Source organism: Lampris incognitus, chromosome 2 (assembly GCF_029633865.1).
Source record: "Lampris incognitus isolate fLamInc1 chromosome 2, fLamInc1.hap2, whole genome shotgun sequence".
NCBI classification, from domain to species: domain Eukaryota; kingdom Metazoa; phylum Chordata; class Actinopteri; order Lampriformes; family Lampridae; genus Lampris; species Lampris incognitus.
In genome coordinates this window covers 10275872-10331671 of record NC_079212.1, presented here as the reverse complement: position 1 = coordinate 10331671, position 55800 = coordinate 10275872, and the positions used below count along the sequence as shown (strand labels likewise).

General features: G+C 45.9%; 2 protein-coding genes across 3 annotated transcripts; both read right to left on the bottom strand.

Annotated features, from left to right (window-relative positions):
• Positions 1 to 363: 363 nt before the first annotated feature.
• dennd2da (DENN/MADD domain containing 2Da) lies at positions 364 to 28206 on the bottom strand. 2 transcript variants are annotated; one of them, XM_056274393.1, is made up of 14 exons: positions 27983 to 28206; positions 23281 to 23322; positions 21906 to 21998; positions 20630 to 20802; positions 19007 to 19119; positions 18852 to 18921; positions 18660 to 18737; positions 9655 to 9795; positions 6966 to 7114; positions 5982 to 6162; positions 5033 to 5083; positions 4813 to 4894; positions 2095 to 2340; positions 364 to 732 (listed from the first exon to the last, which is right to left on the bottom strand). In XM_056274393.1, the coding sequence occupies exons 1-14, from the start codon at positions 28044 to 28046 to the stop codon at positions 668 to 670; spliced, it is 1548 nt and encodes a 515-aa protein (XP_056130368.1). In that variant the 5' UTR covers positions 28047 to 28206; the 3' UTR covers positions 364 to 667. The 2 variants fall into 2 exon arrangements, with proteins under 2 accessions (XP_056130368.1, XP_056130369.1); XM_056274394.1 differs by having other exon boundaries at positions 5991 to 6162.
• Positions 28207 to 45573: 17367 nt separating this feature from the next.
• On the bottom strand, positions 45574 to 49051 carry igf3 (insulin-like growth factor 3). The gene is made up of 4 exons (XM_056275188.1): positions 49003 to 49051; positions 46735 to 46929; positions 45941 to 46128; positions 45574 to 45789 (listed from the first exon to the last, which is right to left on the bottom strand). The coding sequence occupies exons 1-4, from the start codon at positions 49049 to 49051 to the stop codon at positions 45574 to 45576; spliced, it is 648 nt and encodes a 215-aa protein (XP_056131163.1).
• Between the last annotated feature and the right edge of the window lie 6749 nt (positions 49052 to 55800).

Sequence of the window (55800 nt, the reverse complement as noted above, 5' to 3'; positions counted from 1 at the left end):
CCTAACAGTGGGGCGTTTCGCCAGGGGGATGTAGCGCGTGGGAGGATCATACTATTACCCCCCCCCCGAACAGGTGCCCCGATCAACCAGAGGAGATGCTAGTGCAGCGACCCGAACACATACCCACATCCGGCTTCCCACCCGCAGACGTGGCCAATTGTGTCTGTAGAGACGCCCAGCCAAGCCGGAGGTAACACGGGGATTCGAACCGGCGATCCCTGTGTTGGTAGGCAACGGACTAGACTGCTACGCTACCCGGATGCCCTTAAATTGTACTACTACACACCTCCAAGCAACGGGGCATCTTCAGACTACTCGGACAGAAAGGAACAGGCGACACATATCATTCAAATTTGCCGCAGTATAAATTAGAAACCTTTATTTTTAAAAACATTCTGGTCGTATTCAGTGACAGTTTTATACTTTGGCGAAAGACTTGAACAGATTCACGAAATATATTAATGACGAAACCTGATTTTGGCCTCCAGCATGTTTCATAACGTAGCAGCAACATTCAGTAGACCACTGAATTAGAATCCCAATAAAACCTGTACATGAAATAGGACATCGAGTACAACAATTACACTGACATCAAGAAAGTTCACATCCTTTGTATTTAAATCCCCTATTTACAAAGATGGCCTCGTTCAGTGTATTCACAGAGTGGTTACGTCTTCTTTGTCTTGTGCTTTTCCTTATTCTGGAATTCGAGAATCTTTTTATTGAATATTCCTGTGGTAAAAAGGGCAGTTTATTAGTCAACACAGCCGAATTCATAGACATAATCTGCAGGGTAAGTATACACTGTGAGCCAAAACATTATGGCCACCTGCCTGGTATGCTGTTGGTCTTCCGTGTGCCACCAAAAAAAGCACCGACCTGCCGAGGCATGGACTCTACAAGACCCCTGACGGTGTCCTGTGGTATCTGGCACCAAAACATTATCAGCAGATCCTTCAAGTCTTCTAAGTTGTGAGGTGGAGCTACCGTGGATTAGACTTGTCAGTCCAGCACATCCCACAGATGCTCAGTCGGACGGAGATCTGGAGAATTTGGAGGCCAGGGCAACACCTTTAACACTTCACATGTTCCTCGAACAATTCCCAAACAATGTGTGCAGTGTGGCGGGGCGCATTATCCTGCTGAAAAAGGCCACTGCCATCACGGAATACCATTGTCATGAAGGGGTGTACCCGGTCTACAATGATGTTTAGGTAGGTGGGATATGTCAAATTGACATCCACATAAATGGCCAGACCCATGGCTTCGCAGCAGAACATTGACCGGAACATCAAACTCCCTCCACCGTCTTGTCATCTTCCCACAGTGTATCCTGGTGCCGTCGCTTCCCCAGGTAAATGGTGCACACATACCCGGCCGCCACCCACGTGATCTAAAAGAAAAGGGGACTCATCGGACCAGGTGACCTTCTCCCACCGCTCCACGGTCCAGTTTCTTTGCTTGCCTGCCCACTGTAGGCGCTTTCGGCAGTGGACAGGGGTCATCATGGGGACACTGACCGATCTGTGACTACGCAGCCCCAAACGCAGCAGGGTGCGATGCATTGTGTGTTGTGACATATTCCTCCGGTAACCATAATTAAAGTTTTCTGTGACTCGTGCCACAGTAGACCTTCTGTAGGTACAGACCAGACGGGATAGCCTTCAATGCCCTCGCACATCTCTGAGCACTGGGTGCCCAAAAACCTGTCGCTGGTTTGTGATGTGTCCTTCCTCCGACCACAGCCGACAGGTACTCCCCACTGCTGACCGGGAGCACCCCACAACCCTTGCCGTTTCAGAGATGCTCTGACCCAGTCGCCTGGTCACAACAATTTGGCGCTTGTCAAAGTTGCTCATCTTTGCTCCTGCATCCGACACGTTGACTACAAAAATACATTGTTCGCTTACCATCTAATCTACCCAGACCTTGACATGAGCCCTTGTTCGGATATGAGCAACATTATTCGATTCGCCTGTGAGTGGTCATAATGTTTTGGCTCATCAGTGTATATTGGCTGAGAGGTTTATTGTAGAGTAGCTTTAAGGGGACATTTATCCTGAGGACTCAGGTATATGACGGAAAAGTCTTTACCTTGCTGCGGTCCCAGCTGCTGCTGCTCCACTTCCTGGATGAAGAGGTCAAACATCTGCGTCTGCATGAACTTCTTGACAAAGTGCCGAGTCGTCTTGGACTCGATGGCCTTGTAGAAGCTCCTTTTCTCAAACGTCCCTTTCTCACTTTTACGAGATCGTTTCACATAGGAGGCATAATGGCCAACTGTCTTCACAAAGAAAGGCAGGAAGGCTTCTGAAACCACGCTGTTGAAGTCTTCCACACCTGAAAGAAGAAGACGTACGGGGTTGAAAGATGTATTGCTCCACTGTTTTAACTGTAAAAGGCGGCGCTGAGCCGATGTCTGCCCGAAGAAGCAATTCTACAGTTTTGTCTCCCTTTTCTGCAACACAGGGAATTTGCATGCCAATGTGTCCTAGACGGAGTTAATCTACAAGTGGAGTTCAGGTCCTCCACCTGCCAAGGCAATCTTTACAAATGACCAAGAACCACTTATAATAACCCCATCCACTGGATGATCTCTGGGATGACAAGAGCACAGGGCTTTTTATTAGACATTTACATATAGCCCCTACCGGTGCCCCTCTTCAGCATGATTGATCAGCTAAACAACCAATCAGCATTGCTTCTCCAAGCGGGGGACCATCACCACAAGTATAACAAGGGAACCCAGAAACAAAAAAATGTATCTGATGAGGCATAGACATAGAGACAGACGCTGACATGTGTCTGACAAAATGTAATTAAACCAGTCTTATCAATATCAGTTTAGGATAGCAGTTATAGCGATAAAGGAGAAGACAGAAAAAAGAGGGAGAGAGGACCACGAACCAGGATGTAATCCAGAGAGTGTTTGAGGCAGACGCTAGCAGTGTGTATGTCCACACGCAAGTGCACGGGACTAGTCCCAATAAATTCTGCTGTCTGAGATCCCTGACTTATCGTAGTTCCCCCAAGCAGCAGACAGGCTCTGCAGCCACCCACGAGTCCAGCAGTCATGCAGACACTCCACAACCAAGGGAACAGCTGGAGCCCAAAGAACCGCAACCCCAGAGGAACATTGAGCCAACAGTGGGGCCAGGGGCCCGCAGAGCAACAGCTCCGCATGCCCCCGAGGAGCAAAAACCTGTCCCCAAATGTGCAAGCCGGGCCCACACCTCTGAGAAACACCCCACCGCCAACACCCAGGCGCAGGCACAAGGGCGCACCTGCAGATGTGGGACTTGAGCAGACGGCAAGCAGACTGCCAGCCTGGAGCCGGGCCCCGTGACCAACAGACCAACACACCACTGGGACTGCCCACCCAGTGGGCAGGCACGGGGGGCCCCATACCTATCCATGCCCAACGTAGGGGCGATGTCCACTGCACCGTCGTTTGGTAGATTCCCCCTCCAGTTGCACACACCAAGCACACACCTATGTAGCCAAATACACCTGGCCCATATCACCCATCAGTGACGGCAACTCCCCCCCCCCACCCCCGGCAGACAGGGCCCCGCCAGTGCCTGGTTCTCATGCAGGTGGTTGTCATGACAGAGGAAGACGCAGAGGACAGAAAGAGATGGAAATGGATGATCCGCTGTGGCGACCCCTAATGGCAGCAGCTACAAGACGAAGAAAGAAGACGGAAGAAGAAGAAGATGAGTTGAGGTGCAAGACACCGGTCGCGCAAACCCTAGGCCTATCATTTGGTGTGTGTGCTGCATATGCGTACCAGAAGCGACAAGCACCCGATGCGCTGAGAGCAGCGAGGAGACCACACCTAGGCGGTCTAGGACAACAACGTGGCCCTACCTCCCCAAGGGTGATCACCACCCAGATGGCACATCTCACCGACCTCCTTCCCCCCCATGGCACGTAGGCAGACACAAGAGCCCGGTCACCCTGCCCCCAGGGCCAGCGGCCCCCATGGCAGGCCCAGTCGCCAACCACGAAGCCCAACCCTGACCTAGTGACCTGCTTGCCACCCCCACCCCAAACCCACAAACGCACCCCATACGCGCACCTCTAAGCCAGAGGATGAGTCGTTTTTTCACCATCCTTACACCTGACTGGTCTTCTTCTGATTCATATTTATGATCTTATTACTCTTCATGTTATTCTGGACTTGGATTCTACACCTTCCCTCACAGAACAGATAACTGAAATAAAGACAAGCTCACTGCAGATCAGTGAAATTTAACCATATGCCATAGAGACTCATGTAATGCACGTCTTTTCCCAACATTACACCAGCTGATATTACTACTCGGCGTACCTTCAACCAGAAGTGGAAAAACAAATTAAAGCAGTCAGAAGTGCCATATTTGCATGTTTATATTTGATGGCTATCATAAAATAAAATATTTTATTGCATGTGAATGGTTAGAATTAATTGCATATCTTGTATTTCATAGAATTTTTTTTTCCATAACTGGAACAGCTAGGGATACACAGTTCCATAACTACTTTCACCATTACATTTTCTTATTGGCTGTAGTATTTACAGTATGTTGGCTGAGTTTGAAGACTTTTAATATTATCATGTTCAGTAATATATGATGTCTAACACTGGCCTGTATTCAAATTCGTGGTTGCTGCACCAACTAGCAACAGAGATCACTTAATTTTAATTTCTAGCTATGTGCAAAGTAAAGCAAAGTAAACATATATACACTTTTTTTTAATAGCAGAAATATAGTCATGGCATTTCAACAATACAGGACTCCAGTATACTTTGCTCTCAGGTTAACATACTTGTTTTCCCATTTTTGTTGCTTAGTGCCTGTAGTATCTCCTCTTGAAGCTTAGGGGGCAGAATAGAGTTTTCATCGCCGATCTGAAAGAAAAGGAAGTTTATATCAGGTGTCTGTGGCTTTAATTCCCAAAAGATTACATATGAATCTTCAAAAACCTTGTCAACGGTTTCACTTTCATTTCCATTTAACAGAGACAAGAAAACATTTCCTGTGCTTACTGAAACAATGAACGTGCTCTCCTTCTCCTCAGACAGATCCACCACCAGCAGCTGTGATACATGGAGAGACCAGGTTAGAGAGTCCAGCAATCCCCAATGTCTCCAAAGCCAATGTCTGTTCTCTTTAACTCACTATACAAATCGCCTTAGGCTGTATAAGAATAGGATTTTTTGAAATACTACTATTACTACTTATAATAATAATAATAATAATTATGATGATGATGATGATGATGATAAACAACTTGTACAGTACATTTCACAAAGTGCTCACAGGCCAAATAGAAGCAAACACTATACTCAAAATAAATCAGAAAAGTAAAAACAAGACAACTGTACAAGACAAGAAATGGGCAAAAAAAAAAAAAAAAAAAAAAACCCAAAAACCAATACAATAGTAAAATAATAGAAGAAGAAGACACCACATACAATACAAGTATATAAAGCTGATTGATTTGAAGGATGATACTGATTCTGGGCACACGGTTGTGCTGCTGTGTCAGAAACACACCAAAAAAACCTGGTAGAACCTGAGCTTTAGTTATTGATATAGTGCCATCTGTTGCTAAAGGTCTTCTACCAGCTTGTTCTGTCATATCTGCTGGCTAGACACAACAGCTTCACTTCTTCTTCTAACGCAGCACTACCTGCCTTCTTCTTCCTATACACCCTGTCATTTGTCCTGGAAAAGTCCTAGCAGACACCAACCACCCACATCACATACTACTACAGTCTGCAGGATGTGGAGATTCATGGATTAGATTAAACCAGCAACAGCAAGTATAAAAAGGATGGGTTTTGTTGTATGTAAATCTTCAGCATTGTAGCTTTTAGTCGCTCATAGATCTGGGGCTGCACACAGATTTGTAGGAAATTAAAAGGATCTTGTTATCTCCTTCATTGTCTTTTGCCAATGAAGGAGATAACAACTCACATCGCCTTAACTCACATCGCTCACATCGCTTTGTTCGGTGACCTGATCCAGTAAACGTCTCTGAACCCCCAGCAGGTAGGGCGTCGGGGCCATCACCACATCAATGAGGATCTCCGGGACGATGGAGATGAGAGTATGCTGCCAGGCGAAGGGGTACAGAAGGGTGGCTACAGCATGGATGACTTGGGATAAGGTGCTGTATAGAGACAAGGGAACTAAAATGAGACCTCCAGGTACTAGAAGATACTACAGTTCTCACGAAACAATCTCATCTAAAATGAACTGCGAGTCCTTCTAGTTCATAGAAATGTGCTTTGGTTGAAGAAGACATCAGCGCCACCTCGTTTGGATTTGTTAGCAATAGCAATACAAGTTGGTGTGACTTAAATGCATTACAAATCAGTGTTATGATGAACTGTACAATGACACAGTATCACAGAAGAATGAATTGTTCTGCTAGTAGGGCGGCACAATTCATCGTATATTAATTGCGATTTCGATACAATTAATTGATCATGGCCAGGGGCGATTATTCCCGCTGGCTTTAGCAAGCTTTAGTGTGAAGAAAGTATTGTTTTAATTTGAAGATTTGTATATTTCAATGTTTATTTACAGGTTTAAAAAAATGCATTATGAATTTTAAGGCAGTTTTCTGTTGATTTAAAATGCTCAAAGTATTCTGCCAAATGAAATGAACCAAAAACAATCGTGATGATCATTTTAGCCATAATCGTGCGGCCCTATCTAGAAGTACCGATTACGCCTAGTAATGTTTTGCTCACGTCCCAACTACCAAAGCAACCAAGCAAGCACTCTCGGGTTAATAATTGGGCTAATTAACCATGAAGATATTCTATGCTAGGCACATGATGAGGTTTGTCATACACAGCAGACAGCACTTTGCATCTTGTAATGACTAGCTGATATATTCGGGTAGGAATAAGCCTTGGTATTTGAAGGCCTGTGCTGGTCTGAGTCCACCAGTGAAACGTGTGATACCCCAGTTCGTTGGCGATGAAGACGATTCGCCTCTCCAGGACCGTGGCAGCGAACACCTGCAGGACCTCTTCATCTGTCAGGCAGTGGAAAAGTGTGTGAAAGTTGACATGCTCCATCCACGAATCCAACGGCCGAGTCAGACTGATGATCTGTCAGAGTCAAAATGTAAAAAAAAAGAAGAAAAAAAGAAATGGGTCATCACACAAACTGACATTTCATTTAGGTTTCTCTTTTCTGTCGCCGTGTCGTGTGTGGGGGAATGATGAGCGTCGGCTCCTCTCACCGCGCCTGCCTTCATCTGCACCATGGACAAGAAGCATTTCATGAACAGAAAGTTTGCTTTAATGAATCCCTTTTAACTGGTCAAACAAAATCTCTCATGTAATTGAAAGGTACAATATGTAGGTTTAACTACTTAAACAAATAAAAATAAGACCCACAGGAATTGTATGTGTGTGCAATTCCCTGGAAAAAAAAATTACCCATTTGTTTTGAAGAATTTGGCGGCTCTACAAAATCTGTTAGAAAATAGAATGAGGGATATTTTTCAGGAGAAGTGATGCTTTGACGAGGATATCTACGCAATTCCTGTCAAAGTGTAATTTCCATTTGTTCCTTCAATGGAAACTCATGTCTGTCAGTTTGTGTCCAGGTACAAGTTGACTGACAAACGAAGCCAAAAGTGGGAATGTGGGAAGATGAGATAGGTGTCAGTGAGACTGATGTTGGGAAAAAGGGTAGATAATTCAGAACAGGATATGATATAACAATACACCAAAACATTTGCAATGTCTGAAATGGCTAGCTTCATGAAATGAGCTGGACTGACCATTCGTTTCCATACTGTTTGGGTCAGCGTGGTGTTTGTCCAACCAGCAAAATGAACTGGCAGCATCAGCAAACATATAAGCTGTTAACCTGTGATGGTTTTCTCTCAAGCAACTGATTTCATGCAGCTGTTATAGATCTGAATTTGTTTTATCCATGCACGTTTTTCCATACTATTACTGAATAATGTATTTCTGAAAGATGGGAGGCATAAGACCACTATATCTGCCCAAAGATAGTCATTCTGAATCAATGGATCATATAATACCTGCACACTTTTGAAAAATCAAATTGTGTCGTGAGGAGCAAAGTGCGAGAAAGGGGTCGGTCTCTTGCCCACGTCTACACTTAGCATAAGAATGCGCTTTGAGAAAATCTGATTGATATCCGATTTAGCCAAACCACATAAAAATCCAAGCGTGAACAGACCCATTGATGCATTAGTTGCATTTCCATCCACTTGTTTTTATGCACATTTTCAACTTGGGCATGAAAAAAAAACCTTAGTGGAAACGCCGAAACTTCGAAAAAAATTCGAAATATCCGTCCATCCATCCATTGTCTTAACCGCTTATCCTGCTCTCAGGGTCGCGGGGATGCTGGAGCCTATCCCAGCAGTCATTGGGCGGCAGGCGGGGAGACACCCTGGACAGGCTGCCAGGCCGTCACAGGGCCGACACACGCACACCCATTCATTCCTAGGGACAATTTAGTCTGGCCAAGTCACCTGACCTACATGTCTTTGGACTGTGGGAGGAAACCGGAGCCCCTGGAGGAAACCCACGCAGACACGGGGAGAACATGCAAACTCCATACAGAGGAGGACCCGAGATGACCCACCAAGGTTGGACTACCCCGGGGTTCGAACCCAGGACCTTCTTGCTGTGAGGCGACTGCGCTAACCACCGCGCTACCGTGTCGCCATAAAATTACAAATAGCACAAAATTTTTTTTGGGGGAGGTGGAAAATTGTGTGTATCGATAAAAGGTAAATGCGACTAAATATAATAGAAACAGATTCAGCAAGAAATAAACATAAACGCCATATTAGATTGAAACGAAATGCCGCCGTGTATCAAGGGCTGCGGAAAGAAATGTTAAGACTTTGACAAACCAGCCTTCTTCTTCTACAGTGGTATAAATGCACCTGACTTGAGAATTAGCATCACCTACTGCTTAACGCGATAAACCAACAACTAATACATAACGAGTGGGTGTAAATGCGCATAAATTTGCATTTTCTTTTTGCCAATTTTCTGAAAATTCGGTTAAAATTTGCGATACAATTGGATGGAAACCTGAGTATTGACACACTGAAGAAAGATTTAAATCTGATCCCTCAAACCACAAGCAACTGGATATAAATGGTTTGTAAGGTGGAAATGCACCTCTGACTCACAGTCGGTAATATTCTTTTAATGTCTGGGACAGAAGAGTAATAATTGTCTGAGAGGTTAGGGACCAAAATTAAAAACAAGCCACCAGGGCGTGAAAGTGAAGGACCCAAGAAGGAACTCTTCACAATGACTGTTATCAGCATGTATAACATCTAAATTAATGATTTTTTTTAAAACCATTTAGAGATCTTAAAACTCAGACTGAATGTGGATGATGCCCCGAGCTTAAATTTTGTGAAGAGTTGAGTTGTTTCACTCTTGGGACACCAGATGACACCACTCCCACTTTGTCTCCAGTTTCCCAGGTTAGTCATGATCTGAGAAATTCGAGCGTCCCGGTTAACATTTAGCCACGCTACTTACCCCACATTAAGTCAAAGTATGTGTAAAGCAAACGAGTTTAAATTGTGAATAAAAGTTTAGTATTAGACTGGTCTGGTTTAATGTTGAAGGACCATCGTCACCTCAGTGCCGGACTCGGGGATGAAGCTTTTTATCTCCACCGTGTTTCCTGGTGCGGGGAATGGAGCCTCCCTCAGCTTCTGCATGAAAGGATAGATCATGGCCATGGAGATCTGACGGCGTTTTTCAACCTCATCAAAGATCTGTGACAGAGAAAAGCAGAGGATCTTGTGTTATTATGAAATACAGAGCACGGTGCCCCACAGTGGGGCAGTGGTTAGCACTGTGGCCTCATAGCATGAAAGTTCTGGGTTTGAACCCCAGGGCATCCCAGGTCCTTTCTGTATGGAGTTTGCATACTCCCTATGTCTGTGTGGGTTTCCTGTGGGCAATCCGGTTTCCTCCCACCATCAAAAGACATGTATGTTAGGGTTAATACTCCTGTCTTTGGCCCTGACTGAGGCATGGGAAGACTGGAGTTGGTCCCCGGGTGCTGCATGGCGGCTGCCCACTGCTCCTAGCTACAGTGTGTGTTGGCATGGGTTAAATGCAGAGATGAATTTCCCCACAGGGATTAATAAAATACATCTTAGATGCACCTCCTTAGTTGTGGGCGTTCAGCTACAACCAGGACCTTGTATCAACAAATCCACCAACTAAACATTAAAAGATGTTCAGTTCAGATCTGTTACTATCTATTATTGGCTCACACGTTTTCGGCATTGTGGCTTCATCAGATTCCCCTGAAACCCTGTGCAGACCAGCTGTCTCCCCTCTTTACGGAAGTTTTTAACCAGTCATCAGTATCTGTATCGTATCAGCCTGTTTTAAAAAGGTCCACCGTAATAGTAAAACTCAGATAGCAGAGTATCACAGGTTGAGTGTAAAGGGTAAACCAGTGGTTAGGCCTGCCATGGTCTATGGTATGGAAGCAGTGACAACAACAGAGAGGCTAGAATCTATATTAGAAGTAGCAGAGATGAACATGCTGCGTTGGTCCTTCGGAGTGACTAGAAAAGACCGGAAGAGAAATGAAAAAGTGAGAGCTACATTCATATCTTCTGTTAACAACAGAAGGGGTCAGCTGTCCAAAGTAACAGGGAGTGCAGAAAAGAGGTGAAAAAGAGAGTGCAGGTAGGGTGGAGTGGGTGGAGAAGAGTGTCAGGAGTGATTTGTGACAGAAGGGTACCAGCAAGAGTTAAAGGGAAGGTTTACAAGATGGTTGTGAGACCAGCTATGTTATATGGTTTGGAGACAGTGGCACTGATGAAAAGACAGGAGGTGGTGGAGCTGGAGGTGGCAGAGTTGAAGATGCTAAGATTTTCATTGGGAGTGACGAAGAAGGACAGGATTAGGAACAAGTATATTAGAGGGACAGCTCAGGTTGGACGGTTTGGAGACAAAGCAAGAGAGGCAAGATTAAGATGGCTTGGACATGTGTGGAGGAAAGATGCTGGTATATTGGGAGAAGGATGCTGAATATGGAGCTGCCAGGGAAGAGGAAAAGAGGAAGGCCAAAGAGGAGGTTTATGGATGTGGTGAGGGAGGACATGCAGGTGGCTGGTGTGACAGAGGAAGATGTAGAGGACAGGAAGAGATGGAAACAGATGATCTGCTGTGGCGACCCCTAACGGGAGCAGCCAAAAGAAGAAGTAGTAGTAGTAGTAGTTAACAACAGAAGAGCACTTTGAAAGGCTAAAGGCAAACGCAGTAATGTGCAGTGAAATCTTTGCCTGGGTGGGCAGTAACCTATCAATGGGGCATACGTACATCTACATTCAATTGCCGCAGCAGTCAAGCCCATATTACACATGGCTAGATAAAATAGAGTCAACATTAGGCTATAAATCGTCTTTTTCTGATCATTTTATGCCACTATTATAGTATAAGCCTAATCATAGTTTCATGATACACATATATCTTATGAAGAAGAAGAGAACTGATCCTGTGGTTATGCAGGACATCCTCTTTCAATGTTGTATTCTGTGAATTGTGTGACCACAACGTCCATTGCACATTGTCTGAATTGAGAGAGAGTGCTTTGAGTGGCTGTTGCAGTTAGAAAAGTGCTATAAATAAATGCAGCTTGATTGATTGATTGATAAATCAACAAATATGTCTACTGCAAAGTCAGTCAGATGTTGAGCTAATGCAAAATCCAACCTAATCAATGGACACATCTTGCTTACAATGTGTTCAGTGAAGACATACAACACAATAAACGCCTTTGTATTGGAACACGGAGAGAGAGAGAGAGAGAGAGAGAGAGAGAGAGAGAGAGAGAGAGAGAGAGAGAGAGAGAGAGAGCGAGAGAGAGAGAGAACGAGAAAGCGAAAGAGAGAGCTAGCTAGCTTGGTGTCAGTGCACCGATAAGTAGAAAAAGCTTTTTCACTCCAACAAAATGCGTAAAAGCACACTGATAACCACACACAATGAGAGTCTGGTGTAGAAGACTGCATCGGGATTGAGACCCTAAGCAAATCTGACGGGAGCAGGTGATCAAAAAATAAACTGTGGGTCTTGGGATTTAGCTAGCGCTAACTGGAAGGATGGAGTCAACAAATGTTGTTGAAAAGAAGAACAAAGCAGGTCATTACAATACAAAAGCTAATTAAGGCAAGTCTGACATTTGGAAAAAAATTCTCAGTTGTTACTGACAAAGATGGAAACGAACTGGACTTTGTTAGTTGTGACAAATATGCAAAAGTATTGTAGCGACTGGGGGAGGCGGTCGCTCTAACTTAAGTGGCTCTGCGCTGGGGGAGTGCAATGGCTGATGGGACTGTTAGTGTTACAGTTAAAATTGTGTTTTATTGATGTTGTGTTCATGTTGTGGTTGTTGTTGTGTTGTTTGTTTGGGGGTTCAACTCGGACTAAGTAGAAGACGAAGGGACTTTGCCGGCTACCCCTGTCAAGAGCCAGGCACCCTCAGTGCCAGCTGACGCGGGCACATCGGTGTCATCAGCCCCCTTTCTCACTGCCTTATCAGGGGCTCTGCTTTTTCGCCCTCCTACTCCTCCACATGTGCCTGCCAAAGCCGGGAGGAAGCCTCTACCTGCTTCTAGCAGTAGTGCTTCACCTTCCCCCTCTCCTCCAAGTCCCTCCCCCTCTACCCTCTCCTCAACTGCTGTTCGAATGGATGCTCTTACCGCTTCTTTTCAGGAGCCCCTGCGTGTCACATCCCATTGTGGATGCCTGGTCAGGCGGCCGCTCAAGTACAGAGACTTTGTCACTTAAAGAATTTTGGGCTGGATTTTTGACTTTTGGGTTGATTTTTTACATGTTGTGTTTATTGCTGTTGGGGTGCTGTGATTTTGTGTTATAATGTTTACATGTACCCGACTGTTATTTTGGCATACATCAAGTCAAGGATTTCCTTCTGACCATACAGGAGTGTTTTCTGTAGTGATATAACGCCATGTATATATACACTGGAACTACACTAGGTGTTATGTACTACCCGGACTGTTATTATGGTTACACCACTACCATGTATGGTTATTACTTCTGCCTACTGAGCCACGATTAAACCTGAGTTCTATAACCCGGTGTGGTCATTGATCCTCGACCAATACTACCCCAAGTATTACTTCATGGTGGCAGCGGTAAAGTACTCTCTATGAAGAATAAAGATAGACTGATAAAATTGTCCGTGGATAATTTCTGTCATCATTCAAGCAAGAGTGCACCGGAGCTGAGCTAGCCGCAAAGCTAACTAGCTAGCTAGCAACAGGAGACGTCATGGCATCGCATCTACCGACGATGAATTGGTCAGACCTGGACCTGGGTGAGGCAATTTCACTGTATAAACAGAAAATGACTCTGTATTTAGAAGATGAAGAAACAAATGGCGCAGCTAAACAAGCTAGGAAAATATGTCGTGGAGTCGGAGATGAAGGATTAAAAAGACTGAACGCCAGTGGTCTCACCGATGATGAAAAGAAAAAGCCTGCCAAACTATGGGACTTCTTTGAAAAACAGCTGAAGTTGAACGTAAATTTCAGAATCCATAGACTGCAACTGATGCAACACAGACAGAAACCAGATGAGAATATTGATGATTTTGTGACCAGAGCCTCGACGGTGTCGTCAGCATAGCCGATGATATCGCAGTCTACGGAGCAAGCGAAGAGGAGCATGACAGGAACCTGACCAACCTGATGGAGCGAGCAGCTAAGACAGGCATTGTGTTCAACAGTGACAAGTGCACAATCAAACAGACAAGCACACCTCTGACACTTGAGGTCGATGCATCACAGAAAGGACTGGGCGTGGCATTAGTGCAGAACAAAAGACCCATAGCTTTTGGCTCAAAGACACTGGACGACTGCCAATCCAGGTACAGCAACATAGAGCGAGAAATGCTGGCCATAGTCTATGGAATGCAGCGATACCATACCTACCTGTATGGGAAGTCATTCATTGTAGTTACAGACCACAAACCCCTTGTTACCATATGCACAAAGCCACTGCATGCCGCCCCGCCACAGCTTCAGCGAATGCTGATAAAAACACAAGGATACAACTACGAGGTCACGTATCGACCAGGAAACCAGATGGTCCTGGCAGACACACTCAACCGACTACCCAACCCTGAGAACAACAGCAACATCGAGCTGGACGAGCGCATTGACGGAATAGAGGCAGAAGTCGAGGATCCAGAGATGCTCACTGTTGCAATGATAAACTTCTCTCCCGAGAAACAGGACGCACTCCGCACGGAAACCACCAGCGACCCCAGACTCAATGCACTGAAAGAGCTGATCCACCAGGGATGGCCAGACAACATCAAAGCTCTACCAAGACAACTACGTGAGTACTGGTCATTCAGAGGTGAGCTCGCAGTTGAAGCAGGAGTCATATTCAAAGGCAGACAGGTGCTCATCCCAGACTCCATGACTGATTCTATACTCAAACAGCTGCATGTAGGACACCAGGGCATCGAAAAGACACGGCGACTGGCGAGAGAAAGTGTCTACTGGATCAGAATGAACGATGACATCAAAAGAGTCTGCAGGTCATGTAGCGTATGCGTGGAACATCAGGATGCAAATCCAAAGCAACCTCTCAACCCACACAACACACCGTCAAAACCATGGCAATCCCTAGCTTCTGATCTATTCGAGATCGATGGACATCAGTATTTACTGATTGTGGACAGATATTCTAAGTTCCCTCTAGTGGATGAAATGCCCATGCCTGTGTCCAGCCGGGCAGTTGCACAAAAAATGGAAATGTACATGTCTCTTTTTGGAAGGCCTGACGAGATACTTACAGATAATGGACCCCAGTACACAGGGCACGCGTTCCAGAAATTCACAGCTGACTGGGGAATCAGGCACGTGACAAGCTCACCCCACTATCCAAAAAGCAATGGATTCATTGAGAGGCATGTGCGACACATCAAATCCATTGTGAAGAAAACCATGAGACAAGGAGGTAACATACAAGTTGCCTTACTACAGGTCAGAGCAACACCCATCGAAAGTAAACTACCATCACCAGCAGAACTGATCTTCGGAAGGCCAGTTACCACCCTGCCGCCGAGTCGAGGGGACCCAGGCAAGGAGGAAAACCGACTCCACCTGGAGCAGAGAACAGCAAACATGAAGGAACATCATGACCGCAGCAGCGGCAGAGAACTACCCCCACTCGGTCCCGGACAGCACGTATCTGTCCTAAACAAGGAAAAAGGGACTTGGTATCCAGCCACTGTCGTACAAAAGTGCGATGAGCCAAGGAGCTACATTGTGCAAACATCAAATGGGAACAAACTCAGACGTGGCAGGAGCCACCTGCAGGAAATTCACCACCCCCATGCACTGAGGGCCGCAAGAACCCGCTTCACAGAACCTCAACGGGACACTCATGCAGCTGGAACTTCTTCCAGCCAAACCTGTGAAACACACAAGACAGTACGCACAAGATATGGAAGAGCTGTTTCCAAACCAGCTCACTACAAGGACTATGAGTAGAGACAATCACACACAAAAGGAGGGCTCTGAATATGTTTGTATTTTGATACTGTAAAAATTTAAAACTAAACAGGGGGGATGTAGTGATATAACGCCATGTATATACACTGGAACTACACTAGGTGTTATGTACTACCCGGACTGTTATTATGGTTACACCACTACCATGTATGGTTATTACTTCTGCCTACTGAGCCACGATTAAACCTGAGTTCTATAACCCGGTGTGGTCATTGATCCTCGACCAATACTACCCCAAGTATTACTTCATTTTCCTTAGGAAGAATTTTTAAGTTGTTGAACAGTTGTTGCATCGTGAATATATTTAGGTTGCTGGATTATTTGGGTGTTATCCTCATGATCTGATTTGTTGCATTACACTGGTTTCTGAGAGGTTGAATGAAATAAGGATATTTCTACTTGTAGCAAGGGAAGACTGTAACCTTAGTTACTGTACACACTTTAGATATTATTTTATTTATACATTTACATGCGTAATATTTAAGTTGTTATTTCATGCCCCCTTGCCTACGAGTGAATATTAGTTTCTACCTGCCATTGTTTAGGAGGAACAGTGATGAGTGACACAGAGGGGAAGTAACAGGTGTGGTGGTAGAGTGGGGGAAGTGCGGTGAAGGTTGTGAACTCTGGCAGAGAGAAGTGGGATGCTCTGTATTGTCTTGCCATGTTGGTGCAACTTGCCGTGTTGGTGAAACTGTAGCCTACTTATTAACCACAAGCCAGAAGAACTGGGGAACACTACCAACACAGAAAAGAAGGGTTACAGACGTGATTTTCCAGTCCCTGTATAACCAAACTAAGAGCTGTGTCTGCATTCTCAGCACAAAGTCAAACACATTTTCGGTGGGTGTCGGACTCCGCCAAGGTTGTCCCTTGCCTCTGCTTCTGTTTGTGATATTCGTGGACAGGATCTCAAGGCGCAGCCAAGGTGAGGAGTGTGTCCATTTTGGGAACCTCAGAATTGCATCTCTGCTCTTCGCAGATGGTGTGGTTTTGTTGGTTTCATCAGAACGCGACCTCCAGCACGCACTGGGGGGGTTTGCAGCTGAGTGTGAAATGGCCGGAATGGGAGTCAGCGCCTCCTAGTCTGAGGCCATGGTTCTCTAATGAAAATAATAAAATACATAAATCAAATTCATAAAATTATGAATTATGACTATAAAGAAATTATCAATAAATACAACTATCATGTAATTTCAACATTTCTTTTTAGCTTTGCTTACGCTGCCTACCCTGACCACACACCACTGGGCAAATGGGGTTCAGTTAGTTCAAACTTTGAGTGCAGTGGCAAAGTGGAAAATCCTAGAGGTCTCCACCGCCCAAGGTGGCGACATCACTAGGTTGGACGATGCCACTCTCTCCATAGGAAAACAATGGCTAATATTACTCACCAGAATTTGCCTGGGAAGCATCAGGATGCTGTGACAGAGACATCACATGATGTGACATCCTCATCTTCTATCATCATATGACATCACCTGATGACACTGTCATTATTTGACATCATGTTTGCAGCGGCCTCACCCAGTACCGTCCATGTAGTGTCTTTGTCCACATCTGCGTCTAAGTTTGTCTTCGTTTGGTGGCTGGGAGAGCTGGCACTGGATTGGCTGGGAGAGATTGGTCTGCTGCGTCCTGTGGGCCCAGGGACCACGGCCCTGCCTGGAGCTGTGCCCGAAGAGGAAACACCGAGGGCGATCTGACAGGACGCGGAAGCGTGGCAGGCTAAGCTAACTGCTAGCTCATGCACACTGGCAGTTCCGATAACACCGAGGGTGGTCTGGCGGCGTCCTCACCTAGTCTTGACTGTGTTTTTAGCGCCGTCGTGTGGCGTGTGGGGAGGTGTGTCGGAGGTGTCTGGCTGGGAGAGCTAGCGTTGGATAGGCTGAGGGAGCTTGGTTTGCTGTGTGCTGTGGGCCCAAGGACCACGGCCCTGACCAGCGCTGTGCCCGAAGAGGAAACACCGAGGGTGGTCTGACAGGATGCAGAAGCAGGGCAGACAAAGCTAACAGCTAGCCCATGCAGACCGGCAGTTACGACAGTCATCCTGGCTGACTTTCATTCTCCTAGACAGTGATTGTTTGTTCTGTTTTTTTAGTTTCGACATATGTGTTAGTTTGGATATATGTGTTCTTGTATTTCTTGCAGTTTTTGGATATGTGTTTTTGTCTTTGTGTTGCACTGCTGTGGGCTGGGGGAAAATGATGTTAATTTCATTTCATGTGCGCAAGTGCATGAAATTAAATGAAATGACGAATGAAGTGTTTCTGTTTTCTGATCTTCATCTGACATTATCATCTGAAGGTGAAGTGGAAACTGGGACATGGTGTGTGACCAGTTCAGTTTCCAGAACGGAGATGTTTGCCTTCCGTGCTGATTTCACTTTTATGACCCTAGAGTAATTAAAGTCCCGCCCTACTTTTTATCAGCAAACACTATGTGGACTCCCTTCTGTCTGACAGGTACGTCTGGTTTATTGTTCTTTAGCCATGTTTTAGTGAAGGACATTAAACTGATATCCCCACTGAGTCCTGGACTGGGTAGAAATCCAAATCATCGGGTTCATCAGAGACCTCGCAGCACTGAAAACAGATGAAAGGTGGGTTTTTAAAGTCCCCTTCATTTCGGCTCTCATCCCACTGGGAGGCACCGGCAGTTTGGGCGGCACAATGTTTATCTGGCCTCAGGGCAAAATGTTAGTCTGATAACCGGTTTTGAACAGGCCATGCATTGTAATGTGACTATGTCAACAAAAAATATCCAGGAGAAAAATGGAGACATTATCTGGGTCAAAGTCAGATGACACACCTGAGCTTTTCCACTGCGTCACTGTCTATTCAATAATCATGCTTCTGTCGTTCTTAGTCGGCTAATCTCTTTATGGACATATCAACGGAAAGAGTTTCTGATAACTGAAGGGCATTTTGGATTTCGTTTTCTGTAACTGGATTTGTCCATTCACCTTTTCTTGATCGCAACATCAAAATTTGTGTAAAATTAGCTCGACAGGAAGTTGGTTTAAAAACCAGTTACTGCGTCGTGGAGGTGTTCAGTGTTAAACACATTACCTTGGAAAAGAGACCGAAACAAGCCAGCCGGCTGATGATACAGTACGCCTCGGGGGGCCGGGCTCCTTTCCCGTTGGGCTGCAGATCCAAGAGAGGACATCAGAGAGAGAAAATGATAAAATGATGAATGCTAGACATCCAATACTGTATATACTATACTCCATATCCTCAGTCCTTAATGCACAAACTGACCAGTAGCCTCCGGCAGTATCCGTTCCGTCTGCTGCCGTCAACCTCCGTGAGAACGAATGAGAAGGTCTCACTGGAAACGGGCGAAATGAAAGTCACAACGAGTCCGACAAACACTGTTGAAGAGGAGAACGTCGACATGGCCTCTCTGATTCTACCTGTGGTATTCTGTCAGGGGAGCCCAGTTGATGCCCTCCGGGAAACAGAACAGAGTGATGGCCTTCAGCGTCTTCTCCTCCTCCTCTTTCTGAAACCTCACCATCCCGTCTTTCTAAGAGAAAACAAGGAAGACAGAGACACATTCATCTCAATTCCTCTCTGGACAGCGCCAGCTGTTAATACTGCACTCATACCCTACGTAAGAACACTGCCACTGGTGTCTACTACTGAGCCCTGATCTGACTTGCACTTGACGGCATAACTTGCCTGTTTTCTGACTTTTTGTGATCTAAATTTACTTTGTACTTTAATTCCTGTGTTCGCCACTTCTTTAAGATTTTGTATATTTCCAACTGGTTTACCACGGGACACTAACATCTGACTGGGTGTGCCATGGAAAAAAAAAGAAATTAAAAACTGATTACCCCCCTCCCCTTTCCTCCCCAATTGTATTAATGACCCTATGCTTCTGAGCTGTCAAAGTCTCTGCTCCACCCCCTCTGCCAATCCGGAGAGGGCTGCAGACTAACGGCAACGGAATAGACCGCTACGCTACCCGGATGCCTTAAAACTGATTATTTGAGGGTGTCCGGGTAACGTGGCAGTCTATTCTGTTGCATACCAGCACGGGGATCGCCGGTTCGAATCCCCGTGTTAACTCCAGCTTGGTCGGGCGTCCCTACAGACACAACTGGCCGTGTCTGCGGGCAGAAAGCCGGATGGGGTATGCGTCCTGGTCGCTGCACTAGCGCCCCCTCTGGTCGGTTGGGGCGCCCGTTCGGGGGAAGAGGGGGAACTGGGGGGAATAGCGTGATCCTGCCACGTGCTACGTCCCCCTGGTGAAACTCCTCACTGTCAGGTGAAAAGAAGCAGCTGGCGACTCCACATGTATGGGAGGAGGTATGTGGTAGTCTGCAGCCCTCCTCGGGTCGGCAGAGGGGGTGGAGCAGCAACCTGGATGGCTCAGAAGAGTGGGGTAATTGGCCAGATATAATTGAGGGAGAAAAACGGGGAAAAAAATCCCCCCCCCCCAAAAAAAATTTGGTATATAAAACAAAACGAGGTTATATCTTCCTTATCCGATGCGAGGGTCTAAGGACAGGATGTTGTGTTGCTGTAAAAGCCCACTGAGGCACATTTGTAATTTGTGATATTTGGCTACGCAAATAAAATTAACTTGACTTATCCTCATTAATGGAAATGAACTCCGACATGGCAATTTCCGAACGTCATACTAAATGTTTGTGTCACAGTGGATAGTGGCATGCCGGGGGAGGTTTTCATCATAAGAAGAGCACCGCGGGAGGAAAAAGGCTGGGACACAAAATCTAAAGCGCACCAACATTAAATGCGCTAAATATGACATACACTCTTGGTTATGATATACTAACTATGCTATGATTTCTATGTAGCAAATCTAAGAAATACTGCTACTTTATATAATACTACTATGCTATGATTACTATGATGCCTGTGGGTAACGTTCAAAGTTATCTGCTAATGTCGGACTCTCTTGTAAGTCGCTTTGGACAAAAACATCTGTGAAAAACGTACACACACCCTGCGAGTGAGCGGAAACAAACTTAACCCTGTTTCTTTTTCAGTCTGGTTATGAAACTGACCTTGGGGAACTGGTAGGTGATCTGAGGCTGGTAGTTTCCATCGGGAGACTTCTTCAGGCTGACCACCACCAGGTACTCAAAGAAATGCTGGCTGCTGTAGAATCGCTGCTCCCTGGCTGCTCCATCCTCCGTCTGAGGGTCCTCCGCTTCTGGAGCTGCTGCAGCCTTCATCCCTACACAGAGTCCAAATAATGTACTTTATTGTAGCCTCATTTGTTTATGACAACATTCTGACTTCTGACACTGATATCCACGACTTTTCTCCATCACTGTGTTCACTGTCTCCGTGTGAAAGGTGGAGGTGATGTGGTGATTGTGTTGGACAGACGGTTAGTATTCCAGTAGAACAGTGTTGTGATATAGTAGGATGTAGGAGGCAGAGAGAAACAGACCTGTTGACTCTGATTTTCTGGGACTACAAACCAGGTATAGTAGGACTACAAACAAGGTGTAGCAGGACTACAAACAAGGTGTAGCAGCCATTGTGGCTGGTGTGCCATCAGCTCAGCAGTAAACAGTTCCCACCCTTGTAAAAATGGATCCTGGGACCAAAGCTAACAGGCAGTCTGATGTATTACAAACTACAACACACTATATGGGAACACTGTTGTACAGTCATACTGGTTGTCATGGAAACATCAGCATCACGTCTCAGTCTTTTCCCAACATGTACGTGTTTGCTGCTGCACCAGTGTCCGTCCTATCCAGTCAAAACAACTCAACAGCGGTATACGGAGGCTGGAGAGAGTCTCCAACCATGGTGAGGATGACTGGTGGTGTTACGGAGCCTGACTCCACCATACACATGGAGAACATAAACATTTATCATAGGAGAAATATCACTGATATAACTTTAAACTTTGGCATAAAACAATGGGCCGGAAACTGCTGTGGTATCAAACCTGTATCATTCATTTGAAGACAGGCCACTTATGCAAAGTATGGGAGCCATAAATTGATTATTTTAGATACAACGGGCCCAGATTAGAAGTCATCTTATTGATATGATAAAGTCATTCATACCAACTGGTCGCGTGTCTATTTACTCTGCACCACAGCCGTTTGCACTGAACTGTGTGGCACCCAAAACCTTTTGTCGCTTCCTTTTCTTTTTCTACCCGGTTGTTCAATTCCACATTGATGTAAGATATTAAACACTATGAAGGATTTCAGAAATTAGCGAAGGAAAATGATGGAAGGATAGGTAAAAATACTCTTCAATTTGACAAAATTAAAAAAAAAGGGGGGGGGGAGGACTATCTGAAACTTTACTCACGGTTTCCTTTCCCTCGGCGGAACGAAGACCACAAGGCGGTAATCCTCTTGAGAGGTCCATTGTCCTCACCTCCAGGTTCAGACTGCGAGGTACCTGGAGAGCCCAGCATTACCAGTATCACAGTGTCAGTATCAAAACCTCATAAACAGGAAGCCAGAAGAGGTTGTTCTAAGATGTGTGATGTTATGCTGAGAGCGTCAGAGATTCAGCCACATTGTTTGAGAGGTTGGTTTCCCAGTTACAAATATGCATGGAGCGTTTATGCTACAGATAAATGACAAGTTGGGAACACGTGATCAGGGACCAGGACAGGCCCCAGAGAGCCTCTGAAACAGCAGATAAGAGCAGGAAGTCGTTCAGGCTGAGGACAAAGAACACCAGCGGCCCAGAGCAAGTAAATTGCTCTTGTGAATAAAGCAGGAGTTATGAAACAGGGTTGGCAGCACCTCAGGAGTCACAGCAGGTCGTCTGGTAACTGGAGGGTTGCCGGTTCGATCTTCCTTGCAAAAATGTCAAGGTGTCCCCGAGCAAGACACCAAACCCCAACTACCCCTGTTGAGCTGGTTGTTACATGGTTGACACTCCCATATGTGTGGGTGTGTAGCATTAACTGTAAAACACTTTGAGTGGCTGTTACAGCTAGCAAAGTGCTATAAAATGCAGTCCATTACCATTCGCAGCATAGCAGCGTTAAGGGGATTGGTGCACAGCTGGTTTAACAGTTCTTTATCACAGCAGGCTGGATAACAAACCTGAGACCTGCAGATGGACGGCTCTTAGATAGGCGAACAGTGAAATTGTTTTGTAATGTTTAGGAGAAATGTGGTTCAACTAGACCAGACGTAGGCAGCCACGTGCAGCGGAGTATCAAGAGTTTGCAGGTTCTATTACACTAAAGCCCCAGCTAACATTTTATGGGATGTGGGTATAGTCATCTTTTTCTGGAACAAAACCCTCCCCAATAGGCTGAAAACAGTTGCCAGACCCTGTCACAAAAGCACATATGACCATTAACACAGCCTAAGGTTAACAGGTATGTGCAGAAAAGGAACATTCATCAGAGTAGATAGGACAGTAATGTGCAGTGTCAGCCCAGCTGTTAACCATCAATACATATGCAGATGGAGGTACTCTGAATAACTGAAAGACAACCGCAAAGTTTAACATAATATGAATGAACTCCATGCAAATCCCACCAAGTGCTGCCCTCGTCACAAACTAAGTTTTTCAATTTCAGAATCCCTGCTAACAGATTCTGAAACGTTTCAGTTGAGATCTCAAATAGTTTTGAGACCAGGTTGGAGAAACTGTGTTGTATTAAAATTGACCCAGGTGCTGATTCCTCCAACAACTCCCACAGCCTGCAGCAGCTTACCTTCCCTCCCAGCGGCTCCCAGGTTACTCTCGGGCTGCTCAGCTGCACAGAAGAAGAGCAAACAGACAGTGAGTCAACCGCTTTCTTAGGAAACTTTTACCAATATATTTCTTAGGAAACTTTTACCAATATATTACCCGCGACCCTGAGAGCAGGATAAGTGGTTAAGATAATGAATGAATGAATGAACGTATTTTTTATCTATTCGATGATTAAGTATCCCCGCAGCCATTGGGCGGCAGGCGGGGAGACACCCTGGACAGGCCGATGATGATTAAGTAAGATGATTAACCATGTCTTAATGTAAAAGTACTTGCATTGTCAGGACAAAAGGAAAAAAAATGCTAGTTGCACTCAGATGAAGGTCAATTGTAATACAGTTGCAAGAATCAAACTATATTTAAAATAGAAAAAAAATTGCACACTGAAAATATAAACTTTAGGACAAACAACTCTAGTTTAACAAAAAAAATCTATGTTTACATAAATGCCCAACTTAAAGATGCAGGTGAAAGAACGAAAGCTTTTTTTTTCATTGTATTCTTACAATGAATGTGTTTTCTGCATGTAACCCATCCTATTGTACAGGAGCAGTGGGCAGCTGCAGTGCCCAGTTCTTCTTTCCACTGCCTTGCTCAGGGGCACAGACAGGAGTATTAACCCTAACATGCATGTCTTTTTGATGGTGGGGGGAAACCAGAGCACTCGGAGGAAACCCACAGATATGGGGAGAACATGCAAACTCCACACAGAAAGGACCTGGGGTTTGAACCCAGGACCTTCTTGCTGTGAGGCAACAGTGCTAACCACTGGGCCACCGTGCAAACATTTCAGCTGCATGCTTTCTTCGGCACTCAGCTGATCTATTCTTTGATATTGCACCACAACCTAGTTTCCTATTCACTGGTGTTGCATTTTCACTGATTGTGTGTATTACAGCAAGAATCTGCTGATTTGTTTGCTTTGCAGAAAAACATCGAGTTCACATGAATTTGTAAAGATGAATTACTGTTTAATGGGTTAAAAATGGGCACCTGCGAGACAATGGCCATGTTTCCCTTTCAGCAAAACTTATCCTGTTTCACTTATGCAGCCTAGATTTTACCTCAAAGTCCAAATTCCTGTTTGGGGGTGGGGGGAGGGGGGAGGGGGGTGGTGGCACTGGTGAATTGAATAGCACTGGTGCACTGGTGAATAGCAAATATGCTATTATATCATGCATGTTACTAAAAGAAATCTAGATTAATTTTGCTAATTTATGTTGCATGCTGGGATAAAACATACACAACCACTGCCGCACACCAAGTCCAGAATTAGCTCGCTGTCTTTTAACGGGAACACTACATGTAAAATAAATACAAGCTCCTGTGTGTCCGTTAGTGATACAGTAGTGAGTGTTTCTGTGTGTCTGGTGTAACGCCACTTGGAGGTGCCATGCAGTCTGCTGGAAGAGTGATGTGTGATGTTACATAGACTCAATGCTGAGAAACTCCACCGGTGTCACTCTTCAACACAGAAGAGACAAAACACGTAAAGCCCAAATCAGCTTCCATGGAGCAGATGGTGAAAAGTGACTGGGAAGGTAGCCAGTATGAATCAGACCAACAGTATCCTTTAACAAACACTTGATGTAATGAGCTGCCATCCCAGTGCTCCCAGTCTTACATCTATTAGCTCAAAAATTTGTTTAGTTGTTCCATTCGGGATAAGCGGCTTGGATAGTGGATGGCTGGAACTGAGTTGTTCTTGTCTCCCCGAATCTGTCTCTTCTAGGTGTATCGGTGGTAAAATAAAAATGTATACAGCCAACTCCATTTGAGACATTATTTTCTGACACTGCTTAGCTGTTTGTGCTAAAAATATAGTTATTCTACCTGCCAGCTAGCTAGGTAGTTAAACATCAATGTGTTTTCATGCTTTTCATTTCGATTTTTTTTTAAATATTGTAACGTGCACGGATAAATAGTTTAGTTAGCTCTCGACTAACAGGTTGGACCCTTTAGTCGACTGGTTAACGTTGTCGCCCATGGTGCGGGAGATCTGGGCTTGCATCCTGGCTGTGGCGGATCCTGGACTGCCCCCCGTATTCCGTGCATTGGTGTCAGAAGTGGGATGGTGAGACCGTGAGGCCATCGGAAGTGCGTGCGCCCAGAGGCGTGAGGGAGTTGATATGCTGAAGCGCGGGGACGCGCTTCCCGAAGGAGGGGGGTAGTGTGACGTGCACAGATAGATTCGCTAGCCCTGGGCTAACGGGCCGGACCCTTTAGTCGGGTGGTTAACATTGTCGCCCATGGTGCGGGAGATCTGGGTTCGTGTCCCGGCTGTGGCGGTTCCCGGACTGCCCCCTGAATTCGCTACATTGGTGTCAGAAGTGGGATGGTCAGACCGTGAGGCCATCGGAAGTGCGTGCGCCAAGAAGCCGCTGACTGCAGCCTGCAGATCGGTGACGTGTTCAATGTTGGCTGTGACATGCGTAATGTTGGCGGAGACAGTGACATGCTCAATGGTTGTACAGTAACGCATGTGAAAACGCTGGTGTTGGTACTTAATCTACTCGCCCTGCTTGGGGTCATGTGACTACAGATGACATCACTACTTCAGGCATTATGATTGGGTAGGAGCTTGACTAGGGGCTAGTTCAGTTTAGGAACAACGGGAAACAGCAGATTGACGTTACACACAGCTCGGGCCTTCGGCCCTCGCGCGCACTCGCTCGTCCCGGGGGGGGGGGGGGGTCCTGAGCCTGCGGCCTTGCTCCCTAGACGCAGCTCGGGCCTTCGGCCCCCACACCTTTACTAACCAACTCTACGTCCACGTGGATTGTAAAAAACACAGCTAAATAACCATAAAGCTAGCGTTAAACACTAGCTAGCAACATAATTCGTGACTGCTGTTTCATGCTAGCTAATGGTCGTGCAATGGCGGGAATCGCAAACCAGTGAACTTGAGGGCGCCCACATTGCGCATGTCACAGTCCACATCGAACACGTCACCGACATTGAACACGTCACCGATCTGCAGGCTGCAGTCTCAGGGGCACTTGGGCGCGCCCAGAGGCGTGAGGGAGCCGATATGCTGAGGCGCGGGGACGCGCTTCCCGAAGGAGGGGGGTAGTGCAACGTGCACGGATAAACGGAGTCGCTAGCCCTGGGCTAACGGGTCGGACTCTTTAGCCGACTGGTTAACGTTGTCGCCTGTGGTGCCGGAGATCTGGGTTCGCGTCCTGGCTGCTGTAATATCCTGTAGCCTAGGATATAATTGGCTGACACGACGCCTCATTTGCATACGTCAGGGTTATATGAGGATGCTTGCTGCATGACTGACACACACACAAGGTGGTAGCTGCAATAAAGAGTAGTCAGACGCGACATCGTCTCCTGTCAATTTCCTAGAAGACCACTGTAAGAGTGACCATGGCGAAACCACAAAGTGTTACAGCTGCCCCCGAATTCGCTACAATACGATTAGTTGGTCTTATCTGATTTTCGCTGGTACCTACTCAAACTTTCGGGCATTTGGACTGAAGGTCGTAGTGCAACTGGAAATTTGAACATGTTTCAACTGTCGCTCCTGGCCTCGCTCGGTGTCGACCCGCCGCTGTCGCTGATGTCTGCCGGTGATGTCTGCCGGTGTCGCTAGCTGCCACTGACTTCCTGTCACTTCTGGACACGCCGGGATGCTCGCTGAGCGGATGTGACGTCAGAACACTTGCGCAAGACATCCGGTAGATTTCTCAGACATCATCACATGCAGTTTACACGGAATCCTCCATGACGCGGAGATTCCGATTAGAAACTGACGTCCAGAGACGCGGATCTGAGTTGGACGAGGTCTTTATTTTCAGTCATTGTTAGGTCATGATATAAACTAGCTTCCTGTGTTTCTACCATTTCCTCTTCCTTTAAGCATCGTTATCTCTGCATAGCAAACGTCACATGCTGTAAAATGTCTGGGTTAATAAAGCATATTTGTCTTGTCCGTGACAGCGTGCATGCTGTATGGGCTCGTCCTGTTCCTGTTATTCTGGTACAGAGGAGGATTAGGCAGCAGCCATGTTCCAGCACAGGGCACGCTGGGAGGCCCCGAGGCACTTCAACAAGTTGCAACATCTACCAAAGCTGAAAGTTCAACCAGCCAAACAGTTGAAACACGCGTCCACCGTTCCAGCTCCTTTAGAGGTGGCTTGCCTCTCTTGCAGAGAAAAATAGCAGAAAGCTGACAGAGATGTTTAAAACATGGTGGTGTTTGGTTTGCAGAGTTTGCCAATTGACTTAACGTCAGCGGTAACGTGAATAATGTCCCCGTCCAGAGTCTGACACGTGCACCAGATAATAAAGACTCACTCAGGTCTTTTCTATAAAAAAAAAGTTGAAATAGTAAACCACAGCAGAGGGAGACTAATTTAGATTTTTTTTCTGGACAGCTAAACATGAAGTGTGCCTTCACAAACAAGTTGTGACAATACACCAGACTATTGTTTAGTCACCAGTGACCAGTCCGTCCAGTTTGCCCAGTCAGATCTTATCAATAAGTTTCGCGTCAAGCTATGGAAACCAGATCACCAAAACTAAATCCAGCGCACGAGCGTTCATATTTCCATGACTGCCCCGGCGGCGTTAAACGCGGTGCACGTGAACGGGGCTCCTGCTGTACTGGATGGAGGTGGCGGAAGGTGAGTGGTGTCGAGGTGCAGCGTACTCACTCCATCTGCGTCTGTCATGTCTGTGTCCGCGTTGCCCGGTCCTCCTCCTCACCTCTCCATTCATCTCCCCGAAATTGCAGACCGATACTCGAATAAAATCCTCTGAACGGGTCCGATCACATCCGGAAGTTCAGCGTCTCCATTCCCGTTGCATCAAACTGAGTTCCAACGAGCTGAACGCCGAAACGTGACTTCCTGGAAACGGTTCAGCCGCTACACCGGAGCTGCTGTCACCAGTCTGCACCACCACCGAGCAAACACTCCACCGTCCTCACCCGCCCTGTTGACTCACGCGAGTCCATGCGCACCTTGGCTCGTGCAAAAAGAAAGTAAAATTAAAAGTCATCCCTGCTCCCGGGTTTTTCCCACACCGTCCGTTCCAGTTTTAATCTGAAGCACGTCCAGTACTATTAATCTGAAACACGTCCAGTACTATTAATCTGAAACACGCCCAGTACCATTAATCTGAAACACGTCCAGTACCATTAATCTGAAACACGTCCAGTACCATTAATCTGAAACACGCCCAGTACCATTAATCTGAAACACGTCCAGTACCATTAATCTGAAACACGTCCAGTACTATTAATCTGAAACACGTCCAGTACTATTAATCTGAAACACGTCCAGTACTATTAATCTGAAACACGTCCAGCCCTATTAATCTGAAACACGTCCAGTACTATTAATCTGAAACACGTCCAGTACTATTAATCTGAAACACGCCCAGTACTATTAATCTGAAACACGTCCAGTACCATTAATCTGAAACACGCCCAGTACCATTAATCTGAAACACGTCCAGTACCATTAATCTGAAACACTTCCAGTACTATTAATCTGAAACACGTCCAGTACCATTAATCTGAAACACGTCCAGTACTATTAATCTGAAACACGCCCAGTACTATTAATCTGAAACACGTCCAGTACCATTAATCTGAAACACGTCCAGTACTATTAATCTGAAACACGTCCAGTACTATTAATCTGAAACACGTCCAGTACCATTAATCTGAAACACGTCAAGTACTATTAATCTGAAACACGTCCAGCACTATTAATCTGAAACACGTCCAGTACCATTAATCTGAAACACGCCCAGTACTATTAATCTGAAACACGCCCAGTACTATTAATCTGAAACACGTCCAGTACCATTAATCTGAAACACGTCCAGTACTATTAATCTGAAACACGCCCAGTACCATTAATCTGAAACACGTCCAGTACTATTAATCTGAAACACGTCCAGTACCATTAATGTGAAACACGCCCAGTACCATTAATCTGAAACACGCCCAGTACTATTAATCTGAAACACGCCCAGTACTATTAATCTGAAACACGTCCAGCACTATTAATCTGAAACACGTCCAGTACTATTAATCTGAAACACGTCCAGCACTATTAATCTGAAACACGTCCATTACCATTAATCTGAAACACGTCCAGTACTATTAATCTGAAACACGCCCAGCACCATTAATCTGAAACACGTCCATTACCATAATCTGAAACACGTCCAGTACTATTAATCTGAAACACGCCCAGTACCATTAATCTGAAACACGCCCAGTACTATTAATCTGAAACACGCCCAGTACCATTAATCTGAAAGACGTCCAGTACCATTAATCTGAAACACGTCCAGTACTATTAATCTGAAACACGTCCAGTACCATTAATCTGAAACACGTCCAGTACCATTAATCTGAAACACGTCCAGTACTATTAATCTGAAACACGTCCAGCACAATTAATCTGAAACACGTCCAGCACTATTAATCTGAAACACGTCCAGCACTATTAATCTGAAACACGTCCAGCACTCTTAATCTGAAACACGTCCAGTACCATTAATCTGAAACACGTCCAGTACCATTAATCTGAAACACGTCCAGTACCATTAATCTGAAACACGCCCAGTAATATTAATCTGAAACACGTCCAGTACCATTAATCTGAAACACATCCAGCACTATTAATCTGAAACACGTCCAGTACCATTAATCTGAAACACGCCCAGTACTATTAATCTGAAACACGTCCAGTACCATTAATCTGAAACACGTCCAGTACCTTTAATCTGAAACACGTCCAGCACCATTCATCTGAAACACGTCCAGTACTATTAATCTGAAAGACGTCCAGCACAATTAATCTGAAACACGTCCAGCACTATTAATCTGAAACACGTCCAGCACTATTAATCTGAAACACGTCCAGCACAATTAATCTGAAACACGTCCAGTACCATTAATCTGAAACACGTCCAGTACCATTAATCTGAAACACGTCCAGTACTATTAGTCTGAAACACGTCCAGTACTATTAATCTGAAAATTTTCCATTTTGTTTACCCTTGAAAAATGTGTAATTATCTCAGCAAAACCAGATTAGAGCGGTCAGGTGCACAACGGGAAAAGACAGACGAATAAAAGCGACGGAACAACGCAACGCTTCTTTTAGCTGGGCAGAGGACAGAAAATACAGAGCAGACGTGCGAGGACCCTCAGAAATAAGAATAAAATAAAGGTTTGGTGGAGTCATACACAAGAAAGTCTGCCGCGTCCCGTGTGGAAAGTCCCACAAGCCATCTGCTGTACGTGCGGACTAAATGTCAGGGTGAAGTCAGAAAACCCCCCATAACGAGCCACGCAACCTCCCAAATGGCTCGTTTATTCGCTTATTTGCTTATTGCTTATTCCGGGGAAGAGCAAATCACTTGATCACCTGAAAGGCCAGAAAACCAGTTCAGTTGCGTTGACTGGAAGATGTGTCATCTCGTCTGAAACTTCCCTTGGTGAGTTTAATCGTGAAATTAGACGAAGCCGCCTAAACCAGTTCTCTCCCCGAGACCTTAATTCGTCTCTAAAAACTTTCGTTATAGCGTGAAATGATTTTTTTTAAACCTTTGGGTCGTGACGTCATCTAGTGGCGTGCGCGGCACTCTGACGACAGCAGAGGGCGCCCGTCATGGCGTCCATGGTTTTTGTTTTTTTTATTCAAACGATACAATATGGCAAACGCTACAATCGAAGACGTTTCATTCTCTAGAATGGAAACAGTGAGCAGACGCCGCAAGAGATGTAAAACATGTACACAAACCGTACAAAAAGGCATAAGATAAATCAATTAAGCAGAATAAAACGTAACATAACAATAAAATAACTAAATAATCAATAAAATAATCAATAAAATAATCAAATAAGGATTGACTAAACGATTGTTGTTTTTAAAATATCACTTTGGTCAGATCATTTTCTAGTAATCAGAGATCTTTGGCACATTTTGAATTCAGTAATTTTAGAGACTTAGTATAGAGGCGAGTTTCATTATAGTAGTGCATGAAGATGGGTAGAGTCTTAATAAATTTAGCTTTATGAATAAAAAATTGGCTAAAATAAGTAAAACATTGATCAGCAGGTCCAATCTTTTATCTTCTAATAACACACCAAAAATAATACTGTTATGAATATGCGCTGTTGTGGTTTTTCTACTCAACCCTTCCATAAATGGTTTCCAGAACAACTGGGTATGAGGGCATGAAACAAAGAGACGCTCTGTTGTTTCAGTATCACATCACAGAAAACACATTCATTATTCTCAAAGCCAAATCCTAATCTTAAAAAATTCACTGGAAGGACGGAAATCATTCAATATTTTGCAGTGAATTTCTTTTGTTTTGGGTGAAACTGGGTATTGGAAGAAGTTGGTTCTCAGTTTGGATACTGTTGGTTGGTCAAAAGTTTTTTAAATATAATTTCTATAAGACTGAGCAGGGAAACAAACAAATCGTTTGTTAGAATAGACCAAGTGAATTTGTTTGAACACATTTCATCACGAAAATTAATTCCATTTATAAAAGGTGTGGGGAGATGGGACGGGGACTGAGAATACATGTATTGGGTATGGCATTGATGAGAGATTTGAATTCGTTGAGATTGCAATCAACATTAAATTTATAACAAAAATCATTGTAAGATAATACCTATCAATTTACATCTGATAGGTCAATTACACACCAGATGTTTCTATCCATCCAGTTCCTATAAAAAACAGATTTCCTTTTGCGAAGTTCGTATCTGTTGTTCCACAATGGTGTATTATGAGGTGTGAAGTTGTGGTTGTAAAATAATTTCCAAAAAAAATTAAAAATTGTTGATGATATTTTGGAAAGTTTAAGAGGTCATTTGGTTACATTGAAATCACATTTTAAAACAAATTCTATACCACCACCCATCTTATCAGATATAGTTTGGGGGAATATGTGCCAGATGCTGCCAGGGGATTTAACACACTGTTTCAGCCACACTCAGTTTGAAAGTGCCATTCACACATTCAAAGCCTACAGCCTTTAGTCCACCTTCAGAAAGACCTTTGACAGTGATAGCTTCTTTGATATAGTGAGTTCGATCCCTCCATATAAAATTGAAGTTGAGTTGGTTTATAGACTTAACAAAGTGTGAACCAAGTGCTAGTGAAGATGCAGGGTGAACACCTCTAGAGATACTTTCCATTTTGGTGAGATACGTTCTACCAAAAATGGATAAACCCCTTTGCAACCAAACATTAAGTTTATGTTTAAATTCATCTACTTTGTTCGTCAAATTAAGCTTTTCACATTCCTTTTGATTTTTTGTTGCATAAATACCAAGACATTTTCCCACAGTTTTAACAGGTGTTTCATAAATGACAGTTTGTGCACATTCATGAATAGACAACAGTTCACATTTTTGGATATTGAGTCCAGAGGCCTTTGAGAAGAGTTCAATTTTCTGCATGGCAACAGGAATCTGGTGATCGTCCTTGAGAAGCAGGGTCGTGTCGTCCGCAAACTGACTTATAGCAAGTTCTGAGCCAAATGCATCAAGTTTTTTCAAGTTTTTACAGTTCTTTATCATAATAGCCAACATTTCTGCCACCAAAATGAATAGTCCTGGACTCGCCGGACAACCTTGCCAGATTCCTTTCTGCACATCAAAATGAGGTGAGGCGCCATGAAGTATAAAAACACAGCTATTAATGTCCATCCATCCATCCATCCATCGTTTATCCGAACCGTTTATCCTGCTCTCAGGGTCGCGGGGATGCTGGAGCCTATCCCAGCAGTCACTGGGTGGCAGGCGGGGAGACACCCTGGACAGGCCACCAGGGCCCACACACACACACACACACACACACACACACACACATTCATACCTAGGGACAATTTTGTATAGCCGATTCACCGGACCTACATCTCTTTGGACTGTGGGAGGAACCCGGAGCCCCCAGAGGAAACCCACACAGACACGGGGAGAACATGCAAACTCCACACAGAGGATGACCCAGGATGACCCCCAAGGTTGGACTACCCCGGGGCTCGAACCCAAGACCTTCTTGCTGTGAGGCGATTGCGCTAACGATCAGACTCTGGCCTTGAGGTTAGAGCTGAGATCTCCTGGTCAAAGTGTGCAACCAAAGAGAAACCATGATGATATAACAGGTTGCTGGCATAGGCATCCAGTGTTTGTACTGAGTAATTTTGGCTGGTGTGAGATGAGGTACGGGCTGACAAAATCTGTAAGGTGTCCCGGTGCTAAACCAGTCAAGGCTTGATGAAAAGTCTTGAAATCTGCTCCGGCTTGTATTGGATGCCAGCGCAGGGAAGCCAGAATGAGTGTTTTATGGTTAAATTTCCAGGGTTTTGTTAGCTTAGCTTGCTGCCACCACGACCCGACCCCGGAGAAGTGGCCGATGATGAGATGAGATGAGATGAGATGAGATGAGATGAGATGAGACGGGTTTTGCTAAGCGTCTATTTACAGCACTCTGAACCAGCTGGTGTCTCAAGTTGGGTGACGAGACAAAGTCAAGATGAGACAAATGCCTGAATGAAGGTTTCAGCGTCAGTGTTACGAAGGTGAAGAGGAGCCGTGGGACTCCATCTATACGCACCATGTAAGGTTTTCTTTCACACTACTAAAGGTGAAATAGGGGTGTCAGTAGCAGAAATGGCATGCCAGTAAAAAAAAATCTGTCAGTAAAATGAACCTGCTCCATGATGGCGGTGAGGTTGGTAACCACTCAGGCTCCAGTATCCCAGGACAGTAAGCTAGCTTGTTTAACGTCCATCAGATCTGACATGAACGAGCTGTACAGTCCCCTGACCCGGGTCGTAGAGGTCGCAGAACAAGCCCATCCGATGGAGCACATCCGTCTGCAGGCACTGTTATGTGTTTTTGGCCTGTTCTTTCCTACCGGCCTGCGTCCATGTCACATGGCTGTCAAGTTTCTTTCTGCAAAAACAAAAATGGCTGACATGCTTTTTATTCTCAGTGAGGAATGCAACATTTTAAGAGTCTCGGCACTAAAATGTCTTTCCGATAACATTTCTCGTGATAAATGTGCATTTTATGTTGACAATCTTTGTTCGGTGAATGTATCTGATCTTTAGTTTGTTGCTTATTGTGAAGATTCTTTCAGGTCTCGCCAGAAAATTGTTGGAATGCAACGTTTTTTTTTATGCTCAAATTCAGTCCTTCAGTGATCTAACACTGATGTGGTCTATCCCAGAATTATATACTATTATAGTGATCATACATATGCAGCACGGTGGCGCGGTAGTTAGCGTGGTCGCCTCACAGCAAGAAGGTCCTGGGTTCGAGTCCCAGGGTAGTCCAACCTTGGGGGTCGTCCCAGGTCGTCCTCTGTGTGGAGTTTGCATGTTCTCCCCGTGTCTGTGTGGGTTTCCTCTGAGGCCTCTGGTTTCCTCCCACAGTCCAAAGACATGGAGGTCAGGTGAATCAGCCGTACTACATTGTCCCTAGGTGTGAATGTGTGTGTGTGTGTGTGTGTGTGTGTGTGTGTGTGTGTGTGTGTGTGTGTGTGTGTGTGTGTGTGTGTGTGTGTGTGTGTGTGTGTGTCTCGGCCCTGTGTGATGGCCTGGCGGCCTGTCCAGGGTGTCTCCCTGCCTGCCGCCCGATGACGACTGGGATAGGCTCCAGCATCCCCGCGACCCTGAGAGCAGGATAAGCGGTTCAGATGATGGATGGATGATCTTATATACACATATATTCATTTATTTATTCCTCCCGGTCGCTGCTCCACCCCGGGGGGGGGGGGGCTGCAGACTACCACGTGCCTCCTCCCATACATGTGGAGTCTCCAGCCGCTTCTTTTCACCTGCCAGTGAGGAGTTTCACCAGGGTGACGTAGCGCGTGGGAGGATCACGCTATTCCCCCCAGTTCCCCCCCCCCCACCCACCCAACAGGTACCCCGACCGACCGACCAGAAGAGGCGCTAATGCAGCGACTAGGACACATACCCCCATCCGGCTCCCCACCAGACACGGCCAGTTGTGTCTGCAGGGACGCCCGACCAAGCCGCAGGTCACACGGGGATTCGAACCAGTGATCCCTGTGTTGCTAGGCAACGGAGGATCTTATATTTTTTATATTCTTTTATGTGAATTACATTTTAACTTCTGCACTATTTTATGTTTATGCCTTGGAGTCTTAGTTTGACTTTGCATGACTCTTCTTACTTTTTTTTTCTTTTTGGCACGAGCGGTGTCGAAGGAGCCCGAGAAATCAGAATTTCAACGCCAGCGGCGGCCTTACGGTAAGTGTTGTGCATACGACAATTAAATAAGTTGAACTTGGACTATTGCGTAATCTTCCTGCAGTGGAAGTGGTTGACGCCCTGCTGCTGCCCCAGAAATCACTAACTGGTGTACATGATGCACAGGCTTTATTTCAAAATGCTGAGGTGTTCACTAGTTCAGCACTGCTGACGCTCCCGGAGCCTCGGTGAGGCCTCCCTCCTCACATAACCTCCCCCCCCCGTTACCTTACCAGTGCTTTCACCCACATGAAGTCTCCCCTCACTTTGGCGAAACTTTTGCTCTCATCAGTCTTTTTTATATATATATATATATTAGTATATATAAGTATATATTAAGTAGAAAATATCATAATAATCTACTACTACTACTTCCGGCTGTTCCCGTTAGGGGGCGCCACATCTCTTCCTGTCCTCTGCATCTTCCTCTTTCACACCAGCCACCTGCATGTCCTCTCTCACCACATCCATAAACCTCCTCTTTGGCCTTCCTCATCTCCTCTTCCCTGGCAGCTCCATATTCAGCATCCTTCTCCCAGTATACCCAGCATCTCTCCTCCACACATGTCCAAGCCACCTCCATCTCACCTCTCTTGCTGTTTTCTCCCAGCCAGACTCCTTCGACGCACCTCCCCGCACTCCACACGACGACACTAAAACCACAGTCAAGGCCAGGCGATCCTTACAAAAAAAGTGGTTTATCCAAGTGTGGTATTAGTATGCTTCTTTTAAACTAAAAAAACAGTGAGTATGCTTTCAGTTTACTGTTTAAGTACTTATCAGAGATATCCATCCATCCATCCATCCATTATCCGAACCACTTGTCCTGCTCTCAGGGTCGTGGGGATGCTGGAGCCTATCCCAGCAGTCACTGGGTGGCAGGCGGGGAGACACCCTGGACAGGCCGCCAGGCCATCACACGGGGCCCACACACACACACATTCATACCTAGGGACAACTTAGTACGGCTAATTCACCTGACCTACATGTCTTTGGACTGTGGGAGGAAACCGGAGGCCCCGGAGGAAACCCACGCAGACACGGGGAGAACATGCAAACTCCACACAGAGGACGACCCAGGACGACCCCCACGGTTGGACTACCCCGGGGCTCGAACCCAGGACCTTCTTGCTGTGAGGCGACCGCGCTAACCGCTATGCCACCGTGCAAGGCCAATGCTTGTGTGCAACATAAATAAACGATTGAAAGAGAGAAGAACCCCACCTGACGGACATTTTAGAGGCATTTTCTGTCAGATGAACAGCGCCGTGCTGCAGGCCTGTCCACAACACGTCTGCGTTGTGTTTAACCTCATCTGGTGGACCAGCATTACCAAGTCTGTGTAAACCCAACAGGAAAGAAATCACACGAACAACAAGTCCTCACCACCAGACTAGAGCAACTTTTGTGTGTTCTATAAATAAGCATGCTGCTCAAAAACTGCAAAATTAACGAGACAGCTGAAACCCCACCTGTCCTCTCATCCATCCACACTCCAGTATGCATACTGGAGTGCATACTGGTGTGCATACTGGTGTGTATACTGGTGTGAATACTGGTGTGAATACTGGTGTGAGTACTGGTGTGAGTACTGGTGTGTATACTGGTGTGAGTACTGGTGTGTATACTGGTGCACCCTCCCTGTTTTACCACCCACACATGCATTCAGTCCATCCTCAGCAGCCCTGGCCTGGTTTAGATTAGTGACATTTACATTTAGATTAGTTAGTAAAAAAAAACAAACAACAAGAAAAAGTCATAGCAGATTTCATGATCGCTGAGTCCCACTGTGAAGGGAAATTGACAACCAATAGTCCCACTAGTCCTTCTCGTTTTCATGAAAAACCACGTCAATAACGCCACAAACCCAAACCATGTTCAACGGAACACTTCATCCAGAACACTAAATGTGATTCGTTTAGGACAATGTTCTAATTACAAACACGTGTTTTATTTCTCCCGTCCACAAACACGCCCGAGGACAGATTAGACAGGTATGTGACGATAGCTGCCCTTTCATTTCACATTTACAATATATACCCCCCCCCACACACGTCTTTCTTCATACTCGGACAGCAGGGGGCGCCAAACCCTAGATTAATAGGATGGGTTTGTACCACCTTAACCTGTCACGTGCTCACACGAGAGTCCCTCAATCAATCAAGTCGCATTTTTATAGCGCATTTCCAGCTGCAACAGCCACTCAAAGCGCTTTACAATTAATCAAAATAACACCAGGGTTGGAGATCTATCTATCTATCTATCTATCTATCTATCTATCTATCTATCTATCTATCTATCTATCTATCTATCTATCCATCCATCCATCCATCCATCCATCCATCCATCCATCCATCCATCCATCCATCCATCCATCCATCTATCTATCTATCTATCTATCTATCTATCTATCTATCTATCTATCTATCTATCTATCTATCTATCTATCTATCTATCTATCTATCTATCTATCTATCTATCTATCTATCTATCTATCTATCTATCTATCTATCTATCTATCTATCTATCTGTCCGTCTGTCTGTCTGTCTATTGTCCATGTAGGTCATAACTACCCCGTACATAACATGAAACAGAGAAATGACGGACTCGTGCCGCCCGCGAGAGAAACCAGTCCGCTGCCCCGTGTGAAACGCCTCCCTGTCAGCAGGCGGCGCTGCTCTGTTCGCCGCTCCGCGGGCCGTCGTGCCGGAGAGCCCCGACACTTCCTGTGCTGGAGTTCGCTTGTTTAGTATCGGCTATTCTGATAAACGCTCCTACTGCTTCTGTTCTCGTGACCAAATACAAACCCCAAACTGACAGCTGTCCAGGAGTCTCCAGGATGGAGTGACAGGGGGACGTGCGCCGCAGAACCGATAGAGAGAGAGGATATCACGAAGTAATGACTAAAAATAGGTACACACGAGAAAACAGACACACGATACGATCATCTTGTGTCACACGTTAATCTGTTTACAGTATTTTGTTCTTGTATCTGGGGTCTTATGTCACTTCCGGTGTGGCGTGGCGATAGTGGGGATAAGGCTCTCTGCAGCCGACCGGCACGTCAGAGTCTCTGCGTGCTGCCGGCACCAGCAGGCCGGCTCAGTGTGGATGGACGGGTGGTGGTGTTTGGTCAGATTAGTGTCTCGCTAGCCAACATATATCTAATCTAAAAGCACATGTTGATGTTTCACTGTGTCTCTCTGACAAAAGAACAGCGTTTTGCTCATACAGGATAAATATACGAGGTGAGGTCAGATATATAATTTATGAGGTAATACTCTAGAGAGCACCTAATGCTTCTTATGTTTTTTTAAATTACATATAATTTCGTGTATAACTGAAGTGATAAGTGGCTTTTCGTGTCAGCTCATTCGAACCGATTCATCTTTGTGTTTATGACCAAATCTTGTTTGCTGTTCGTATCAATCACAAATTAGAAGGTGTTGAAAGAATGGTCGTTATAAAAGTGCAAAATCTACTAACGTCTCTTTTTGCAGTAAAGAAAATAACAATAAGCTGTCAAAAGAAACGACTAAACTGTCAGCAAGATCACGTTTCTGACAAAGGAAAAAATTAAACAGAGCCAACAGACAGCCGAATGTTCGGAGGAAGGTGGGGTTTTTTTTTCCACTGCTGGAGATCAGTTTGAAAACTTGATATGAACACACACACACACACGTTTCACTATCCTTATGAGGACCCCTCATTAACTACATTCATTTCCTAGCCTTTAACCCTAACCTTAACCACGCAAACTACACGCCTAACCCTAACCCTAACCCTTACCCTAACCCTTACCCTAACCTTAACCTAACCCTGATTCTAACCATAACCCTAAAATAGACCCTTTTCCTTGTGAGGACCTCTGAAATGTCCATACAAGGTAGGTGCTGTCAGGTTTTTCTATCCTAATGAGGACATTTGGTCCACATAAGGATAGCTAAACACACACTCACACACACACACACACACACACACACACACACACACACACACACACACAGAGCTGTGGGGGAGATATGACACAGGGTGGAGCAGGCACACTGTCCCTCTCCTGTGCAGAATGTGATACGAAACAGGATGGATTGACTTTCAATTGCCACAATTCATGATCACATATTACCAGGAAGAGTCCTGAAGCTTAGCTTTAATACCAGCCTCCAGCAGAGTTCCCTCCGTCCTCTCAGTTATGCGACATTTCAGCAGGAACAGGGTACTTGTCAAGGTTGTTTGCCAGATGCGAGGTCAAACTCTAGATTATGAGTTGCCCGGTGTGTTTCGGGCCGATCCCGTTGTGTTGCAGTGTTGCAGTGTTGTGTTGCAGCTGTTGCGGTGCAGTTGGACACGGCTTTGTTCTGAGACCGGGATGGAGAGCTTCCAGTTCCAGCCTTGACACACAGACAGGACAGGACCTCTGCTCATGATACCAACAGGTGTTCACCACATACCGGCCTTACGGGGCTTAACGGGAAGTCATACTACTCAGGAATCAGGAACAATTTATTGACATTTCGCTCATGTACTTGCGTACACAAAAGAAACGAAATTCCATTTCCCCAGCCCACAGCAGTGTGACACAAAAGACAAAGACACACGCCCCAAATTTCCCAAAAACGACACCACCAAAAACATACAAAAACAGAGAGAACAAAAGCAAAACAAACAAAAACAAACAAACAACACAGTCCATTCAGCGCAACACAGTCCACAAATTCCACTGTCCAGGAGAATGAATGTCAGCCAGGATGACTGTCGGAGCTGCCGGTCTCCATGGGCTAGCAGTTAGCTTAGCCTGCCCCACTTCCGCATCTTGTCAGACCGCCCTCGGTGTTACCTCTTGGGCACAACTCCGGCAGGGCCGTGGTCCCTGGGCCCACCGGATACAGCAGACCAGCCTCCCCAAGCCAGACACCTCTGACACGCCTCCCCACACTCCACACGACAACACTAAAACACCGTCGAGGCTAGGCGAGGCCGCTGCCAGACCGCCCTCAGTGTTATCAGAACTGCTGGTCTGCATGGGCTAGCAGTTAGCTTAGCCTGCCCCACTTCCGCATCCTGTCAGACCGCCCTCGGTGTTACCTCTTGGGCACAGCTCCAGGCAGGGCCGTGGTCCCTGGGCCCACAGGACGCAGTAGACCAAGCTCTCCCAGCCGATCCAGCGCCAGCTCTCCCAGCCATCAAACGAAGACAAAACAAACTTAGACGCAAACGTGGACGTGGACAAAGACTGCATGGACAGTACTGGGGGAGGCCGCCGAAAACGTAAGTTCGCGCCGCCATCTTCCCACACCGGAAGCGGGATCTTATATGACTTATAAAGTCATCTTTAGCCTATATAACAACGGCTTGATTAACTGGCACTCTCGTTTTATGGGATTTTTTTCTTTTCTTTGTAATAAGCACTGTTACCAGAATTAAATTAATGTGATGTAATTACAAAAAATGGTACCTGTAATCACATTTTGAAAAAAAACAACAACATGGAAATAAAATACCATTAACCTTGGAAAAAAAACAAAGATAATCACTGTTTAGCAGACAATCTGTGTGATGGGGAAAATGTATTTGGCTGAACACAGAAACAAAAATGAATCTTTGACACATCTGAACACAGTTGATAATCCTGGAGGATTATTGGGATAAAAGTATAAATTCAATCACACGGGGGGCCATTGAACTATACAGAGACAGATTAACGCTAGTCCTGGACCAAACCCACGTTTTTATGGAGCATCTTCATTCAAAATTCAATTTGATCCAGCACCAGGTTTAATCTGTGGCCGAGAAGCCAGATTTATGTGATTTCTCAGGCAAAATAATCCAAAAACTGTTGAATCTGTTTATGTCACATTGCTGTCTATGCGGAAAACCTTCCTTTTCACCGGAGAAATTCTGCTCCTAAATCGAAGATTGGCCGACTTAACACCTGGCCTCCATAACACTCAGAACAGAATAGAACAGATTATTCTTTATTAGACTTTTTGTACATACATGCAAAGGAAATGTTCAGTAAACCAACATCAAAAGAGAAAGGCGTAGAAGGGAGGCGTTATTGTGTGAGGGAGCGGGAGGGGAAACGGTATCTCAGTATGTGACACAGCCCCGTATTTATCTGCTCCGCTCCGCGCAGCTGTTAGCATGTTGCTGCGGGAAAGAGACCTTGGAACTTGAACTCCCCGTTTTCCCTGAGAAAGAAACTTTGACATAAACTTGGCCGGTGTTTGATTTGGAGTCGCTCACACCTGCTGGGGAGAGACGAGTGGCCTCAGAAGATCTGTGCGACCTGTGTGACCTTACAGGAGGCGTGGGGATCGGGGGGGGGGGGCACGTGTGGATTGGGGAGGGGGGGGTACCAGTTCACGGGCACGGCACTGAACTATGAAAGCTAACACAGGACCCACTGAAATCTAGTCGTAGTCTATCTAGCGCGGTCAAATTCTAGTTCTTTCAATAACCCGATCGTTTAATAAGCTGTGGATTTACTTTAACTGTAAAATTCTGACTGATCGGCTGCCAAACAATTTCTTATGCAGTGTAGACAGTTCAGCGTCCCACAGGCTTGACTTTAACAGGATGCGGACCTCACTCAGTCCTTGTTCTATTAAGTCGCTAAAGAAAACGCTGGCCTCACATTAGGCCGAGGGCAAATATAACTAGCTAGGAGGAAATGCACGGCAATGGCGCAAATGGATGTAGGGCTTGTGTAACGAGGGCCAGCGTGCAGTTGGAATGGATATCGATGTATGTTTGACACTGAATTGTTGGCAATGACGGCGTGGAAACTGCGTGTGTTATGTTTGAGTGTACTGATGTGTGTCTGTTTCCTTGTATGTGAAACAGAGTATGCTTATTGATGCATAACAAATGAAAACATATCTGAGAAATAAAGTGTAATCCGATCTAACCTACTAAAATTAGTCTGCTGAGACAAATTATCTGCACATAAAATTCATTGCAAAGGTGGACATGTTGGAAAAAGTACATCAGCATTATATCGTCAGTGATGTGGTCCTCTCTCAAGATCTTTTGTTTTTTTTGGGTGTGCGTCATTAACATGGACCACATTTCTACTGTTAAGTCTCTCTACACCGGGTCTTTTTCTAACAGCGAGGTATTTGGAGAATCTCTCCGGTGCTCATCATCTCTGGCATTTTAAGGTGCAGTCAGAATAACAAGTAATACAAATATTGCCCTCCAGGTCTGGGTAAATCCTCCTAATATCCTGCCCCACATCTAGGCCGCTCACCAAGCCCAGCTCCTGCAGGCCTGGGAGACACGGAGCAGATCTGTGGAGCGCTTTTGGATCTCAAGAAGAATTTTTTTTTTCCTGCTGGAAAGCGAACCGGACCTAGAAACGCACTTTGGGTCCAGGCGAGGAAGCACGAGGCGGTTTTAAAAGGACTCGGGTGTGTAACGTGTGTCAGCTACGAACGCGAAGCACGGCAAAGACGAGTCGGTCTGCAGGAGATCTGTTAAAAACCCAGACACTCTGGTCCGCGTCTTTTATATTCTGTGATTTATTAAAACTGGGATGTTTATACACATTTCTCGGGGCTTTATTCTAGCAAACGGGTTCAGAAGGTGCTCGTGCAAAACTCATTTACCTTGACTAATCTGATATTTTTTTGGCGCATAAGCGCGTGACCTCTGATGGGAGTTCTCGCGACGTCACGCAAACTCTTGTGACGTAGATTAGCGTCCTGCCCAAAGGTCAAGTGTGACCGCTCATCCCGAAGAAGACGACAACAGACCCCCCCCCTCCCCACTGACTTCCGGGCGAACCAGTGAGTCTGACACGAGCGACCCCCCCCCCCCCAACCCCCACCACACGAGCCCCTCCACGTCACGAGGCTGTACGGAGAGCTGCAGCTTTAACGGTTTGCCACGTCTTTCTCTCCTTTCTGTCAGCTAACGCTAACGGCAGTCGACTCATAAATGTAAGCTAACGGAGCCGCTCGATTCACACGGACATATTAGGCGTGCATAACATAGCGCGAAAACGGTAACGTTTGTGTTAATCGTGGCCAACGCGGCGACGGAGGCGCGTTTGTGACGGGAAACGGTCAAGTCTGCCTCGTGCCTGTGACGTCTACTTCCGGCGGCTCTTGGCTAGCGGAAGGCTAACGGAAGCTGGCCTGCGGCCAAAGGGTTGAGAGTTTTTTTAAAGCTATTTCAGATGTGCGTAAGCAGATCCCCCCCTCCCAAAAAAGGAATTTGTACATTGATGATTTATATCCGATGTCGTTGTTCTCTGTCGCCTCCTTGGAGAAACACAGAGGGACCGTTGCACGTCACACAGCCGACGGGGGCGGAAGTAGTGGGAGTCTGTAGCGGTGAAGCTGCCAGGAGAAGGGCTCGGACTGTCGGACATATCGAGACTGATCTATTGTAGCGGATTCAGGGGGACGACGCGACCACAGGAACTGCCGCGGCCGGGACGCGAACCCGTGTCGCCCGCACCGCAGCACACATCGCTAACCGCTCGACTAAAGCAGTGTTTCTCAACCGGGGGTCCGCGGACCCCTAGTGGTCCGTGGTGTAATTGCATGGGGTCCGTGAAAATAAAATATCTTTTAAAAAAAAAGATCCTATGACATTTATAGAAATAGGATTATTTTACTCAGATGTGACTGAGACCTTTATCTACCTAAACTATAAAGGGTAACAGGACTTTTTTCTCTAATTACATCTGTTTCACAAGTGTAATTTATTGTATTTTAATAAGAGATCTCGCTCCCGTTTGCATTGTTAAAAGTGACTGCATAAAAATGCTGTTGTTACATATATCTGAAAGTTACTGAATACATATTCTGTTGTTACATATATCTGAAAGTTACTGCATAAGAATTCTGTTTTGTTAACTATATCTAAGTTACAACTGAAAGCTCTTATTTTTGCCCCAAAGAGTGAATAAATGCTATAATGCAATTTAAAATGCAGTTTCTACTGTTTATATCAAATTGCAACCCCCCTCCCCCAAGATCAGGTGGAGGGGTCCTCAGGGTAGATCAAAAATACGCAGGGGGTCCAGGACCCCAAAAAGGTTGAGAACCACTGGACTAAAGGGTCCGACCCGCCAGCCAGCGGCCAGCGTGTCCACTTATCCATGCACGTTACACTATTTTATCATCTTCTAATGGAGAGAGCCTTCAGTAGACTTTACCAAACCTTCCTGAAGTCTGGTCGGGATGTCGGGGATGTGTCGGCAAGGACAGAACATGGTTAACTTACACGGAGAGGCAGAATAACGGGACGATTTATGGAGCTAAACTCTTACAGTGGCCAAATCCACAGCCACGTGGAAAACACGCGTACACACTTCAGACATGCAAAAATAAATACTTTATTTTTGTTTCGTATGTTTACATTCATACAAATAATATAGAGTATAAAACTCAGGCAATCTGTTGGACTTTAATAAATACTCAGGATAATTTTTTTTTTTTACACAAAGAAATCCATTTCATATGTTAATTTGACAGCAAGACACTGACTATGGGAAGGAAGCAGTGAAGTGTCTCTCTATATTAAGATACTAAACAATAAGTTCACACAACAACAAACTGATTTTACTATGGGAAATAACAAGAAATCCGTTGGCTGAGCAAACACACGTCACGTAAGGTCAAATATGACGTCATCGGAGAACCAGAAACACAAAAACAGAGACACGACCTGAACCTCTCCTCATGACTGGATGCATTTCGACCTTAAAGTCTGTGTCTGATTTAATGCAGTCTGAACACAATGCATCATGTGAACTGATAGAAAGCCAACGTTCACCTGCTTCTCCCCCCGTTGAAACGCCGGTATGTTGGTATGATGGTTATTCATGGGCCTCTGTGAGGGCAGATCCCTACTTAGTAGAGAATTATTATTAAAGTGCATGTTTTGAAAGTCAATATCAGACTCTTCCAACCATGTTGGGCCAAATAAAGTAAACTGAAATATTTGACCTCGGCATGAGGACAAACTTCATGTGAGTGTGGTGAATCCTCTGAGGGGACTCTGAGAGACCGGAGAAGGCCGGCTGGTCGGCTGTTGAGTTGGGAGCCTCCTGGACGGTGAAGCCGGTTTCTTCCTCTTGAGCACATTTTGTGATTTCCTTCTATAGTTCTTCCTCTTCTGGCTGTTGGGAGGCCCTAGATGCTCTGTAAGCCGCTTTTGAAATACTACTTCAAATTGCTGTTCCTGGAAAGATGGAGGTTAAATGATGAGTCAAGGTCATTGCGGTGTAACGATGAGCCCTCGCTCTGTGTAAAGAGTCGGGCGGCGGTGATCATGTTTACAGCTCATCTGCCCCTAACAAACACTCAAGACACTTTTGGGAAGAAGCTCTTACCACACTTGCTTGTGAGCCGTTTGGTGCTGGGCTGATGGGCTGTGGGGTGGTGTGTTGCTGGGGGAGGTCTTTGGCTTTGGCGCAGTACATTTCCAGGTGCTGCAGATCACAGCCAGCCGACTGGCAGCAGTGGTCCACTATTCCTTTGCCTCTACGCCTTGTACCGTATCCAGACCAGTTACCTTTCCCTGAGGAGGAACAAGCCAACAAAGGTGCAGTTTATCACTTCTGTATTTGATTTAGAGTAAAAACTCTGGCCCGTTTAAGCAGTCGAGGCCGGCTCAGATAAGAAGTGTCGTAGCTAGTAAACTATCACGACAACAGAGGCAGAGTGTCCCGCGGAGCCCGTTCTCATGGTGCTGCAGGGGAGAACAGGCTGATAGCAGATGGGCCCCGACGGCCTTGGCTACAATGGAGGAAAGGTAACGAGGTGAAAGGGCTGCAGGGGCAAGCCTGCAGACTCCCTTTGCAAGACTGTCGACGTGAGTTAACGGTCTCCTGCCAATGTCGCGTAATAAAGGTTTCACTGACGGTTCGGGTGGAAAGTCTACAGAGCGCTGGTGATGAAACTGAACGGTTGACATTTGGACCTCTTGGTACGAAGGAGTAACCTGTCCTCAAGTGTGAAGCGTCCAAACACGGTGAGCCGTTCAAGGATTTCACACAACTTGAAGAGCCCCCTGAGCTATTTTATGCAGTTTTCACTTACAGCATTAACAGTTTGGTCACAGAAAAAGCAGCGCGGTACATTCAGACTTGTCCGCGCACCACAAAACACGGGGCGATGGCCTCACCTAGGTAGATTCCCCGCTCGCCGCACACAAATATTAAGTCTGCGAGGAGATCGGTTCCGCAGCGCAGCCGGGCGGGGTGAGACGGCGTGGGGAAGACGAGCAGGCACACTGTGGAGTACAGCACACAGATGCTGCCAAAGCACAAGACCTGCAGCAGGAAAAACAACCCAGTGTAAATACTCACAATCCCCCCCGCTGATAGGACCGAAACCACATTGGTTGTCAGTCTTGTTAATGAGCAAGTGTGCAGAGGAGGCTGAGAACTGAAGATGCGTTCGGATCTTCAGAAGCTTTGCTGTTCGGGCTGAACTCCATGCATCTGCTCGAGCTACCTCTGCAGACGGGTGTACGCAGTGGCAAGGCATGAACTGGCTCAGGGACATGGACCACCTCGATCCAGCCTCAGCCACTAAGTGTGTGTGTGTGTGTGTGTGTGTGGTGTGTGTGTGCGCGCACACACACACACCACACACACCACACACACACATACAGACGTATTCAACCAAGTACAACCCGGGTACAATAGCATAGAAAATGTTATAGAAAGAACAGGGGGCCAAATTCAACACAATAATTTTGTGTTTTTCCTAATCCCATCCGTCCGTTGGTTCATGTACAAGGTCTGACCCGAATCAAACATACAGCTGAAACACACACGTCACCCGCAGTCACTAACTGCAATGAATATCGCTAAGAAATATGCACAATTTCAATAGTAATTAGTAAATAATAGTAATTAGTGTTATTCTAATTATTATTATATAGCAGTAATAGTGATCAGTTAATAGTAACGACCCTCTCTAAGTCTGGATTAGTTGTTAAAACCGTCCTGCAAGAGCATCAATCTAAACATCCGTGTCAGTCTGTAGGTGACTGCTGAAATTGGTGTGTAAATGCGCATACATCATATGTGTCAGAGGTCACACAGTAAGTCCAGATGAGCAAGCAAAACCTGCTGTAGTGCGCGCACACACACGCACACACACACACACACACGCAGCCGTGAGCTGTGGAGACGGCTCCAGTTCCTACCTTCAGTGTGCGTCCCGTCTGGGACGGCTGGGCAGAGGCCATTCTGAGGCTGCCTGGACTGGCGTGTCTCTCAGCAGCGGTAGTGGACTGAGGCCTTGGGACCTGCCGTGTTATACCGGTTGAGAAGGAGAGGGGAGGACATGAGGGGAGGTGCATCCCTCCCTTTATCCCTCTCGCAGCGCAGGGAAGAACCCACAATCTAGCTTGTCTGGTGTCCGTATCAGGGAATTTGTTGTGAGTGAGAATACATTTGTTCTGCTCTGTGCCTTCCAACGCTTCTCTTTCCATGTGATAAGTTAAGATACACTTCTCATTACCGATAAGAGTGCTTTATATATTCGTTTTATTGGCGCACACTAATCATCTGACGCAATCCAACAAATTAAGGCCAACGTATGACCTAAAATACAAGTAAGGCTCCGTATTATGCAAGAGTGCCTTCAGCCTATCAAAATGTGCCGTGGTCTACTGAAGCTCTACTAAACCCACACCAAGAGGATTAAAAGTTATGGAGTTGTGATTTCCTATTTTGCCGTCCTGCTCGGACCTTTTCCACAGAGTTTGGAAATGTAGACGACCGAGTCGGTGAATATATGAATGTGCTCTTCTCATCTGCACTCATCGTTTGCTCTCAGGTCCAGAGATGGATGCAGAACACTTTGAGTGCTTCAGAAGATCCACTGGCGTCCACTTGTCTTCTGGTATCCCTCCAAGGTAAACCATCTAACCAGCGACTGACGTGGTGGAGGCCTGTGAAAAATCGAATGGTCTAAGGTGCAGAGCAGACAGGAGGGCGGATGTGACCAGCGTCTTTGCTCTCTGGAGGTGGTGTTCCCAGTATGTACATGATTTTCTTTATTCCTGTTACTTCATATCGTTCGCAAACTTTCTAAGCAAAAGAAGCCATGATGCCAATTTTTTTCCCCAAGAAGTTCAAGGACATTTAAAGTAAACTAGTCATAAATATGACAAAGGTTTCGCTGTCGATTTGCCAATGTTGCTGTTATTTGGCCACAGTTGTGGGATCTTTAATGACAACTTGTGCGTCTTGATGCATGCTCAATAGTACAGGTAAGAAAATCGAAGAAGGTCGAATCAGTCCACCTGGACAGTGACCTCTTCAGTCTCAACTGATTGCAGGTATCCCCACCCTTATAAACAATACAATTGCATAACGACCAAAACCAAAGACCAGTTTCATATGCAAACATGGGTGTGACCATAAACTGGAGTTACAATGGCCACGTGTGCCGTTGACAGACGATTGGGGAATGTCTGTCGCCATCTTACTATGCTGTGATATCAAATCCCCTGCAATTTGCCAGCCAAACCTCTGGGAGAGGGGGGGGGGGATTGTAATCCTGACTCTATTGCAATTATTGCACACTCACCTAAAGAAATCAAAGACTCATGCCAAGATTTTATCTGTAGAATTTTCACCTGCTTTTGACACCATTCAGCCCAGTATTTTAGCAGATCTTGGCTACAGAATTTTCACTTGAGGCCGGCTGGATGTCATGCATTGTTGATTTTCTTAGCTGTCGAATCCAGCAGGTCAGAGCAGGTATGTCTCTCCCTGACAAAATGACTACTTGCACAGGGTCCCCCCTGTGCTCTAGTATATACCAACTCTTGCACTAGCACTTTCCCTAATAGGCACTTTATTAAGTATGCAGATGATACTGCCCTGGTGAGCCTCCCGTACGACGGGGAGGAGGAGCATGGGCCATTCTTGACTACTTCCTAAATTAGTGTGAGAGGTCAAACCTTCTCCCTAAACACCACTAAAAACAGGGGAAATGTTCATCGATTTTAGACAGCTGCGATCCCCTAACCCTGCCTTTATCGATGAGGAGCCAACTTGTTACAATTTACAAGTACCTTGGCATTGGGTTCGACCATACCTTTTAGAGAAATTGTTATCCTTTAATGTCGACCACAAAATGCTTCAAATGTTTTTAGCGTGCTTTAATTGGAAGTGCTTTGCCTTCTGCATCATCTGCTGGTTTGGCAGTGCCACTGAGGCACAGGAACGACTGGGATTGATGCATCTACAGAGACAGAATCGTGAATAAGGCAAACAACCTTGTGAGTGACAAGAGGCACCCCCTTGCCTCCTCATTTGAAGTGTTGCCACCCAGACGACAGTTCCCCCCCTTCACTAAAATAGATTCAAATTTTCATTTGTTTCACAAGCCATTAAGCCCCCCCCCTTTTTCTCCAATTGTACTTGCTCCACCCCCTCTGCCGATCCGGGGAGGGCTGCAGCCTACCACATGCCTCCTCCGATACATGTGGAGTTCCCAGCCTCTTCTTTTCACCTGACAGTGAGGAGTAACGTGTGGGAGGAGCACGCTATTCCCCCCAGTCCCCCTCCCCCCCCCGAACAGGCGCCCCGACCGACCAGAGGAGGCGCTAGTGCAGCGACCAGGACACATACCCACATCCGGCTTCCCACCCGCAGACAAGGCCAATTGTGTCTGTAGGGACGCCTGACTGAGCCGGAGGCTCCCATTGAAAAAAAAATGGCAGAGACTTTTCCGGCCAGCTTCCGGGTTATGGGGACCACGAATCGTTCCAAACGTTGGTATTCACAGTATTGCTTTCCATTGCGTATCAAGCCATTTCAGCGGTAAGTTAGAAAGTCGGGAGGTGAGATTTTTGATAATTCACTCCATTTACTGCATTACCTGTCAATAGTATAGTAAATACTGTTGTTTTTATGTGTGCTCAACATTAGCTGTTCAATATTTTAATTTAATTATTGTTAATGTAATGACCGAACTAGGTCAGCTACCGGGCTAGCATGTTTGACAAATTTCTGTCGAATCAGTTTTTGATACATCAAGGAATGAAGGTTGACCTTAAGTAGGAATGTAGGTTTATGATTACAGGTTGTTGATACACCTGAATGAAAGTATTAGCTCGCTAGTGTAAACTACTAATAAGACACGTTAGCCCCTAGCTAACGGGTCTGACCCTTTAGCCGAGCGGTTAGTGACGTCGCCTTGTGGTGCAGTACACCTCGTATCGAATCCCGCACCGGGCAAGAAAATAACCGGTTACATTGGTGGCAGCGGTGGGATCCGGAAGTGTGCAGATCCTCGGAAGTCTCTTCGGAGCGCGGGAATAACAAAGCGCGAGGGCGCGCTTCCGGGGAGGGTGACGACTGTAAACTACTAATAAAACACCTTAGTCCCTAACTAACGGGTCTCACCCTTTAGCCGAGCGGTTAGCGATGTCGCCTTGTGGTGCAGTACACCTCGTCTCAAATCCCGCACCGGGCAAGAAAATAACCGGTTACACTAGTTTTAGACAAACTATGAGGGAACCCCTACACTATATATAACATATTCAATTCCGTTATTTTAACTGGAGAACATTATATATCACAGTGTTCTGGTTATCAACGGGTCTGTGATGGCAGTTTGCTGTACTGCTACCATATGTCGTTACACTTGAATAAAATTAATGTTACTATATTTGGCTAAGCTGTTATTAACTTGTTAGCTCGCTAGTGTAGTTTTAAGTTGCCTTGAAATGGTTCTCGTGAGCTCGTGATCAGGGCATGCCCAGTCGTGTACAGAACTCGTGAACTCTGCGCTCTCAGTAAATTTCCACTTTGGAGGTTTTTGATATCGGCAGGGCGCCCTACTGGTGAGCAAGGGAAACGCACCATATGACAACAGCAGGAGAGCTGGTGCGTTTCCCTTGTTCACCAGTAGGGCGCCCTCTACTGTTGAACAAGGGAAACGCACCAAATGACAACAGCAGCAGAAGGTAGGAGGTAAACCCAGAATGTGTTCCTCCTGGAATACGTTTCATTACCATCTTTTTCCTAATTAATTTGTGGTGAACACTGCATATGTTGAGAGAGGTTGCCATGGTCATTGTGTATTGTTCAGATGGACATTTTTTTGCGAGTGTGCAGGGTTATTTACTCTGATATTTATTGTATGGGTTATTGTATGGATACCTAAAAAGGACAGATTGCCCATGTTATGACCGAGTTGTAAATGCCACCGCTCAGTTCACACGCTACAATATACAAAAAATCAGACCTCATCTGACACAATATGCCACGCAACTTGTGCAGGCTCGGATAATTACTTAATCTATCAAATACACTATCAAAAGTTTGTGGTTCTTTTCACAGATCGCTACAATGCATTCATTTGTTGTTTCTGCAACAGCAGAGCAGCTTGAGCAGAGGACACGATGCTTTGGCCGGGTGTAGCTTCACTGTTTACTGTCAGACCAGAGAGCAGGTGGCAACCTCTTCCTATCCACTCATGTCTCCATGACTTAGATAAGGAGAGATACCAGAGGTCACGACAAGACCGGGAAAACAAATCCTCGCAGAAAATGGTGTATCGATTGTGTTATATTGTTACCTTTGATATGGTTTTGTTCTCTTACGACTGCCAATGGCGTTGGAGTGTTCTTTTCAACTTTGTTTGTTTGACACCCTTTCTTTTTTCTTTTTTTTTTTTTTGGTAGGCCTGGCTGTGCTGAGTACTTATAGAAGATCCAGCCTTCATGAGAGATGGGGTGCCCCTCTGCACCCCGGCTAACTGGCCTTGCAGTGGGAGTGCACTGGCAGTTGGCAGCGTATGGGCATGTAGCCTGGTGTGCCTGTAGTGAAGTGGATTTTTATTGCTTTTTTACTGTTTCATTTCCCCCACCGTATCCCTCTTGTATTCTTTAGGCCATGGTGGTAACGGGGAGGGATTATTAGTTAGTCACGCCTGGTAAGGTGTACCCAGTATGTGGAGACCTACCCTTACCGTACTCACACTCAGTTTTGCCCTGTCGTCATGTTGCCATACCATTACATAAATTCTTCTATCTATTGGAAACCTAAGTTTGTGCCAGCCTCCCTTTTATGCCGCAGGCCCACCAGCCAGGCTGTAACATATTACCGTGGTTTTCTTGAATGCAGTTTGTTGCCTTGTATTTTTTTTTTTTTGCACTGCTGATCAAACTTGCTTATTTACAGCGAGCAAATCAATCAATCAATGGATTGCTATTGATTTTTTATTCGTCATTATGCATCCTTACGTTGTCTGTGAAAGTCAGGGATCATATCCGGATCATATCAGGGATGTGTGGTGGAGCGAGGGGTTACCCCCTTTGTCTCATCAAAGATCCGCTCGCTCGCCAACACGTCCCAACATCAGATGTTTGACAGGGCAGGTAAGTGATGTACAGTGCAAGTAGGTCGAACCCAAGGACACAGCTGATGGGTCGTGTATGTCTAAAACCGTTGATATTATTGTAACCGGTTATTTTTTTGCCCGGTGCGGGATTCGATACGAGGTGTACTGCACCACAAGGCGACATCGCTAACCGCTCGGCTAAAGGATCAGACCCGGGGATTCGATCCGGTGACCCCGTGTAGGCAACGGAATAGACCGCTGCGCTGCCAGTAAGGTAGCCAGCCAGTAAGTGCTTTTGTTTTTTCCCCCTTTTCCTCCCCAGTTGTACCCGTCCAATTACCCCAATTACCCGTCCCGGTCGCTGCGCCACCCCCCTCTAGCGATCCGGGGAGGGCTGCAGACTACCACATGCCTCCTCCCATACACGTGGAGCCGCCAGCCTCTTTTTTTCACCTGACACTGAGGAGTTTCGCCAGGGGGACGTAGCACATGGGAGGATCACGCCACTCCCCCCCCGAACAACCAGAGGAGGCGCTAGTGCAGCGACCAGGACACATACCCACATCCGGCTTCCCACCCGCAAGCCGGAGGTAACACAGGGATTCGAACTGGCGATTCCCGTGCTGGTAGGCAACGGAATAGACCGCCACGCTACCCGGACGCCCCCTCTAGCCAGCCATTATTTAAACAGGTAATGCATAGAACAATAAGAAGGCTGTCCAGCTGGTCTGGGCAGCAGTTGCCCCCCCCCCCCAAATATTATCCTCTCTCTTTTTTGGCACCTAATTTGTTGCAAGATGCGAGGTATGTGTAGGTGTAGGTGTAGGGGTAGGTGTATGTGTATGTCTTTTGGTGACTCTGTGATGTTGTGATGAAATGCCTTGTGATTTTGCTGCAAACCAATTTTCCCACGGGGACAAATAAAGTATCTATCTATCTATCTATCTATCTATCTATCTATCTATCTATCTATCTATCTATCTATCTATCTATCTATCTATCTATCTATCTATCTATCCAAGTTACCGCTCTAATCCCAGCAAACCACACCACACAGATACACAGGAGTCACTGCTTTATCAAGAGTAATTTATTGACTCAAATGTGACGCAAACTACATGAAACTCATTCGGCAAATGGATGTAAAACCGAAAGAAATATTAAAGGGATGAAAGCAAAGAAAGGGATGTATGAATTGGTTTGATGAAAGGTAACTGAATCGTGGGATGAATGGCGAGTTGTAATTTCTAAACACAGATAATGTTACGGGTATAAGAAAGAAATCCATCTGGGTTATGACGGTGCATTACTGGAAGAGGTATTCAAACATTCTCAAAGCAATAAAGCCGCCTTGGCACAGACAAAGAGAACAACGGAGCCTGGAGTGACTTGTGAGCGTTTGGTTTTTAATAAAAGTGTCTCGAGTCAGTCAAACTGTTGTGCTGTGGGAGAGGTTTGGTTCAGGAGAGACCACACCACTGCTGGCACCCACACAGCTCGTCTCTGACCTCCACACAGAGATACCCTGCACCACTCTCCACCCCTTATCCGTGTTTAATGTCCCTTCACCACTGCTAAATAAACACCGGGTCTGAATGATGTCATTTCACTGGGGTTTAATTAGGAGGACTCTATTCAAAATAGGTATATTTGACTTGATTCATTTATTTTTTGAAGGGAACTGGTTTGATTTGATCAAACCAGACTGGCTGAAAGCTCTGCGGGGCCAGAGTACAGCAGCCAAGGGCCATCAGCTCTACGAGCTGTTCGGCGGGGTCACTTGGCTGATCTTTGGGAAGCGCCTTACAAACAAGGAGTCGTTGTCAGAGCTATAGAGGTCCATGGCTCTTTGTGTCCCGATCTTTACCAACATGGCTAACAGAGCCGTGGATATGCGTGGCTCTCCTGTGCTCCGATGTCCAGCCGCGCCCGTCGCCATCGGAGCCATATCACCAGGATATCACCATATCCAAAACTCCGTTGACTTCGTGGACAAGGTCCAAGGCGTAAAACCGGAACCGGATGAAACCATGGTATCCTACGACGTGACCTCGTTATTCACCTGCGTCCCAACCATGGAGGCTTCGGAAACTGTGAGGCAACGTTTGCTACGGGACGACACCCTCCACGATAGGACCAACCTCAGCCCAGACCAGATTTGCCAACTGCTGGACCTTTGCCTGAACACTACATATTTCCAGTTCAGGGGCCAGTTTTACAGACAGAAACACGGCTGTGCAATGGGCTCACCAGTATCGCCCATGGTGGCCAACTTATATATGGAAGAGGTAGAACACAGGGCCCTGAACTCCTTCAGAGGAACACCGCCGAGCCACTGGCTCAGATATGTGGACGACACATGGGTCAAAATCCAAACACAAGAGGTGCAAGCGTTTACCAAACACATCAAGTCAGTGGACAAGAACATGAAGTTCACAAGGGACGACGTAAAGAACAACAGTTCGCCCTTCTTGGACTGTGACGTCCACATTGAGGAAGACAGGAGCCTCCACATTGGGGTTTACAGGAAACCTACACACACAGACCAATATCTACTTTTCGACTCACACCACCCTCTGGAACACAAACTGAGCGTCATCAGAACTCTGCAACACAGAGCTGACAATGTGCCCAGCAGCACTCAGGCCCAACGGGAAGAACACAAACACCTGAGGGGAGCTTTAAAAACCTGCGGCTACCCCAGCTGGACCTTTGTGAAAACTGCAACACGTTCCAGAAAGACCAACCGGGTGAGCGACGAGGAACAGAAGGAATAGCACAGTCATCCCGTATGTTTCTGGAGTCTCCGAGAAACTCAGGAGAATTTTCAACAAACACCGCATCCCGGTATACTTCAAACCCAGCAACACACTCC

Coding starts and splice junctions, on each gene's coding strand:
- dennd2da (XM_056274393.1), bottom strand. CDS start 28,046: ATGAATGGAGAGGTGAGGAGGAGGACCGGGCAACGCGGACACAGACAT. Junction 19,120..20,629: donor TCACCTACCAGTTCCCCAAG/GTCAGTTTCATA, acceptor GTTTTCTCTTAG/AAAGACGGGATGGTGAGGTT. Junction 9,796..18,659: donor GTTTCGGTCTCTTTTCCAAG/GTAATGTGTTTA, acceptor TCTCTGTCACAG/ATCTTTGATGAGGTTGAAAA.
- igf3 (XM_056275188.1), bottom strand. CDS start 49,051: ATGGCGACAGACATTCCCCAATCGTCTGTCAACGGCACACGTGGCCAT. Junction 46,129..46,734: donor CGAGCGGGGAATCTACCTAG/GTGAGGCCATCG, acceptor GTTCCTCCTCAG/GGAAAGGTAACTGGTCTGGA. Junction 45,790..45,940: donor ACGGCTCACAAGCAAGTGTG/GTAAGAGCTTCT, acceptor CCATCTTTCCAG/GAACAGCAATTTGAAGTAGT.